Source organism: Pholis gunnellus (genome assembly GCF_910591455.1).
Source record: "Pholis gunnellus genome assembly, chromosome: 1".
Classification (NCBI taxonomy): domain Eukaryota; kingdom Metazoa; phylum Chordata; class Actinopteri; order Perciformes; family Pholidae; genus Pholis; species Pholis gunnellus.
Window position 1 is genome coordinate 14,612,665 of NC_136528.1, and position 71,680 is coordinate 14,684,344.

Consider the following 71,680-nt stretch of genomic DNA (forward strand, 5'->3'; position numbering starts at 1 on the left):
GGGCATGTCATTTTCAAACAGGGGCCTGAGCCAGAGGCCAAAGAGGTAAATGTGTATAATTGTTGAGGTAACTATTCAGCTTGATGACAACTCCCAAGAAGGCAGAAGTTGATTTGAAGAGGCTATTGAGGTGTTCATGTCATACCTATAATGAATATATATATTTTAAATAATTTTAAAAATAATTTTCATCCATTTTCACTTTCTCTCCCTCAGACATGCCTTCTATACAAACTCCCAGGACTAAAGCAAACAGCATAAAATAGACTGCCACACGCATGTGTCGAAACATGTATTTTATTAATTTATCTTAAAAAATTAAAATAAAGTGCTTTTTATGTACAATATAATAAAAACAACAGTCACAATCTCAATGATACAAAAAATACAGTTCACAATGTTATTTGTACACAACAATTAAAAAAAAGGAAATCATGCAGGCAAGACCACATTTGTCTAATAGTTATTCAGTCAACTAAGCTTATGGTGTTCAGTATGCTGAGCCGATATGGAGGATTTGGAGCTGTGCTTGCATCTTACGGCAGCACTACATTGTGCAGCACAAATGAATAATTATATTCTATGGTGTCATTTATTTGTAGTACGTTTGAACAAAATCCTAAAAAGATGTTGCAATGGATTATCTACTTGAGCCATTTTAGGAAAATAGACTGCGGTAGATGTTCTACAAAATATGCAACAGTCGGCTACATTCATGTCCAGTACAGTATGTTGCATTACTGAGAAGCCACTCAAAATGAAGCAATCACAATGGTAATGTTTGCTTTTAAAAGGAAAAGCACGCCATTAATAAATATGCATTTATAGTATCTAGTCTAGTATGTACTTTGTTTGTTTACTAACTAAAAAAGGTCAAATGGTATTGAAACTTCTGATTTACTACAAATATTATTCTTAAATATTGACCTCTTCAGAAAGATGTTTCTTATGTGCACAGTATCCCTTCTGACACAAGCAAAAACTGCAGAATGGTACATGATTTTGAGCAGCTCCCAGTCTTACTGTTTACAGGTTTAAGTTAATGGTGGCTTGGGTGAATCTGTAAATCTACTGTTGACCCGTGTTGTGGAGTTTAGTGTGCCCATGGAGGGCTACAATCACGCCATTCACCACATCACTGTTGGGTAGTGTACGATGTGGCACGCGGCTAAAGGCAGAACAACTTGACACCTAAAGGCATTTTGAAACGATGTTGTGAGGTTATCCACCAAGCATCTGAAGCAGGGGTTTCAGCCTCCAGAGAGACATTTTATAGTTTAGAAAATCTGTCTTAGCCGTGGTGGCAAACAACGCTTTGCACCAAAGCTTTTAGAGTCTCGTTTATTCTAGTTATGCATCTGGTGGCAAAGGTTAGACTCTTACTTGGTTAGTCTCAACAAACACAGTTAAAGGAATAGGTAGACCTTTTGGGATATATACTTATTTGTGTTAGATGAGAAGATCGACACCAAACGCTGTCTGTATGGTGAATAACCGCTTAGCTTAGCACAAATACTAGCAACATGAGAAGTCTTCAAGCGGATCTTGCCAGCTGCTGCTGGCAGCTTCAAATTAAGCGTGCAGTCATAAGTGGCATCACTTTTCTCATTTAACTTTTAGAAAATGAATAAGCATATTCACTATAAGATCAAACCACCCCTGTAATTCAGTTTGGCATGACAATAAAAACAAGATTCCCCTCCTGCTTGGACATGCTTGATAAAAACCAGTCCAGGTGCTGAACTGACAGCATGTGAGACATGTGCAGTACTCTGTGCAAGATTTGAAATGTATGCTGAAGTAGGCAGTAAAGCACTATGAAAACAAAATATCAGCAGTGTTCACTCTCTAGTTTCAAGACTATCTCTACAACACATCTTGCACAAGGTCCCTTGAAAAAACACACACAATATTAAGCACAGATACTGTATATACACACACACAACAAAAAAATAAAGAAAGAAAAAAAAGGAAACACTGACCACTGTTGCGCAGTGCACTTTGTCAACTTGTAGCAGTTACATAGCATTACGTCATCTGCTCAGTGTTGGAATTAGCAAAACGTTTATTCTGTAGGATACTGGAATATACTGTATACTGTAGGCTTACTTGTTTAATACAGTGAGTTGGTGATGTTTTCTAAGACATGTGGTGCCATATCGTCACCATGGCTGTGTAAATGTTTCTCATTCCGATTTACACGACACCGTCAGCTTCCTCCATCTTTGGGAATTTCTGCTCGTTAAGTCTCAAAAGTTGAAGCAATGTGGGTGCAAGTGTGTGTTCGTAATGGCTGCACTGGTCCCTGTAATAACAGCGTTCTAAAAAATAATTCTCCTCAGCAGCCACATCTTCTGTCTCTCAGTAGTTGCATTTCTTAAGAGTACGAGCTGATTTTACGGCTGTGCAAACCTGTGAGTATTCAAGACCCTGATTACTTGTGCTTTCACATTAACGTCGCAATGACATCTTGAGTGAGTGTGGGGAACTCAATGTATGTAAGAAATGCAACCTGGTGGAGGAGGGTTATATCGAGCTGATACAGCGCTCTGTGCAACTACATCACTACGTAGTGCAGTCTGGATAAGATGATATGAAATACTATCTCTCCACTACAGTGACAGTTTTTATGGTTGTTCTGTGATTTGCTGAGTTGTTAGCACTTAAATGAACCAAATAGTTTGTTTTGTTAGCGCTCATCAAGCTCAATAGTTTCAAACTGGTTGTGCCCGTTTGTTTCAGTGTATACTAAGACGGTATTAGACTCCTTTAAGAGTGGCTGAAGGAAAACTGGAATATTTTCTCACCTGACAACCACAAGACAAGTTTTCACATGAAGTAATCTCCATGCCATATCATTTGAAAGTCAATTTTCTTTCGCCCAACAGTGTGAAACACAGTCTTTGTTATGAGCTAACAGTCTGAAGAGAAATTTCCAACTTTGCACTTCACATTTGTTTATTATTAGTGCCATTTTACCTTCGTGAAACCCACCGCTGGGCCCGTCACCATGTGCTCGTTGACAGTGATCAATGCTATAAGCATGGGAGTGGTCATAACAGAATGGCACTATTGCATTTAGATAAGACAATCAAGTTGTTTTTGTGTTTTGGCACAGTGCACATGATGATTTCTGTGCTGGCCTGATGATGGGAGAGGAGTGGACGTCCCCTTTTTTTCTTGGCTCTCTGTGCTTGTAAATGTCCACCAGGACTTGACATAATCCGAGGTCTCTTTTCCATATTCGCCTCAAAGACAGGGTCAACAATGTTTCCTTATCATGGTACCTGCAGGTTAATACTGAAGAACAGGGCTGTCTCAGATGAGCAGAGATGTGGCGCAACGGGTTCCCGAAATTGTCCGTGGTGCAGTGTTGTGTGAACAACAATATACATTCAGGAGGTAAATGTCAGTATTTAGGTCCTGGAGCATATTACGATCATGTTTTTTGATCATTTTTCTTTCAGTTCTTTTAATTCTTGTTCCTCCGTCTCATCGTTCAGCAGCTTTATCCTCATACAGTCATGACATTTATTCAGCAAAAGCGAACAAACGTGATTCTGACTCACCTCCATAATGTGTGGATCATGATGAATATGCAATGCATGCATTATATTTTCATAAACCTGAACTCTAGGTCACCATGTAGCTCTGGCTTGGTTCTGGTGCATGTAAAAAAGCTGAAGTGTCGCCTCTGTGGCATCCATCTTCTGCAGAGCATGTGGAAGGTTACAGTACACAGGCTCAAACGGGAGTGGGAAACCTATCAATATTCATAATTTATTGTTTTTATTATATCATATGATAGACATCAACTGGTTATTTTAACGTTGGATCTTGCATACCTAAAGAGATACTGTGATGAATATTGATATAGGAAGAAGTCTTCTGTTTATTGTGTTTTTTTTTCTCTTCCTCATATTGCCCAGCCCTAAGCTCACACACATTAGTGGCCATGAGGATGACTTAAACAAAGGCTGTTATGACTATTCTGAGCAGCTGCCATGGTTGTTGATCCTGGTTTGAAACCGAAGTGTTGCGCTGCTGCTGCTGCTTCTTCTTCCTGCCTTATGCAGCAAACCAGACCAACCTCTGGCCTCGGGAGTGGAAATGATTAAACGATGTAAATGACCTCTGCACTAATCACAGAACAAAAGATGACGAAAATAAAAGATGTGCTGTGATGCAGAGGGATGTCAGGGTCTCCTCTCCTTTGCTCGGTGGCCTGTATCCTTCATGGAGATACAGGGTGGCATCTTTTTAGCGAATACTGTGCTCTCAAACAATAGAGTCTTTGATCTCTGAGCCTAGCCTCACTCTGGGCCGAGGGCAGGTTGGGGAGTATTCCACGTGGCTCTCCTTCACGTTAAGCGGCCGCCTGTCGGAGGACTCGGAGAAGCTCTTGCTGTTCTCCGGCGAGGACTCGTGGGTGGGCGTGCTGCAGATGTAGTTGTCATTTAGCGTTTGGTAGCCCTTGTGATCAGAAGTGGATACGGGGATGGTGTTACCGTTTAGGGGCAAGCTCTCAGCGGGCTTTCCCACAATCCTTGGCTTCTTCTGCTGCATGTTGGGGCACTCGCCCTGCTTCAGCATGGACTTCATATGATCTCGGTTCCTGTAGATGACGAACAAGGAGAACACCACCAGGGAGAACGCCAGCAGGGCGCACACCACAATCAGTTCGTTCCAGTACGTCTTGGTGTGCAGCTGCTCCGAACGAGACTCGCCGGGCAGGATGATGCTCTCCTCCTGCTCAATGTGCGGCGTGCGTGAGTGACCAATCAGAGTGGTGCTTTCCTGGCGGGGCTCCGCCTTCACACAGTAGTTGGCTAACAGCTGGCGGAAACCCTCCTCTTCTGACCAGCACTCGTAAGTCTCCGTCCTGTCGGCTTGCGCCACCACTACCAGGTTTCCCTCTGGTGTAGCGTAGAGGAACTGGCTGGCATTGTCACTGTAACGCCACTTTCTCTGTGCTAGATTGGACCGCAGTTTACAAGGCAGGACTCTGAATGTGTTGACTGGGATTATAATGAGCTTGCATTGGGAGACCCCTACATACAAAAACAAAAAACAAAACAACGTTGCTCCAAAGATTCAGTTTAAGAAATATTTTACTAATTGCATATGGAATAAGACTCTCACATCTGGCAAAAAAAGCAAGTCCTTTAAAAGAGTTGGTGGATAAGTCATTTATAAATGTATGTACAGTAACTACATCACTGCATATAGTACAGTTTTAAAATCAAACTATAATTTACATGAATTCTTACATACAGAACTGCTCGCTTTTAACTGCCGTCATATAAATCTGCAACAACATGCGATTGATTCTTCACCGACTGCTTTATGTGCAGGCTGTTGCTGTGTCAGTCAGGTGACAACACTTTAATTACAGACAGCTATACAAAGAGAACACACTCACGAGAAGCTGCTGGTCTGGCAGATCTGGTGCTGGGAAACGTCCTGTTACAAATTGCTGATGTATCGGCCTCCTCCACATCCTGCTGCCAGTGACTGAGACAAAGCATACCAAACAAAACAGCAGGGTGAGGGAAAGCAGCTGTAATGAGAGGAACCTTGGATGGATGCACTCATTTGACTCTCCCTAAGTCTGTCATTGTAACACCTATGAGTATAGCTTCATCGCACTATGACTAAGAGGACAATCTTCTTTTAAAAGCTTCTGTTCAAGCATGTGATGAGGAGCTTTACATGCTTTTTTGTGAGTTTGTTTTGGGTGCATGTTTACATCCAACTAGGGTTGTAATGGTATGAGATTTTCAACGTAAAATAACAATTTTAATACTGCGGTTTACCCAGGGAACATTAGAACCCTACATCTAACACAACAAAACACATTTAAAAAAAACAACCTAATCTATCAAGGTGGCTAAATGAACAAATGCAGCCTGTGAGCTAAGGCAGATGAACAAATTAAAAGTGAATGATTGGGAATAGGTTAGAGATTTGTGGCTGTGTGATCTCTCACCTGTCAGGTGGAGCCATCCTGACGTCCCGACACAGACGTCCGGTCCAGGCGCAGTATGGGTCTCTGGACAACACACACTCTCCACAGCTGAGGTAGTTGGAGCAGTTGGCCACAGGAACCTCCACCAGCCCAGAGTTGGACGACACAAACAACAGACCCTGCAGAAGAGAAAAATGTGAGCGAGTCTGCGCGATACAAAGTTCTCATCAAAAAGGTTAAAGTGCCAAACGGAACTTCTGCTTTTGGTTACTTATTTCTGATTCAGAAAGGGAAACCATGCCAAGATAATTACTTAAGACAAACAGAGGAATATAACCTAAACAATGGCCAGCTGTTCTTTTACTTGATGCCAGCCAAGTAATTTGATTGTGGTCGTAAACATATGGCTACAACGAAAAGTGGTTGCTACACAGCATTGTCTCCATTTATATTTCATTCTTTTGCATCACTTCTCAGACAGTATGCATCATTGTGTCGAATAACTTTTATCCAGAAATCCATGTTCACCGTGAAGGTGACGTTGATACTGACGTACAGCACACCCCTGTGTTCCCTAAAGTGCAGGCTATATTTAGGCCATCTAACCCCTATATTAGATAGACATCATGTGGATTATGTCGGTCGTTCATATCCCTATTTGGAGCTAAGAATATTCACAAAAAAAGCATCTTGGACTTTATTAGAATTACATAATCTTAGATTGCAGTTTGGCTGCTTTGGCCCGGGGAGAGGCCATTATGTAATAAAGAGGGACAGGTAATGAAATTCAGCTCTGGGGAAAATGCCAGAGAGGATCAGAAACACTCTTCCAGACGGTGCCATAACTTAAAGGAAAACTCAACAGAACGGCCCCGCTGGAAAGAAAATTTCTGTTCTCCGGTAAATCTAGCTCCTCCATATTTTTACGACTTGAAAATGAGTATGAAAACAGTAAACAGGACATTAAATATGAACTTACACAAAACCGTATGATAGTAATGGTTATGGGTGTGTATTGAAATGAAAGAGTTGTGATTTACCCTCTGAGGATCAAGTTCGATGTGTTGCACTGGCTGAGGCTCAGGAAACAGAATCATCTCCTCTATGATGTGCATCTTATCGTTGACATTGATGGCCTTATGGAGCTTTCCATCATCTGGAAGACACAGGGGACGAGTGGAAGTGACTTATATTGAAGGCAGGGGACAGTTTGTGGGGGATAAAAGCAACATCTAGGGTTTTGAAATGACAAAAGCCTACTTTATGTTTGACAAAAAGTGAGAGTATCCTTTTGTAACATTATTTTTCCTTTTAAAGATTGATGGAAAGACCCACAAAATAAATAACTTGCTGTTGCTGCGTAATGAGCTGTACCTGTTCCGATGAAGAGCACGTCGTAGGCCCTCTCCATGCCTTGGATCTTGTGCACGGTGATCTGTGTGTAGCGCACGCTGCGTTTCAACAGCAGGGGAGCGCTGCGGATCACGCTGTCCATCAGGTAATGGTCCTTGACAAAGTTGAGCACTTTATCAGGCATGTGCAAGGACGACTGGATACCCATTTGCCTGGCGTGGTTGGTCACACACTGCGGGGAGTAAATTAGAAATGAAAAATGAATCTCTGCTTATCCAAGTAGACCTGGAAGTACAAACATACAAGGAGACAGGATATTGTATTGACCTGTGTGTAGCCTTTCTTTATTTATAAAGTCAATTAAGTTTAGGGTTATGTGCAACAGCAGACCTGGCTGGTATAGACATTTTGAACCATGTTAAAACTAGAAGTTATCACTACTAGTTTTAAGCTGTTATGCATTTTCTTTGCTCCAGGGACTTGTGAAGAGTTAAGCAGAACATTATCAAGACAGTACTTTTGGAAAATAAAAGGAGAACATCTGCTTTACATCAAGCTCACTTGTTGAACAGCACGGGGGAAAAGAAATCAGTTTCGGGTTACAAGTGGAAATGTTTTGTTGGAGACTGTAATATACATTGTTTGTCCGTGTGATAACAAAACAGAAGAAAATAATAACAGGAATGTTACTTTTTTTTTTTTTAGAGACAAATACTTGAACAGATGCACAGAGTGAAGCAAAATAAGTCGAGTTGTATGGTTTCCTGCTCCACTCACCGCTCCGGGCCGTGGTTCGGGCACAGGGTGGTTGTACGTGTACCACTGCTGTGTCTCCCGGTTGACCTCTCGGTAGCGCCCGCTGAAGGCTCTTTCCACCTGTGCCATGGTGAAAGCGCACACCGCTGAGCTGCCCGACGCTCCTTTATACCTGTGAACACATACAAAATTCAAGATCCCTGTGTCTGATTGCATGTTGCCATTATTTTACTCAATATATCCTTTGTGCAGCTGTCATTTCCTTCAGGAAACTGGAGCAGCAACTTCTAACTGAAGAACAGTTGTTGAGTGGGCGCTTGAATGATCTCCATATGAAAACCTTTATTTTGTTGAAACATTAATTAGACATTGGGGTTGCATGAGCTTGTGTTAGTGTTTAAGCTCATTACAGCTGCTCTAAATTCAGAGGAGCCAAGTAAGAAAAAGGCAACTTGCCAGGTTTAAGATATTAAATAAAAACCGTCTCAAGATGGTGTTTGTGAGCTGTGTTGATTAAAGGGTACGTGTGTTTGTACTCACAAACTGAAACAGCGCCATAAATCAGATTCATCCAAGTGCCTCTATGTCACCAATAAAGCGATCAGAACAAACTCCTCCCTTCGTTTCTCACCACTGGGAGGTGAAGACGCCGTAGAAGACAGTGCTCTCCCAGCTGTCTCCCATGGGCTTCAGGACAAACATGTCCTGGATGATGTTGAAGGGGAAGCCGTCATCAGGGAGGGAACACAGGAGCTGGGCCTTAAGGAAGGTCGTCCATTTCTTCTGCAGCACCCGTTCGCCGCCTTTATCACCCTGCAAACAAAGTGTGTCGTATTATGTAACAGAGGACTTTATGTCTCATGAAACTATCATTTATTAACACGCTGTTTACAGTCATCCTGAAAAGAAGGACAGAACATGTCATTTACAGGGTGAAGGAAGAAGACCAGAACACAACACCCGGCTTATGAAGATTTTAAAGTCCGCCCTTAACTTCTTACTGTTGCAGCTACGTCTCATTGGAGCAGACTATATATATATATTCACTTAAAAGATCCTCTCCAGGCATGTTCATGTTATTTATAAATGCTCTACAAATAAGAACACACTACAAAAACATCAGTCTCAATTAATATGCAAATAGTTTTCATTTCAGAATTGCTGAACACAAGATGTCTCCTACATCCTCTCTCAGTGTATGTGCACTGGAGGCTTCAAGTTGCATACGCACACGAGTTTAACTCAGATTTAAAAAGGTGAGCACAGAGAAACTTTCCTCCTCCAGTAGAAATCAAACTCGTATTTCATTATGCACAGTGAAGCTCTAACATCCAAGATAAGTAACAATAAGCAAACTACATCTTTAAGGTGGAGGGGGACTTTACGCTACAATACATCAGCTGTTGTAAGACAAGACCTGCAGCTGCAATCCCTTCTCTCTGCTTTAGAGGATGCTGTTGAGGTAAGGGAATCTAAAAGTCGTTACTGTTGTGATCCTTTTTTTTTAGGGAAGAATCACAACCAACCACGATTTTAATGTTGTGATGCAAATCTAAGTATTTAAATCCTTTCCTTTGGTGCAGCATATGTGTGGTGCCTTTGAACTAGAATACAAAGGACATTTTTGACAATAAAATGCGGGTAACAAAAAAAGTTCACATAAAAAGATGCCTCAACATAAAATACATGTTGCTCTTTGAAGGAGAGGAGATGGTGAAATGGAAAATAAACAGAATGGCTAGTTATTCACTACAGCCTTCAAACCAACATTCGGGGTTCACTTCTCCTCCGAGACACAGAAGAGGAATTCACTCCTTTTAAGGCCGTCACTAAATATTCACATAAACAGTTATCAGACAACTTTGCAAGGACTAGCAATTATCTAAGAGATTGTAAACACCAACAGAAACTGCTCCAAAATACAGAACGCAAGCTGGAAAGCACAGGAGGAGCAGGAGGAGGAGGAGGAGGAGGAGGAAGAACACAACCAAAACAAGGGGTCTCGCCCAATCTCAAGACAGTTTTCCTTCCTCAGACCCAAACTATCCCATCAGCACGGCCTCTGAAACCCATAACAACTCCTACATAACAGCACAAGGAGTGAATCACCCTTGAGGAGATGATCAAATGCAAAACTAGAACTTCCCCCGTTCCCTCCTCTGTGTGCTGTTACACGCAAACAATCATGTTGCTCAACGACAGTGAGGTGAAACCTCGTGGGAGAGATGCACGGCCTGGGAGCCAATTACTAGGCTGTGGTAGTAGCCTGTCCACATAATGAGGAGACCACATTCTCTGCTCTCTCAGCTGTTCGTCGCCGTTGTTGCTGTGCTCCGCTGCGCAGCTCGTACTCTCAATAGCATCGACCCCCGAAAGCTGTCCTCCAAAAACATACTCGTTCTTTTGTGCTGTATTACATCGCTCTCTCACATTCTATCTGAACTTCACATTTCAGATTCCTCATGTTTGTCAACCTGAAGTAGACGAACAAGAAGTAAAGAAAACGGTGCCACACAATGTTCAGAATCTGCCTACTTTCCACAGTCCCTCAGTGTGCACACCTGAATAAACAAAAGAAAAGAGGGAGTGGAAGAAGGGAGGGGGACAGATAGGGAAAAGGGGGAGAAAAAACAACTCTGGAAGCAGAATTACTTGGCAAACCCAAGTAAAACAGTAGTTAGACCTGCATGAAAAAGGCTTTGATTTACGAGAAACTTGTCTTCTTTAAAAAAAGGTAGCAAAATGTCTGGCAAGATGAGTCAACACGCACAAAATATTTCAGATATCAAAATGAAAGCACATTCAAACATATTTGGCCTTGGCCTGGTACACAGAGAGAAAAGGGAGTACATGTTTTCTGTCAGTCTGCAAGAGTGTGTTATAGATACTAAACCACTAACGGGGAGAGGCCTTCATACCTCACTGTTACCTAAACTCTAATCTGAGTTCAGCACTTTCTGCTCTCTGAAGGGTCACACAGGGTGTGTGTTGGGGGGGGGGGGGGGGGGGAGTAAGCCTGCAGCCACTGAGGGGGCTGGTTTCTCACAGACGGATTTGAGGAAAAGACACTGAAAGGTGGACAGGTGCATGCCGGTGAAAACAACAGGAAGTTAGTTATTGTAGTTTGGCTCGCTCACAAACAAGATCACCGGCGGCAGCAGTGGCGGCAGCACACAGCTCATGGTGGCAATTATGGTACTCTAAAACCCTTAGAGCCTGATTGCAGCAATTTGTGTCATAACTCCGTCAAATCTAAATACACAGACATGATATTTTTAGATTCGGTGAGTTGCACATTCAGATGATGCCTATCGCACATAAACATTCTTAATTATCAAAGTAATCCAGCGATAGTTTTCTGTACATCCATGAGCATATTGCAAACAGAAACAGCTGATAGCTAATTTGGCATAATTTAAATTGGTACCAATTTGACAAAATGTAAACAAATGTAAGCTTATGAACATGGGGTTCAAGTCGTAGCCCACAGCATAACTTACTGAATGCTTTGCAACATTATACTTTCTGTTAACATCCCCCAAAAGCATTATGGGAACTGTAGTTCTGGGATGGGGTATAGTTGTCTTAATTTTGCCTGAGAGGCAGAGCACGCGGTCAGTATAATGCAAGTTTCATAAGAATAAAAACCGACTTATTACGTTAGCCACCTTACCCCTAAGCCATGGCTGATGTTTCCATTGCAACAATCATTGACGTCTGTTTTTTAAAATCATCATTTACCCAGAATTCATGGAAAATTAGTCTTACTTGACAACCTAGACTGCTTTGTGCATCAGATGAATTTAGACATCCATCGATGAGAGGGGCAATATATGAGGTTGTTGTCCCTCATGTGTTGGCCCCCTTTTGCACAAAATTGCTGGTCAATATGTGAATTCATCTCAATACATAGATTTTTGAATGCATTTCCCCAGTAAATTAGGGAACAAACCACCTGCATCACTACTGTACAGCCACAGAAAAGCATCTGAAAAGATGTCAGTCAGGAAAAAGAGGGCTGCCGCATTCCAGAGGTATAAAGGCGCTTTATAGAGCAGAGAAAGCCATTCTTCTGTCTCTATTGCACAGTTCATCTGCAGCAAGTTGCCACAGTCTGGGGGCCTTTCTGTCGATGACTTCCATATATAGAACCCAGGAGGTGCTCCGCCGGCTGCGAGAGGTGTCGCAGCAACGAGTGCCAGAGCCTAGCAGGACTAAGTCATTAAGCTGTCACTTAAGATTACATGCTGTCCCCACGATTACTCACATTACTGCCTCCATGAACAAGAGACATCAGTCAGGGAGGGATGTGCTAAGTGCATGTATATCAGGCAGCCGTTTAATTGATCTGATTACAGGTGAAAAGGGATGAAGTCAGCCATTGATTATTCAGGGTGATCGACCAAACTAACTCTCGGAAGAAGAAGAGGAAGAGGAGAAGGAGGAGGAGGAGGACGATGTCAGCAGTTTAAATGATGCGAGTAAATTCTGCAGTTGCTACAGTTTGCATGCTTTGCCTGCAACAAATACAGGCCATATAATAGAATGGAAAAAGCATTTCATATTGCTGTGAAGCAATACTTGAATACTAATAATGCCTGCAAAGCTCAAGGCGCTGGTGGAGAAAGGCAAAGAGCTGGAGGGATGGACGAGTGCAGCTGACATTGTGAGGGAGATGGAGGGAGAGATGACATTGCAGAGAAAAAGGGAGGGGGGGAGGGGGGGGGAGGCGTGGTGAGTAGGCGCAGATAATTCAGGCAAGGGGAAACCAAATCTGGTGAAAACATGTTTGCACAGTCAAATAGAAAAAGCTTTACCGCGCCAGTGACATATTTCCATTGCATCTACACAAGCATGACGTACAGTTATATGTGACCGAACGTGCTTTGACATGGGAGCGTCCCGCCTAGTTTTAAGGCAATTGTATCAGGATTAAGGAGAGGAAGCTTGAGGCGCCGCTGTGCCTCTTATTTCTGCATGGCCATCTTGTATAATGACCTCAACCCAACCGCAGGTGTCTTACCTTACACACGCGAGCGATCCTCGACACAATGGTGTTGTCAAAGAAGTCAAATTCTTTCCCCGCCTCGCTAAAGAAGAAGTAAATCTTGTCGTCGTCTCCCACAGGGTTTCCTATTGGCTGACTCTCCTCGATGTAAGCTGACCCGACAAAGACCGGATCTGTTAAAAAAAAGAAAAAATGGTGGTTGGAGAGACACCTTTATCATCTGCGCAAGGGAGAGCATTTTTTTTGCATTACTTTTGTCAGTCAGAGTTCACTCTGGCTGTTTTGAAGTGCACATGCAGCGACTGATAGGGCCGCGCTCCCGCAATCTAAGAGGGCTTGTCTTTGCTCTCGGTCTGCTGCATTAGCGACTGCGCCTCGCTAATGATCGCTACTTTTCGGAGATAATCTGCTCCGTTTGGTACATAATGGAAGATGAGTAGAGGGGCAAGAAAAAAAAACTGTCTGCCATCTGATGGAGTTTACCTTGCAGCCATTTTAAAGAGTTTTCTGTCTTCAGAGCAGTTCCCTGACCCAAACTCTTGTAAATGACTGGCTCATTCCCTTGGAAGTTGCTGACAGTACCAGTGTACAATTCACCATCTGGAAGAAAACAAAAGGAAAAAATTGCAAGATTTACAATTAAGAACTTGATTTTCTATTAATTAAACATAAAGTACAAAGACATGGTGTACAGGGAGCTTTCATAACAGATGACGTTATAGTTTAGAGTGAAATGAGAGCAACAGAGCAGACTGAGTTGAGGGATTAGACAAAAAACTATTTATTTTCATATCCAGCTCAATTACTCACTAATTGCTTGTTAAAGAAATTGAACACAAACATTGTCGGTTGGTGTCCGGCTATTTATCAGAAGGACGGGTGCAGACAAACAACATTACTGAATCAAAGTAGCTTCATAAACAGCTCATAATAATACCTTTGCATGACAAATGGTTGAAGTGACATAAAAAGAGGGGGAAAAACGTGTATTACTACATACCGACAATGATGGCAGTGGATTTATAGTCTGGATTAAAGGGGCAGCGACTGCGCCCATCTTCCATCACGACCTCGCCCACTTCATCTCTCTCCAGTGTGAATGTTGATGTGTTCTGGAGACAAGACACGAAAAGCAAATGTCCCTCAGGCCCAGTCCAATTAAATTCTACTTACAGTAGTGAGCTCAGCGACCTCAAACTCGTTCTCTCCACTTGTTCATTACAATATAGACAGCGCATTGACTTTAAGGGAGTTTGGTCACTTTGAACACACAGTAGCTCTGTCTGTCAGGATACTGTACGTCATAGGCAACTAAACTTTTTCATTGCGAGAAAATGAAAACTTATAGCAGATCTAATGCTGACTCATTATCATGAAATACTCCTAAAACGACTAGGCTTGTTGAACAGGTATTGAAGGAAAAGTTTATTTTATTCCTCTGTGCCATAGAGCTGCTGTTTAAAACCCCATCACCTAGCTTCACTGTTTACTACTACAATGAACACAGCTACAGTTTATTGTGAGTCAGCTCTGCATGCACCATCCTGTTGCCTTAAATGCTCGCTAATGTGTATTAATCCCTTGCTCAAAATAGTCTCTGAAATGCAATCTTTACTTCTGGTAAGTACTATTTGCTAAAAAACTACAGCGACCAGCTGTTTCGGGATTTTTTTGTAAGCCTCATGACAAAATGTATGTCATGATTGGGAACATATAGACTGTGTGCTGAGCGAGACAAGCTGAAAGCATTAAGGGACAGACTTAAGTACTGTTGTTTTTGGTCTTTTCATTGGATTTATTGAGAATTAAAAAAAAGATGGGATCCTTTAAATTTGCCTGGTACAAGGTATTTTCATAAGATCTGGCTTCAGGCAGTTTATATGGTTGACACAGGAAGGAAAACTTGATTCATGATAGGACTTCACTGATGATAAAAACTGAGATTTTATAACAGGCCGCAGAACATACTTTCAGTAATTCCAGGTACCTGAGGCTGGTTAATGTACAAACAATATCGTTTGCTCAAGTGTATATGCCACGGAAATCTCCAGTAAGTATGTGGGTCATTATTCAGCCTCTGAAAACAATTGTATTATGTATTCTTTGGCAAGTCTGAGAAAAAAGATGACATCACTTTCATAATCTCAGGGTTGGGCTTTTAAACAGTTGGGCTTTTAAACAGAGAGTCTGCGTTTACAAAGAGCAGGCAGGGACATTGAAACATGTTAGTTGGCATTTATCAGGCTGGGAGGGTCAAATGAAGGCGTGGGTGACGTCTTTAAAATATTTGTTTAGCCCGACCAGCAGTCCAAAACCCAAACACAATTTACGACGGCATAGAATAGAGAAAAGCAGCAAAAAATGTCACATTTGAAGAGCTGGAAACAGCAAATGTTTCGCATTTTTGCTCGATACTTGACTTAAACGATTAACTGTTTATCAGAATTGTCGCTAATTATTTTATTTTGTTTCACTGATCGCCCAATCGTTTCAACTGTAAAGTGTAGGATCAAAAGGGTGAAGACATTAAAAAAAAATGTAAATCTATCCTTTCAACTTAAAACAAAACTGACCCGCCTATATTTGAAACAATAGGGATTACATTGAGCAATAAAGCACTCAATATACTGTACATATGGGAACTTGAGTATTCCATTAATATAGACAAGGAAAGAAATGTATGTGGACAATTTGCAGCAATAGCAATAACTTGTTCTATTCAATCAAATCAAACAGGACAGTGTCGAGTGCCTCCATTGCAGGAGAAATCTTCCCAAACTTCTTCATTATGAGTTATTATTCTCAGGGCTTGTTTCAATTAACGTCTGTCATCTGATCGTTTAGTGTATCTCCTTGGCTTTAGTGTCCCGTTACTCTGTCATTAAACCCTCTAAGACTGTTTTGAGAAGAGCTATGAAAATAAAACATTTATTAATGTTAGTATTATGCACCTCAGGGAGCGTCTGGCCGCTCTGGGTGACACACGCGCACACAGAGTTCTGGTCTCAGTCAACATGACGAGTGTTCACCCAGACAAACCGGGCTCAGAGTTGCTTGGAATCCCAGTTCAGGGCCTAAAGTCCTGCCAAGTGATATACAGTCTGAGAAATCCCGTGTTGTTCTTTCACTCTGACGTCAAAGGGGAGAGTTTAATGCCCCGCTTTAAGAGCCGAGCTGTCGCCAAGCTTGATCTCCCCCCCTACCACTGAAATCAATGTCATCCTGCTGCCGGTTACCATCACTCCAGACGTACTCCACTGCTAGATAAACAGATCTCCTGCTTCCCTCTTGCTGTAAACCAGCTTGTGTACCCCCTGTTGACTTGTCTGGCTAAAGTGCCTCAGCAGCATTTGGTTACGCTTGGATAACAGCAGATCCAATACGGACATGGTGGATAAAAGAGCTCGATTCCTCCAGAACACACACACACACACACACACACACACACACACACACAAAAATCCAAAGCTGCTCTAGTGAGTGGAGATAAATACAAATCTAATCACTCTTGGAAGTAAACAATGGGTAGATTGAGAGGTCATTACTTACTATGTAGGCGCAAATAGGACTGAAGGCATAGGTGCCACACACATAGAGATGAGTACTGTTCAGCCGCAGGAGGATTTTGATGTAATTGAAGCAATCAGTCTGGATGGGGAACAAATGGAAAGAGTGTGAGGTCCACGAGTCCACAAGATGTTCTTACAACTGAATGTGTTTTTCTGGAGAGCTCCTTCAAATATGTGCCTGGAATACTGGAGCTCGCAATCAGAAGCAAAAGGAAAAAAACACAAATACTTCAAAAACTGTGAAACTGGATAGAAGTAGTTTGAAAAAAAATAATAAAAATTGTTCTCAAACGCAGTTGGGAAAACCTCCCAGCATCACACAGCAGTTGCCTGGTGGGCTTTCTGTAATACACAGACCAGAGTTGTACACTGCAGTGTAAAGATTACCAAGGGTTGTCGCCTAGGGATAAAACAGCTGGCATGACAACAAGGCAACAGACAGACAAGAGAGAAGCAGTGCACAGAAAAGAACAATTCCCTGGTGAGTGTGCACACTTGAAGAATGTATTTGTAACTGCTGGAAAGGTTTGTCAACACAGCACTCAATGCTCATTTCATCTTTCTCACGACACGAGTGAAACGATTCAGAGAAGACTGCAAGACCCTGTGAAAGAAAAACCTAAGCTCTCAATATTGTCATTACACAAGTATCAACCTGAGGCATTTTCTGGATTTGGCGTTTTTGCTGGAGCTGTATTAAAAAGTGCCTCTCACCTCCAGGTTCTTCCCTTTGAAGCTGCATTCCTCTCGTTTTCCGGCAGGAGTGCCCCACGTCAGCTGGAGATGAAAAAGAAACCCTGAATAAGTCATGCCAAATTCAGGGAACCGTGCTGATTCTGCTGAAGACTGTTTCCCTAATATCAAAATGTATACAAAGAACTGGCGTGTGGTATGGAAATACACAGGACAGGTGGGTATTTAATTCTGATTATTTCATGTTTACAAACTGCATTATTAACGGCAGATAAAACTCTTACCCAATGAGTCTTAAAATGACTTTTATACCCACAACAGAAGTGAGAGTAAATTATCTGCCAGCCCACTTCTTCACTGCAATATCTCCTGCGATAATCCACTTGGCGTGTTGACACACTCACGTTCCTCTGGAGCTTGGTCTTGCTGATGTCCGAGAGGCTGAGGGCAAACAGCGCCTCCCTGGCTCCGACGTACAGCATGTCGTCCTCCTGGCTGAGCAGCAAGGAGGTGTAATTGAAGACGCCGTCCACTGAGAATCTCTTGGCCGACCTCTCCTTTGCATCTGGGAAACGGCAGGAAAAAAAACAACACACTCTGGAGATTATCATCACATAGCAGGACAGAACAGAGAGGAACAGAACATATCCTGGTGCTGGAAGTACAAGAACACGCACATAGAGGTCCCCAATTCAAGTTTATTTCTTTTTTGCTTTCTGCAGGGAGAAAAACAATCAAAGATTTCCATTTCTAGGATTTAAAATGCATGTTGAGGAGTGTATGAGCGTTTCAAAAGGGTTCCAAAATGTCATCTCAAGATTAAAACAACAAAAAAAAGGTTTTATTCATGTTATTTGATACAAAATACCGGTCAAACGGATTGGTTTTGTGATGATGCTGAAAACATCCCTTGTATGATTAGTTTTTCATATCCAACCAGACATGCTATAAATGGGAACGTTAAAAACTAATTTATTAAATCAGGTTACTGGCATACAAATCCCAAGCTTCACTACTTTACAATTATTGGTTGACGGCACTAAAAACATCTGAAGAAAAGCACAACAACTTGCTGGGAGATTGTCCTGTGCAGAGATACGAGAAGTGCCATCAGCTGCATCTCGTGCAAGTCTATGGGTCGGACTTGTTAATTAGCCAATCGATGAAGTCGTCATTTTCAATCAATTGGCTCTGTGCACCGGATGTGATTCATTAATTATCCTTGAAAAGAGAATGCAAGTTCCTGCGTAACAACAATTAGGCCACAAGATAAATATATTAATGGTGAAGTAACAAGCCATATGCTGAGTCATAACTTGAGCTGATGTTGAATCCAGAAAAAAAAAAAAACTTGTTCAGAGGGAAGCTTTGCGTTATTAAACACACATCGTTAAACCCCAAAACCACAACGGAGTACAACATAAACACAAAATAACTCCCACTCCAATGTGTTGGCCAAGCACAAATATACGATCGGAAAGGTAACAACATCTGAACTCGTGTTTTACTACTTCCAGTACTCCAAGGAAATCTGTGAGTCTCCGTCAAGGCCTCACAGAAAGCCACAAATCTAACAGGAAACGAGAACATAGGGGACGGACATCCCATTACAGCCGGCACACAGCACAGCACATAGTGGTGAGCCTCCGTCAAATCAATTTATGGTACAAAAGGGGGAAGCGCTCACTGAGCATGTTGTCATTTCTGTACGCCTCACTCCTGTCCTCTCCGTTTATCCCTCTCGCACAGCAGCAGCCAGCAGCTACTGTAGCTACACGAGAACGCCAGTGAGCCACGTCCACACTTTGCTGTGCTGGCCGGCTCTCCCTTTGCTCTGCACTGCACTGCAAGCAGTGTAAAAAAAAAAACAGTCTCTTTCACTCAACGCCAATCTAAAACTCCTTCATTCTGCTGCTCGCCAACCCTCCTCAAGTGGATCTCTTGAGCAGTGGGCCACGAGTCAAATGAGTTACTTTTTCCCACGTCGCTGCCTTCCCTGCAGCCTCAAGTAGTTACAGTGAAAGTGAAAGTTTCAAGAGGTTTGGTATGAGAAGGTTTGTCTCTGACAATTGCTCAACTTTCAGTTTGACCTATACTGTGTCATAACTTGCTCAAACAAACCAATATATATATTCAGCAAAGGGTCCGGGAAGCTATGATTATGGTTTATTTCAAGACCTTCAAGTATTGTGATCCTTAGAGAAACAATAGCTGAGTTGGAGTCCATGTGGAGCTGGAGCGGTGGATGTTATCACTTGATAAATATGAACACGTCTAACAATCGTCTTGAGGTCACCGAAGACATGAGATGTATGCAAACAAATATTTGTGCGTCCATTGCTTACATAGTTCTAACCGTTTATCTACGGCCTCCCATTCCAAACATATCAAAAACACTCTTGATGTGCTCCCCAAGCCAAAACACTGGGGGTCACGGACTCCATTTGCTTCTCCAAATAAGATTACAGCTTCGTATCTGGAGTCGTCATCGCCACTATTTGCTGCAGTTAAACTGTTTACAGCATTTCCCTCGTGTACAACCAGCAAGCTGCTTTCAAATTTAGAGATTTCTGACTGTAAGAAAAAGACACCAGCGGTAAGTTTATCTCCAACGCTCCAGGTGGTGCATAATGCAAATGGAGCCAGTAAACAGCAATAAATGTTTACAACCCACGACTTAAACTTTCCAATATGCTCACAAACAAATGGTTCCTCAAACACTCAAGGCTCTTTTGGCAGATGATCGCTTTCCCCTTATGGGAGTGAAAACCAGCTGCACAGGCCTAATCTTGTCCAAAATCAAATCTTAGGCGCTGTCCAGATCAACAGTCCTCTTTCTGTTTAAAACGTTGTGACATCTGGAGGCAATGAAGAGGACGGCCTGGCTTTAAACTTCAGCGAGGGGATACAAAATTGAGAGAAAAAAAAAAGACTTCCTTTTGTCAATCAGGACAGGGCAAAAATAAAGTTCCAATGTGGAGAAGCAGAAACTGGTTTTTGATACAATGTGAATTAAGTCTGTTAAAAAATGTCCTAAATGCTCATAAAGAGAGCTATACTTGGTCTCAGTGGACCCTGCCGATGGCAGACAAAGGAGTGCCATCTCTCCTCTCAACAGGGGAACATATCATAGCTTGACTGTCATGGCTCCCCTGAGTTTTGGCTATTCACTGGAACCAGAAAACAGCCTTCCTTCAGCATATTAAAACTGTCTGACATAAATCACAGTGACATCCTCTTAGACAGACAATGGAATAATGAGCCAAAGAGAGCAAACTCATGGAACTTTTACCCAGAGAGCGGTCCGGGGCTACTTAGTGGCAGAGTGCATGTGTATGGGGGGTGATTGAGGTCGGGGTACTGAGTGAGAGTTGTGGTAACCAGGAAGATTGGATTGAGATGTTGACCTATAAAGAAACACGCAGACAAGGGTAGAAAATGTTATTTTCAAAGCACTCCGAGATGGATTTCTGATAAGAGCAGAAGGTCAAGTCGGTAACAAACGTCAGTTGTGTCAAGCTGCGGCGAATTCCAACAGAAACTCAAAGCTTTCCGTCTCTCTCGCTCTGTTTTTTCTACAGCAGTTGGTTCTTTGGGATATTTTTTTATTTGCGCTTTCCGATGCAGCAGATCAGTTGTGTGTTTTGACATGCTTGCAGCAGAATGCCGGGCATCTGCAGGCCATTTCACAGCCAGGCACCAGGTCCATTCATCACCCGCCTGTTTAATCAGCCGGCTGTCACCAAAGCAGAGCCCTAAACCTCTGCTAATGCTCATCCCATCACACCTTCCATCAATATGGCTGCTTTATCGCCATTTTTAACATGCTGAATTAGTTAGTAGCACAGGTTCTTTGAAGTCAAACTGTGTATATTTGCCTCATTTCTCTGCGGTTATGAATGCCTACAAGCTGCAAAAGAAATTGGCCAATGGTCCAAACTAGAGCGCCGCGGCACAATTCAAAAGATGCATTGTTTGAGAACCGATCAGGGTCTGCATGACATACTGACATTTAAGAAGTGAATGTCCTTTCTCCACCGGCACGTAATAAGTCCTTTGCAATTATTTGGTTGGAATTCAATGTTGGCAGTGAATTCATTGTATTCATTCATTGTGATGGTTTTTCTTCAGTGGAGGTAAAGATGACAGGAACAAAGCACAGCACGGAGGATTTCAGAGAGAAACTGCTCTGTGTTTACAGAAATGTTTGTGAGAGAATCAGACTAAATCTGTGAACACACGATGAACAGCTACAAACGTCTTGAATTAAAACAGAGACACATGAGGGGAAAGTCAAACATCTTCTTCCATATGTACAGTATGTTCTATTCCCTGCACACAGATGCTAGTGTTAATGGGAGCTGCTTTACTGATAATGCAACGGCTCAAATAGGTACTCATCTGGAGACACTGTCATTTTGTATAAGATGCAACAAACGAGCACATAGGCCGCCTAAAACCACAAATAGTTATCGTTTACATTATACCAGATACAACATCTTAATTTGGGAGCTTTAAAAGGTGTTGCTACCAAAATGATGTCACCGTTGGACGGAGCCAGGCGTGCCATTTTTTTGTCTGTATTTATAGCTTTATGTGGCTGCTGGCTTCACTTTTACTGTACATACTATTTATTTTCTCATACTTTGAGACAAATAAGTGTCTGTATGTGTGTAGAAATAATAGTGAGTGGTCTTGAGGGAAAATGCTTATGAATCATCAAAATAATGAATGTTCTAGACGTTCTGGATAAATCTGTCAGTGTTGAGAGACCTCCAAAATAGCACAGTAACATCAATTAAGATTTCCTCTGAATCCCTTCATTCACATCACAGCGGAGTGTTCAGAGTAACATTCATTGAGGTAACTAAGACGTCGTCAGAGGGTGCCAGCTTGCAGACACAGTGTCACTGAGAAATAAAATACACGCCAGCACTTTGGCAGGCATCATATTTCAGGGAAAACGGAGCAGGACCAAACAATTTTTCTAAGGTTTAATAGTACTCCGAGGGTGGGGCGATTGATTGGCTGCACATACGCCTGCCAGGACACTCCTAAAAGCCCCGACTGTAAACATGCCCCAGATTTGATAAAGCAGTGTGAGCCAAGTCACAAGACAAGGGGGCAACGGGGACAGAGGGGTTTGTTAACAGCCGGGCAGAAAAAAAAACAAAAAGGAGAAGAGAGTGTAGCACAGCTGATATTAATCTCACACGAGCTCTGCTTATCTTACATGACCAACACGTATTTATCCCCCCAAAAAATACTATCCATCTCTGCCCTCTGCAAACTGAAGCTACACAAGAGCGCACACAGCTTCAAGGCTCTCCGTTTGACAGGATTCGACAATGGACTCGATAGCGGCGCAGGAGCTCCCGACAGAAGCCGACAGGAGTCGCTTCAAGGTGATCGCGCCACTGAACCTCGTGATATTTGGGCAAAGTGATGGTTATTTCATCGTCTGTGACTACTGGCAACCAAGAGCTGCTGTAGCATGCCAGCCAAGTCAGCGGAGAAACACTGTTTGTCTGCACAGTTAGAGGCCACAGGCCACCCTAAGATGAGGAGGCAGACTGGGTTGGAGCAAACTTCACATGTTTCCTTTATATATTGAGTCTTTATTGAACTGTCAAAGAAATCACTGGGGTTACGTGAGTGGATTATGTTATATTTAAAAAGGTAAACTCCCAGATTAAAAAGGTACAGCGAGTAAAACCTACAAAAGCTGATACAGACAAAGACAGAGAAATTGGGGCATCGAAGAATCACACTTTACTAGGCTGTAAATAAAAGCTGACAGCCCTGAATACGTTCGAGTGTGACACCCACAGTAAGGCCGGGCAATAAGGCCCACAGATGTGTTGTGTCGTTTGTAATCACTGGGAATGATGGTGTGGCTTTGCTGCAATTTTGTGTGTACTGTACACGCCGTGTATGTGTGCGCGAGAGGGTATACATCATACTGAGAGACAGCTGCACCTTGCAGATAATAACCAGAGCCCGACAGTTTGTAAGTGCAGTGTGTGAGGATTATGCAGCAAAAAGGTGCCACATGGTTACATGTGCAGGCTCGGAATCGGGGCAACAACAGAAAATGATGGATGAAAATGATGGATTCTACAGTATACACACGCAAGTGTGTATATTGTAGAATCCAAGAAACACTGGAAAATGTCCCCTTTAGCCTCTGAAGGAAATACAGCATGAGTGCAAATACGCTGCATACGTCTAAAAGCAAAGACCAAGGGGCTGACAGACATGATGCTCTGCTCTGTAATTATTGGCTCTTACGTGTCATCCTGATGCACTCTAGATTGGCACGCACCCACCCAACACTCAAGCAGCGGAGCGATGGAGCGCAGTGGTCTATCGCGGCTGAAAGCTTACAAAATCCTGGATATTAGCTAGGCGAGACACTATGTGTTATCTGAGTGGGTTATTCAAACACAGAGAGGAGGGAGACAGATAGTTGGTATAATTTCCTCACACATACAATTCAAAATAGACGTGCCTTTGCTTGTCATGTGTGGGATGCCTCTTCAACCTCTCTCTCCATCCTCCTCCTACCCTCTCTCTAAAGACAGTAGATGTCACAGGAATATGATGCACACAGACTCAGATTTTAAGATATGCATATTTTTGGGCTTCTAAAAGCAAAAATAAATTTGCCAACTTGTCACTTTTTGCCAACGTGTGTTAATGAGTTTTCATTTAGAATTGATTCATTTCATTTATAGTCAGCATTTTTCAAAGCATTAGCGAATCAATGTACTTCCATTCTGTAATTTACTAAAGTAGTTGTAGGGACGTTCATTTCGAATTTTAATTAGTGCAATGTGTGTCCAGCTTATTTGTCGATGAATGAATGCTACAACTCAAGAACCAAGCCTACCCACGTCTCGTTAGCCAGCCACCTGCAAGCTGCTGATAAAAGTGTACGGGGTTAGCCCCAACGTTAGCAACAACTCTGGCTCAGGTGCACTTATGTGTTGGCTGACCAGTTATTCTTATTTCAGCTTATAAAAAAAATCTTTTAACTATTTAAAGTTACTACAAGGAACTTCAATTTGTGTCAATTTTCACAGTCCCTGTGGACGAAAGCGGTAGAATTTCCACACACCAGAGTCCCTTTAGAAAATATCTTATTTTATTGCAGCAACAGCCAACTGCAGTCAGTCCTGGTTCTGGTTCTCCTGAGCCTCCCTTCCCTCCAGTGGTTGACTGTTAAACGTTTTTTAGGATATTAACATCCTTAAGTAGTAGTTTTCATCGTTAGTGGCGGGGCCCGCCATTCTCGCACGAGAGGAATTCAGATTGCATTCACGCAAACGAGAGATCCACAGGAAATGATGCACGAGTGTAATCCAGTATTTCCGTTTGCAACACTGCTCTATCACAGCTGTATTAAGTTACTGCTAATGCAAACTCAACATTTCGACACAAAGGGACTTTTATTGTGAAGCAGTGATGCGTTTGTTACCGAGGGCAGCACCGACATGATCGTTCGTCAGAAATGCATCTGTAATTTTTCTGCATTCTTTTGAACTCTAGCTGCTCTTTCTAATAAAGTAGCTGCTCAAGGAGCGTTTCCTCTTGTTGAAAGTCTTTATTGAGGTATCTGACTATCCAAATCCTAAACTGCCTTCCTCTACTTCAAGTGTTCTTTATTTTGTACTTATGGCCTTCGACACACAAAAAAAACACAGGCCCACCAATGCCTTGATGAATGACATTATGTCTATGGCTCAGCCAAGTGGACTTGAAGAGGAAAAGAAATGGCCAAATCCAAATCCAGCTGGCTTGCACATGCTTACAGATGGTTTCTGCTACAGCTAGAATCCCATCAAAGTACACTTCGATAATCTCTTCTGCCATTTTCTAACTTGCACACTTGTCGATTTTTAGGGCACCAGTGGAGCGGTGTGCAGTTTACTAAGTGCACTCACTTTGGACTGGCATGTGTTGAAGGCCTTTAAGTGCGACCACAGCATGCAGACACAAACCTCTATCCTGTGTGTGTGTGTGTGTGTGTGTGTGTGTGTGTGTGTGTGTGTGTGTGTGTGTGTGTGTGTGTGTGTGTGTGTGTGTGTGTGTGTGTGTGTGTGTGTGTGTGTGTGTGTGTGTGTGTGTGTCTCTCTGGAGAGGCCCTTGATGAGAAGAGCAGGCGCACAGAGTCTGCTACTCTCTACTCATCCACCACAATGTATAGTAGTAAGAACGAGAAGTGGTCAAGCATATTGGTTTTACGCTCCTTGCTAATGTTTTTTCTTTTTCACACAGACACACAGACCTCCTCACTGTCACATCTATTTTAATGTATTCATGCTATTATCAGGAGCCTGGTGAGTTGAGGACGTCCACACCTTCTGCATTAGCCTCCATATTTTGGCTCACAATGGTTATTCTGCCCTGACAAAGTTTGACATTTTTAATTTTTAAAATGTAAAAAACAGGCGTCAGTGTTACACCTGCACTCAAAAAAAATCAGACAGATAGGATTTCTGTAAAATCAGACACTGTAACTGAATCCTTCAGCTCAGTCTATATGACAAACAGTCAGCCAGGCCCCTCGAGGACCCACACCTCACTCTCCCCATTTACATACACCCACAAGTAGGAATAAGACGCATGTGGAGTGCATTAACATACTGGAACTAAATCAGGAAAGTTCTGACTTTTAATGAAAGATACATGAGACGACTACTTTTAACCATTTAAGTTCTGCCTCAACTCAAATGTAGTGCGTTGTTTTCAGCTCATGATGGTGAGTGGTACTGATATATTTCTAAGTGCATAAAAATATTGTATTTCATTTTTCATTTAGTTTTACAAATTACCAAAACATTGTAGTCACTTATCATCAAAATTACATAAATAAGGTTATCAAAACATGATTATTAGCCAGCAGGTAATTCCACTTACTCCAGCATTACTACTTCTGCAATACAAAGAGAATGAACGTCTCGGACAGAGGGACGCATTTACACCTTTTTGACCTCTTGAGGTGTTTTGAACAATAGTTTTCAATCCGTTTTAAAAGCCTCTTGGATGATTTTACACTGAGCTTTTTCGAGATCGGAGAGAGCTCTCCAAAGAGAAATAAAGTGACGAAGTGTAAATGGCATCAAAGCTACCTTATGCTGTATTTTATAGAAACAAAAGGAAAATATATATATTTTACAGCAATGTGGACACTGAAGTGTGACAGAAAACAGTGGTTTGTGTATCATTTAATAAAATGTTATGTGACTTGATCGACAGCTAGAGGCACAGAAACCATATAAATCACCCATGCTTCATTATGCAATGACATGTTCAATTCAGTCTAATGTTTAAAAAACAAAAACAAAAACAAAAAAGGTGTGGTTCTTTGTGTCACAGTTACTGTAAAACTGAGCAAATATCTGCTGCAATATGTTAATAGCGAAGAGGCAAACACATTTTAGTTTTGAACAAATCCACACTGCATCCCAGCAATCCCCCAAAAATACCTAATGACTCTCTTAACCTCGCATTCCTCTCTGTCCATCTTAATTAACAGCTGCGCAGTTATTCCTCGCTGCTTGCCATTGTCTTCAAATCAAATGTTCCTGGTTGAAATCTGCAAAGACGGAACTTTTCTGTACATTCCCTGGAGCGTGCAAGTGATGAAGCCATTAAAGCGTCTGAATCAGACCGAGTTGATGTGCTGTAATTATGCTGAATTGTTGCGGCTGTTATGGCATTATATGCAGGCACTTGTGAGTGCCACCTCTGCTGGAAGCCTCAGACCGCTTTTCTTTCAGGATCAGGGGCGTGTCCATGCCGGGTTTTAGGTGGGCATCCGAGCATGTCACGAGCATTTGGCTTGACCCCCCTCTCTCCCGCCCCTCTTCTGTTTCTACACTGCGATCCACACACTGCCAAGGTCACTGGATTAGCATGCATGAGAGAAAGCGCACAATATTCGCTGAGCATGAACCAAACGTAAACAGGAACGGACACTGAGTACACAGCATGCTCTGTAGCTCCGCTTAAAAAGGGGCATTTTGATTTGCTTCTTCCCTAGCAGCATGTGTGAAAGTATCACAACTGAAAACCTTCCCTTCTGATCTGAATATTTATTTTGTTATACATTCAGTTAATTTCTAACAAACATTGTATATACAATAGTAGCTGACAGAGTCTCTGGATGTACTTGTGAAGCAGTGGGTTTACAATCTGCTTGATGTGAGATTTGTTGTATAAAATTTATTCTCGCTTCCAGGAAACTATGTCAAATTGACCTGATAAAAGACAGATGTGACAATGATTATTTCTGAATAACAACACATATTGTTCAAAATTTCACTTTCATGGGAAGAGGGAGAAAAAAAAGGGCATGCAGCATGTACAGGATATTCAAAAAGGTGTGGCTGCATCTATCCCCAATCTTTTCAAAAACACAAACACCAGGTTGGTGGACAAAGTCATTCTGAATAAATAAGATACGGTCCACTGCTGACTCACAGCAGAAGAAGAGTGACATACAACACAGTTCATGCACTGGAAACCAGACCTTTAAAAAACATCAAAAAGGTTGCCAAATGCCCAAACCAGCTCATTAATGTAAACCGTTCTAATCAAGTACAGGACTTTAATTTCTCCGTCATGTTCCAAGTCAAAGAAATAGAAAAGAGGAAAAATAAATCATCTCCTCAGCGCATATCTGGAGAAAGACAGTAACATCCTGCCTGAGATGTTTCTGATAACTAACAGTGCTTGCTGCTTCAAGTCCCATGATCCTTTGTGCTCTCGCTCTGCACACGAGCCGTAATGAAAAACAGCTCTCCCACTGCAGCGACCACAAAAACCTCTACTCACTACACATGAGAGATTAGCCTGCTCATTAGGAGAGAGGGAAGGAGCGAGAGGAGAGGGAAGGAAGACAAAAAGAAACAGGGACGCCTTTCCAGGAAAAAGGCCACGTTGAGGCAAGGGTCCTCTCGAGAGAAAACAGTCCCGGTCTCCCCTTTCTTACAGACTATACAAACCAGAACGGAGGTTTAAAACAGTGACCTGCTTTACATGTTTTGCATCAATGGCGCGGGTTGAATTGAGGCTAGTTTATATACGAAACGTTTAGCATGTCAGTGATGCTGCAGACCCTGTTTATGCAAAGCTGTAGTCTTAATGAATAGGACACAATCGGTGTCAGTGACGTTTAAATAAGATTTTCTACGCCCCATTATCAGCTGAAAAGCATGTTGTCTCACACTACTACTTATGCTCTCCAGTTGAGAAAATCTCAATAACTAACTGCTGCCGTCAAAATACATGAAATGTAGATTATGAACGCTGAGTGGAGCAAAGGAAAAAAAACGAGGGGGGGGGGGGGGGGGGGGGGGAAGGAACATCAGTGGTTTGCGAAACACTTTGCTGGGAACCAGCCGTGGGCCAATTTAATCCATTTAGTTCTTTGAGAAAAAGTGAAATGGCTCAAGTTGTTCTTCGGTATGAGCGATGCCAATTTTGAGATGGTGCATGTGAATTACCGCATGACGCCTCGCTGAGTTGGCTGACGAGTGAAGAAAATAAGCATTAGATTGTTGTTTTCAGAGGTAGGGAACTTCAATTTTAGACAGGTAGTGTTTACAGGAGCCAACGCACCCACGCATTCACACAAGCCTGTTCTTTGGTTGCTGCTGGATCGGCATATTTGCCTGTGTGAGCAATGTTGCAAAACAAAGATGAGGACAGGATGAAAAATACACTGTAGGAGCCAGGGAGCTAATTTTAAGAATCAACTTGTAAACTGTCCTTTTCCAACAGCTACAACACAGGGTGTTAAAAAAAAAAAAAAAAGAAATAGGTGTTGAGCAACACTTCCTTGATAGCAGTACATTTTCTAAACAGCGTCCTTATTTCTCTCCGCCCTCATTTGTCCTACGCTCCCAGAATGCATCAATCAATTACCAAAAAGCTGTTAGCTGAGGATATAGTGAAAAACAGCACCATGTGTTTTTTTTTTATAAAAGCTTAATCCACAGTCATTACAATAAGAGGAGTGCTGCAGTGTGTGCAGTAATTACTCTACATGCAATGATGAAGTCAGGTGCAAAAAAGGTCTTCCATTCCATCAGTGGATTTGTCAGGAGAGACATTAAGTTTAAATCTGTGAGATAAACTGTTACATTCAGCTGTAAAATACCAACAAGTCAATTAGCAGCAAAAAAATAGAGGAAAAGCCAAGTGTTTTTGAAGGTACGAACTACGAAGGCAGACTATATGCGCTGCAGAATACTTCACAGGCCCAAAATTGTTGCACTTTTTTTGTCTTTACCTGAGTAACACTTTGAGGAGCCACAAAAGTCGCCAATATTAAAAAAGACCTTCAGGGAACAAACATATAATTGCATGCATTTATGAGAAGTGGTGTTTGTAGTTTAGATCTCTTCAAGTTGGAACACGTACTACATTTGAGCCTGCAAGCACCTGTAGTCTCTGACATGTATCTGAGAGTACATTGCTGCAAAGGTTGCTTCACCACTCGCTGCATTCGTTGAATTTGTTCACCGTTCACCTAAATTACATTATTTTGTGTGGAATTGACAGATTGCTAAACTCCGCTGCCCTAAACTACCGATGCCGACAGGGGTAGACAAAACAGGCTACTCATTTCTAGCTAGCGAAAGTCAATTTTGTGAGCTGAAATTACAGGTGCTGTAGCAGGTTTAGCAGGTTTATCAGCTGTACGTAGCAAGCTAATCAACCTTACGTTAGCTAACCCTGTAAAAGGGCATCAGTATGCACTTGATGGCTACATGCATGATATCGTGCTAAAAGACCAAAGCTGCATGTCCGAGGATCTTAAATCCATTCCGCATCTTTTTCTAAGTATTTTGTCTTTTGAAAGGATAAGAAGAAGAGACCCTCATCCAAACCATTTATAAAGTATCGCTCTTACAGCCCCACACACATCACTTTAGCATCCGACTATAGAGCAAGGAATCTTGGTCTCTTATTGGGCAAATCCTACGCACATCTAGAGAACCATTCATCCGATCTACTTCACTCTTGGCGGGTGTATTTCTGGGGACCCAAGGACATGCAGTTGGTACAATTTGCGACACGCGACACATTCGGTATTAAAGAACTTTGAATGAACATGCGGTAGCGCTCTGTGCAGCAGCGAGTGCGGGGCTTCAGGGCTCTGTGGACTGAGTCGACCATGTTGTTGTTACAACCGTTACCAACGAATCATTTATCAGTAATAAAACAAGAAAATACTCATTTAAATCTGGAATCTCATGTCTCCAGCAGCGCTTACAATAGTCATAACATACAAAAAACGTGTCAGGTAAGTATTTCGACTTACTGTAAGAGAAACTGATGCGAGGTGTGACATCCTCCTCAGTCGCCGTCAGTGATTGGAGGCAGATAGCCAATAGCAGCGCAGCAGCCAGAAGACAGTGGACAGTCGCAGCTAATGTCCACATGGTTGCCTGATCCTCTCAAACAGACATACACAAATGCACACCGTTTGTTTTAAAATTCCTTGGAATTCATTAAGCCTCCCTTGACTCCGCGGAGCTTTATTTTCTCACTCCCATCTTCCTGCAGGCTGAGGGGCAGTGAACGTGTCCTTGACTTGATTCTTGTACTCCCAGTGGTCCTTACACACGGTTAGCAGGCTCTTCACACGGAGAAGAGGAATCCTTTCTGGATTAAAGGCTGCTTGTTGTCATCTACTCATAGTGCTCTTCGATAGATCAGCACTAAGCTCCAACCGGCGGCCATTCAGCAGAAGTAATTTTGATTCTGTGGAGAGAAGAGAGAGAAGTTGTTTCTTTATGTTTGATCCAAGAACGTAAAAGAAAAAAAGAAGATGAAACACAAGCTAGAATAACAGATCTAGATCCAACTTCTGACGCTAGACCCCACAACTACAAAAGCAAAAGAACTGATACATTTGGATGCGGTTTACTCTGGCGAATGGTACATATTTTACTGCAAACAACGAAGTGAGAATTCAAGAGTTAAGGTGTTTATCACCAAGAAATCAGCCGCCTCATCTCTCTGTCCTGAGACTTTAATATAGAAATGTAGCACACTGATGGCTTCAGCTAAAGCCTTGATGACAAAAACAAATATTTATGCTCCTACGGTTTACTCTTTCACCACACTGCCAAAGAAAAACTCAACTAAACAGACCGTTCAGACCACCAGCCAGCTAACATGAGCACACACATCATGTGGTAGCTTAAAGGTTTCACCAACATTAAAGTCTAAGTGAATGTCCAATTTGCACTGAAGCCCGGTTCTCTCCGAGATAAAACGCATGTTGGACTTTTTTTTAATCCCCATATTTAATCAAGCTGTCATCAACAATCGCTGAGAGATCCCCGAGAAGATAATATGGCAGCTTGGCTCTAATTTTGTGGCTATGTTGGGAAATAAATGAAAGAACAGTGATTCCCAAGGCAAGCCTGTAATTTGTCTCAAAGAGGCGCAATGAACACATCTGCTTTTATTGGCCTCAGTATGAGTGTACAGATAAGGTCCCGGTTATGTAGATGTATGCAGAGATCTTTGATTTAGTAGGGGGGGGGTTGCCTTTCTTGGAAAACACTTGAAATAGGTACTACTCCCTCTTTGCTAAACAAACACAGGACATTTGATTAAAATAACTATACAAAAATAATCAGATATCTATGATCAAAATTAGAATGTCACATGTTTTGCTTGCGTTGACAAATCAATATGTTGGCCTGTTGATGGTGCTAGATGAGAAATGAGGGGATTGCCAAAATTACTACAATTCATCCTGAGAATGGGGGGCAAATTGTGACTTGATTCTCATGGTTTTACCGATATCTTAAGAGTACAGACAACCTAAGCCAGTGGACAAAGCACAGCCTGTTCCTGTGATATGTGAACACAACTCACGACTACTTAATGCACAGCAGCGCTGGATGTCTCCCCTCTGAGCTCTCACTTAGGTGGTGACGTTGAGAAAGTAAACACCGGAGAGCACATGGCGTCTCTGGTTGAGAGCTTACGTCACTTACGTCGCTACAACTCCCACAGGACCTCATTCAAATATTTATCGTAGCTAATAAATCCATACGACCGGCGGGCTCAGTTAGTGGCCCCAGGTAGTCTACTGAGACAGTGCCATTTTAAACTTCAGATCAAACTGGTCTTACAACAACAGAAAGCAGGACAAACCGAGATTTACAACCCCGTCCCCCCGCCACCTGCCTGGACAGAGCAGTTGGCTAACACGCCTACAGACCAGCACCACTAGCAGCTTGCTAACTGGAGGGCTTGTTGAGTTTATGGCTTGTATTGTAGCTCACTGGCAAGCTGTCCGTCTGGCATAATGCCTGCGTATCTGCCATTTTTTGCAGGTAGGTGAAGGCTCATCTGTATCACATTTGCTAGGACAAGACAGATTACTCTAGTCTTTCCTGAATAAAACCTCTCTCACTTATCTCTGCATCTGTGCCTCGCTGTCACACCCATGTCTCTGTCCGTCCCCAGGGTCTCAACCAGTGGACCAATACGTCTGTGTCCCTCCTCAATTCACTACCAGCCTGCTTTGGCTCCTGCTGCTACACTGAAGCAAGCCAAGTGGGAGGCTAAAACACCAGTCCGTGATCCGGTAACATCTCCCTCCTCCTCCGGCTGGTGCCTCTCAGGCCTGCTGAGACGGCAACAACAAGCATGGCAGCCCAGCGTGTGTCACACACCCCAGGTCTCCATGTTCCCAGGGCTTATCCTTGTGCAACTCCAAAGGTCTTTTAAATTGTAATGAAAAGAGAGGAGTGCCATTCTGACGGTTTGCTGGCACTAAATTAGGACGCTTTTTGGCAGTGCAGTGATGCATAAATAAATATCGCAACACTGTTCCATTGACCTTTCAGTGCCCAAAAAGGTTGTTGGTGGTCGCCGTGCAAAGTCACAGGTTATAAATGGTCACTAGATAAAAGGTGATCAGAGGTGGGTAACTTCACAGAGAGTGTTAAATAACTGAATAAATGGCAAACATATTGAGGGCTGATTTGGTCCAAATTGCTGTAACAATCATTACTCTTCATATTTTTCCAAATGTATTTTATCAAAATACCTCAGAGATGATCTTATTGAAAATGGGAGAGACTATTTCTCAGGTGTGAAGTAACTAGTATAAACCACTTAGTGAATAATAGTGAAAACTACGACAACTAAGTCTTACAAAATATTCAATAGATTTTCATTCCTCTAGTTACATTTATACCTTGTAGTCTCTTGCATTTTAAAACTTCTCCCAGGTGCCTCTTGACAGAAAAAACACAAATTGTACTTTGACGCAAGAACAAAAAAAATAAAAAAATCGGTGTGCTCAGTCTTACTCAGAGTTATGTCAATATGAAGAGGCCCCTGCAGCAGAATGGGAAACTTAAGGTATCTGGGGAATCCAAACTACAGGATGACTCACGGGTGTGAAGCATACAATGTTCATGTAACTGAGGAGGACAAGATTGATGGTCGACACCAAAGAGGCAGATCCTCGGAGGCATAGCAAGGGCACAAAGGGCAGGTAAACGGATGCGATGTCGCACTTATCCTGTTTTCTTTTACATTATCTTACCTTGAATACCATGTCAAGTACATGCATTTTAGTCAAATTAATCATGTAGTGTCGTAATCCATCACTATGAACAACGAGGCATGGCTCTGAAGAGAAAGTATTAAATATTAATAAGCATTAAATCATATTTGACAGCAAGTACTCGACCACATAAAGTGATCTTATTAGAAGCAACAATTATAGGACTTATAGGATTAGAGCTCTATTGAACTGGAGCCGTTACAGTACAGACGACCCACTACGCTCAGTGCCACAGGACCCATCTGCTCATCTAGGAGAAGGTCTGCTGCTCCATGTATATATGAAGGGTGGATCTGGTGCCATATTGCTTAAGGCTACAGATTCATTAACCTTTCGAACCTCCCTCGGGGCTCCCTATTAATACCTGCATCTGTTGAGAGAGGGGAAAGATGTGACGGACACATTGGGCGATACACTCGGCCAGGTCATGGCTAGTTCACTGGATAGGGAGCCGCATGAATGCTAACCATTAGGCTAGCTTTGTGTAAACGACTGGGCTTTGTGCTCGGCAACCAGCTCCCAATAACTCATCCCTGCAAAGTGACTCATTTAGTCTTTGGCAAAGACTGAGGCACTTATGGAGATAATCAGCGGCTGGGCAGCACCCTGTGACGAGAGCGCTATCACAGAGCTCGACATGAGGCTAGATTAGGCCGACGTCCAAGCCATTAACAGCATCGTGAGTATGTCCAAAGAGAAAGAGAACTATAAAAGCATTTGCATTTCATTAATCAGCTCTCAGAATTTGTTTTGCCAGGTTTTGACTTTGTGAGACTGCCTCTCAAAGTCAGTAACTGCTCCAAACAGATATATAAAAAAAGAGGAAACAACAGGATTAATTGTCGGGTCACATATTTGTCCTCGTCTTGCAATAATGTTAGATAGATACACACACACACCCCCCCTCCAAGTCTGACCCTAAAAACAACATGGGTGCCGGTCACTATTCAGAGAGATTTATGGAGCCATTATGTTGAGCAGAAAGGACCTCAATAGGTGACTGACAAGGCAGAGACTGCCTGCTGTGCCTGCCATTATAACTCTCACTTATAGCAGTCTGCTTAGCCGAGTGAGCAGTGCATGATTGGTTTAAATTCAACCAAGCGGGTGGCGGGGGGGGAAGGTGAACCATTTCCCCCAAAGAATCAATGATTGGCTTTTCAAAGACTGAGTTGTTTGTGAATGTATTACTAAGAACAAGCTGCAAGATCATTGTCTTTTATCTAAAGTCGAATTATATATAATTATGTAAAGATATTAGCTTGTTGATGTCCTGTCCGCTCACTTGCTCCAAAGTGCATCTCTTATGGTGAATTTGCATGGCTTCACTGGTACATAAGATATTATAAAGTAGTGTTGGCCATGTCACTAGGAAAATGTATCTGTTCCTCATCACGTGTTACTCATTTAAACTTTACCAAGTTTACTCTCCACTAAACGCACAGATAACTGACTTCAACCAGTGACAGCTGACTGTAAATCTGCGTATATATATATATATATATATATATATAGTATATAAAGGCCAAAAAGACTGTGCAAGAGAGAACATAGAACCGGTTATAAGTTGAGAAAACAACTATTATCATCTTTTCTAGCAGCAGGGCTGTGCTGTTATCATCTTCTCCAACAGTATATTTCAATATTGGGAAAAAACAGACAGTAAAAGCTATGAGCCTCACGCTCCATGAAATCAGTTTTACTTTCATAAATCTCCGTGAAAGCCTCGTTTCAATTGCATTCGGAGCAGCACGCTGACAAAGGGCTGATTAGGGACTGACCGCTAAAGACAGAGCGATCTGCTGACAGTGTAACAACCCTTCACATCTCTTGGTTCAATGTTTTGGGGACTAAATTCCACATTTACAGCATCAGAAGTTCCAAAATTTACTTTTTTCCAAAACTAAACTTGTAGAGATTTTAGTCCATCTGATAAATATCAAATAAATAGATGATTTAGAACAAAAACAGGTACTCTTACTTTGTGAACTGACTGAATACTAAACCTTTTAAGGGGATTCTTCAGTCAGGGGTAGTAAAAGTAGTACTGTTATTTTTCAATCAGTCTATGAAATAAAGCGCTATGAACAGGGGGTTCCACATTTCGTCTCATCTAGCCCACCTGGGAATGGGACAGGGGGGGAGTGAAGAGGAAGGTTTAAGCTGAGAGACTGCTCCCAGCACCAAGAAAGCAGACTCCTAAATAAATCACGACTCGGTTAAAAATAAACTGTATAAGTTTGAGTTTGTCTACACTGGTGCCAAAATGGCTCATTGCTTTCGTAGGAATGTACAGCAGCTCACAGGTAATACGTCTATCAGAGACAAATCTCCAGGATATCCTCTCACAGAGGCCTTCGAGTAGTTTTTAATATGAACAACTTTGTCATAACAATCTGAACACAATACAGCCCTTACGAAAACATCCAGCCAGACATTGTTTTTGCTTCTCTAAGCAAATTCATATAGAGCGGGAAATCAAATGCTAAAGTAAACATTTTACAGAGAGTTTTTTTACTTTAAATGTCAACAGGAGTGAAGGAATCAATAAGACATCAACTATTACAAATTGACCAAAAGCAGCTTGTTTTCTGCTTTCACCTTTCCTTCCAACAAACATACACACATTCACATACAGACACACACACACACACACACACAATACAACCAGAGAGAGAAAATTGTTCTTTTATTGTCTCTTCAATATCCTTTCTACCCTGCAGGTAGAACGCAGCCGAGGCCTCTGTGTGTCAGTATTCAGCAGACAAGACTTTAACCCTGGATAAAATAAAAACCTTTACGCACACTCCAACTTTTAGGTCTATAATATCGGACCAGCTGCACAGATTCATTATCCTGATGCCTCACGGCAAACTTCCTGTGAAAAGAGACAAATCTCTACAAATGGCCCAAAAACACAGATCCGACACCCAATCAAGACCCATTTAACATAACCCTCACCATTTCCTCTATGCAAATGTGTTTCTGTTAACGATAGCAAGCAGCTGATAATGTAAATGTTGCAACCCACTTCTCACAAGTAAGAAGACAGATAAGAAATAGAATTATCTCAAAAAGTACTTGTCCGATTTCAGACTTACTGTATATTTTGATGCAAATAAAAATCGTCTTCACCTTTTATTCAGATAAACGACCAACTTCTGAATGCACATCTGAAAGCTTTGTAGTTGGAGTTTAGTGCCGAAAAAGGCAGAAATCTTAAGATAGTGGGCTTTATTTCCTGGACACATCATCTGCCATCCTGCGTTCATTTGACAGTAATACGAAAGTGTCAGAATTGAAACCAACAGCATTTACTGAATTATTGATTCATATGTGCGATCCCAGGGTGATAATATCAGGATACTGACGTTTCCTGCATGCACTATCAATTATTCATTGAATCATCTTTCTATTGATGACTGGCTATAACGCATCCTGTCGTATGTCCCTGGTGCATTCAAATGATTCTGACTTTCAAACAACTAAATTATGGGAAAATACTGTATTACAAATTAAGACTTTACTCAAGAGACATCAAACTTCCTACGAAGCTAAAGGATATTCATAAGCCAGTCACTTCCCACGACCTCGAAATGACTCACTCACTGGTGGTTCAAACCTCCATCCGGTAAAAGTGAATATGGATCAAAGCTTCCTTTTAGCCTAACAGACACAAAGTGTACTTACTAAACTAGAGAGCACTCAGTGACGGCATGTTCAATGTGCTATTTTAGGAACAGACAATGTGTAGAATTGCTTGATCTGCTTCCGGATGATCTGCATCAATGTCTGCAGAAAGATGTGTGGTCGCTATGCTAACAGGAAATATGAAAATAAAACAGAGAACACCATTTTGCACTAAAACAAAATGACTGGAGTTAATCAGTGCATGTTTAAATTTAAATCTTAATGCGAGTAAGACAACCTGGTGTTAATCTGCTCATAATCAAGTTATTGAATGCATATCACCTCTTGTTCCACCTCTTTGCATCAAGCTTCCTTATGATAATCAGGTACAAGGCTGGACATTGAATACGCCCCAATTGGCTTTGCATGACCCTGAGCCACCAGACAGGTCTGTGTTAATTGTTTAACTAGACGACGTGCACCGTTCCCATGATCCCATCAGGCCTGTGTCTCTGAGTCAAAGGCATTCATTAAAATGTAGTGATGACTCAGATTCTACATCCCTCTACGTTATCTTCAGGTTGGCAACGCAACTTGACTTTCTGCAACATCTGCTACACATGCTTTATATACACATTGTTGAACTCAAGAACAAAGAGCGTGAAGTGACGCCACTTTAAGAGTGATCCAAAGCTCAAATAGGCTTTGAGGAATATTCAAACTCCCCTTTCCATTTGTGCACATACTGCTCAGCGTTGCCACGCAGGTAGCAGCAATTATCATTTCAAAAGAGCGAGTGAAGCAGAACTGGCAGAGGAGATAAGTGCTTAACGGTGAGTTGGGGTCACCTTATTCCCTATGATACAGAGTTGCCCTTGCCTCAAATTATTCAAGCCTGACGGGGGAACAGTGGGAGATCGGTTCTTGAAAAACTATATATATATATATATATCTCAATAATGAGCTTTGCGTGTCAGTCAGAATACAGTGTGATAGAGGGCATAATTTCCCAGAGTCTGATCGCAACCCGGTTGCAGAAACTATGGGAATCTCTGGAGATGTGCAAGCCACTTATAAGGAAATCACTCTTCTGCGTCTGAAAATGATTGCTATTAGACTACAGACTCACTGGAAAACAGATTTCACTAATCTCCTTTTGTTTATGTGCATCCGGGTTGAAAAGCTCTCCACCCTTTTAACCTGATGGTCCATTTAGACTAATGTAGTGCGCTGACCAATCAGGAAATCCTCATGATTAGAGCTGAACATTTTGCTTCTATGGGGGGACGGGGGGGGGACGGGGCGACAACAGTGAGAAGAGAACATTTTTTTAATTTTATTTCCCTGCCACTCTGGTCTCCTTGTGAAGTTGTAGCAAAGATGTATCGGGAACACTGTTGCCATCAAAAGCTGCAAATGGCCACAACAGAGGACAACATCTCATTCATCCACTGAGTTGATGATGATGTCAGTCACGTCTGTGAACAAACTCGGTGGCGTGACAAAGGAGAGTGGAAGATTCACAGTCATGTAATCGCAGAATAGCGGCCTTTGTGAGGTCTGGACCACGCTGTGTTAGCATCACAGCTCATCTGATAATTACGCCATCAAATCCAGAGACTTGGCGATCCATAGTGGGCTATTCATCTCATGACTTAAACATCGAGTTGGGGGGGGGGGGGGGCACGATTAATCCCTGCAGTTAAACCGGTGTGAGGACTCATTTCTTTACCGGATTTGACAGGCAGGGCGATAGGATTTAAAAGTGTATCAGATGACAACATTTAGTTTCTGGCCCTTTGTTCACCTTGTCAGACCCACACAGTGCAATCCCCCGTCAGCGTGTTCAGGTATGAACGCTGATGATCTTAACGACAAGCCTTGACCACAGAACTGTTCTCATTCCCGTCCCAAGTGGGAACATGACACAGTTTGCCGGAGCCGTTTGTCTGGTTTGCCACCTCATGGCTGTTGGCGGTTTACTCTCTGCAAATATGTCGACATCAAAAGGAACAGCTGAAGCACTTCTGCTTTGTTTACTGTCAGGGGCTCCGTCTTTGTGAGCAGTCTCCACCAATAAAGGAAGTAATAAGTCAACAGTGTGGTCCCTCCTGGCAACCATCCCACTGATAATAGCCGATACACGGGACAGATAAGGAATGGTATCAGCATGCATTTATTCATCTACAACAGTTAGGAGTGTTAAGAAAATAACGAGATGATCAGAAAGATGGATTACATTAGGATGAAATAATTTCCAATGAAAATGTAATAGATGAGGGCTCTTAAGTTTCCCTCCCCAGTGTCAATATTTTCTTTGAATCTGAAGAAAACTGCAATACTTCCCCATCCCAAATAAATCATAATACCCAAACTGTAATCTTTAAAATTGGTAAAACTTATTTGATCCTGTACAAAGTTCATACAGTCCCTTATATACATTAGTATGCTTGAATCAATACATGCTTGTAGTTTTATATTACATCACATAAAATATACCTGATGCCCAACAAGTAGGAGATCAAAGTGGACACATGGATGGAAGCACACGGTTTGTTAATGTGTTAGAATAGAAGCTTTAAAAAAGGAAAGTCCACCCCAAAATAAAAAATACATACAGTATCTCTATCTCTAAAACTAAGCAAAAATATGTATTTTGATTTTGGTAGTGGACTGTCCCTTTAAAAAGAAATAGAACTTCTGTTTTCCCTTCAGTAAATTACTTGCATATCTCTTCTAAGCAATAAAGGACACTTTTCTATAACTGCAAGTGTATAATAATTTCCCATTCGGGCCACATGTAACAATACAAGTTCTTTGTTTGTATAGCAAAATAATATGGTTTTATTTTGTAATTTCCTATGTAAATACTGAACATGGGGGCCAAATAAAAACACAATAACTGTATCCATATCACTCCAATTGAAGTAGAAGATGTAGTTATCGGCAAAGTCACAATGAAAAACATTCCAGGCACACAGAAAGTCTGGTTTCCATTACAAAAGTCACAGTTTATCCTTTTCTCTACATTTCTGTCAAAACAAGAGAAGGAAAATGGGGAAGACGTCCATTTCTCTCTGAAGAGGAATATGTTACATAATATATTTCCATCCAAAGACAGCCACCTTTGTTAAGGCCTCATCCAAGTTGATTCAGAGGGCACTTCTGACAAACTCAAACACTCTCAGTCTGACACAGTGAAGGGATATAAACCTGCCTTGCAGGCTGCGCCCGACTACAGATAAACACAGGTCTGTCACGGCTCAACTTTATTACGCGAGTGTGAACACGTTTCTCTAGAACAGCACAGCTAAAAGGAATACTAGAAATATCGTAGCTCTAATTTAAGTTTATAGGTAATCCTCTCAAACCTTTCTTCTCTGCTCATACTTGAACATTATGAGACTGTATATTATTGCGTTAACCTTTTATTCGGTAAATAAAGAACACAAATAATATTAAGTTACCTGTTGAGTCTCCAGTGTAAACAGAGCAGAAACCACATTCAGTGAATGACAGTGTACTCTCTGCACCCTAGATACATTTGCTAAACAGCATAAAGCAAATATACAGTACGTCTTTCAGGACCTGAGCAATCCTTTGGGTTGAGCGTGTGTGGACTTGCAGCTACAGACTCGGGTCCTGTGTGAACAGTGAGGACCAGGCATGACAACAGTCTCATACAGACGAGTCAAATGCAAGTGGAACACATGGTGTTACTATTAAAAACAGATTTGTTTGTGAAGTAATGGTAGAGTGGGCGGAAAGAAAGCAACAGAGGAAGGTAGAAAAGGCAAATTAGGGAAATACATTTCAGGTTCATCTTCGTGGCCCCAGAGGGGAATCACCTGCATTCAGAGCCCTCCTTTGGCCCAACATCTAAACCTGGCCTGGCCCGCCTTTCTACCGGACCTGCAGGTCATACTGAATATGAATGGCCTCGCAATGGGCAGACAAAGCTATGCGTAGACACAGCAGAAGCAGTCAGCAAACTGGCTACCAGGTTTCAGTGAATGCAAATGCGAGCCATTAAACTTTATCGCCCATGTGTAAAAGCAAGGTGTGACTTTTCACAGTTTACGTTGCATTAACGCAACAAGAATTCTTGCAGACTCCTCAAACTGTCGTGCCTTTCCCTGCAAAATGTTCTTACGGCAGGAAACAAAAAAAGACATGCCTTTTTTTTTGTTTTTACACGTTGCTCGTTTTATTTGGGATGGACAACAAACCCTTTGAGACCCATCTGCATGAACTCAACCCAGCTGATGGAAGGGCAGCTTGGCTGGCTTCACGCCCATTAAAATGACCGTTTCCCCCACAGCTACACACTGATCGGGAGGCCGCACAGGGACCCTAAACATTTAAGTTCCCATCAGAGTGTGCTGAGCACATCCAGCCCCTCTGGACACTACATGGGATATCACTAACCTTTTGGGGGTTAAATACAACCAGAGTGTACTCCCCTCCCCTTCCAACTCTTTTACCACAACCTCCCCACATGCTGACCATTCCTCTGAAGTTGTTACAGTGGGTGGAGTGCTGGGTGGAGTCTGTGTGTTTGTTTTGAGTGTTTGAATGTGTGCGTGATTGCGTGGGCGGGGGTTCAGTGTGTGCATATGCAAGTGTTTTTCAGAGAAAAAGAGGGAGGATGGGGCGGAAGTACTTCCAGAGAAAAAGGTTTGTTTACGGTAAGAGAGGCAGAAACTATCAGTGGTATTAGTGTTACTGATATCACACTCTGGTAAAGGGGAGCAGAAGAACAGCAGAGGCCCAAAGGGGAGAGACTGTTTCACGGGTCATTTACAGTCAGATTCCAACAAAGCACATCAGCATCATCTAAACACTGAACCAGGCTTCGGTTCACACGTAACCTCCAGATTTGGTCCATCCGTTTAGGATAAAATACAAATTGTATAAGCACTCATGGTTTGAGCTTCAGAGAAAGAGAAACAAAAAGATAATTTATCCAGAGTGGATTTGTGTTTGTTTCATAGCAATGCAGAGTGATATGGGAGAAAATAACAGATGCCAGCAGGGATAAGAGGAGGCGGCTATTTGGAAGAGAATTACAGGAAACAAGCATGGTGTCATTAAGCAAGTGTAAAGTTGGACAGAGTCAATTCTAAAAGGCTCTACGCGGTGCTCACAGACCTGTGTGATTAAACAGACCTAAAACTGCAACACTTTTGCCAATGGTACTTTAAGTCTGGTGAAAATAAAGCAGAGCCAAAGCAACAGAAACGTTTCTTGTTTGTAGTTTCTTTGGGCTGAATGCAAATAAGCAGCTGTTTACCCACATAGGTACTTCAGACTGTCCACCTACTTGTAGACATGCCAACAGTGCTTCAAATCCCTGATAACGCTGCAATTTAATTAGTTTTAACTACGATTTACAAATTATATTTTGGGGATTTTGCTCAGTGGCAAGCAGACAATGTGCACATGAGACCCTCATTAAGCACATATCCCTGATGGAAATGACATGTAGCTCTGAGGTGAAGAGCACAAACTGTGAAGCCTATTCAGGAATTAATTCAAAATGATGGGTTAATATCGACTATCATGACTCAAAACACAAGCAGTTTCTCAGAAAACCTTAATTGACGCTTAAAAACTCCCATATTAGAATAAATTGCTTCCGCAATTTATATATATGCCAGACTAAAGACGTCCCACAAGGCAATCTTTCCCCACAAGAGAAACACGAATGCACTTGATTTAGATGTGACTCATTCACTCCGTCTCATATCTCGCCGTTGTAAAGGTGTTCAAACCTGAAAACCGAAGAACACCGAGCAGGCAAAAAGACCTTACCATCCACGAGCTACAGCCCAATAAAAAAAAAATTAAAAAAAACTCCGTCACCGCTCAAGTCTTCACAATCGTTGGAAAAAAAAACTGTCGACAAACAGGAAAGTAACACCATTTAAAATCCGTGAAGTGCGTTCAAGATTGAGCACGTAGAGTCCGTGAGTGTGTCCGCGATGTGAGGTCCATCATCGGAGCAGCTGAAGACGAGCCTCCGTTACTACAGACTGAAGACGCTGGTCGCTTTCAAGCTGGTAAACTTTGGCTCCACCCACAGCGCACGCTGCCTGCAGCAGCAGCACACTGTGCACGAAGAGCCCGAAACGCACATGGTCACTAATTTCCTCCACAAATCACATCAAGTGAACCAAAGGAAGAAAATATCACCTAAATTCCAGATTATATCTTCAGTTTTCCCTCTATGTGGGAGGGAAAAGACCTAAAGTAGCCTACAAGTGTTTCTATGCAAAAGCAGGTCAAAATACACAAAACATATTTAAAACTATATATGTATACACATATATAAATGCTGTGTAATGTAACACTTTGTTATTGGAAATGATTTGTTGCCAAGAGCTGCAAGTATTCATGCAAATATTGTGAAGGCCTTTCTCTAAACCTGAAACAGGTTTTGTTGTTTGTTTTTTCATCTATTTATAGCAGCATAGTTGTTTTACACTAAATAAAAGTGTAAAATGCCCCAAATCACAGTGGGGCACAGAAGGTTGGATGTCCTATAACAATAAAAGCCCAAAGTACCCTGTTCACAAATGCAAAGGTTGGCCAAAAATGCAGCAAATTAGTTTTCCTTGACAAGAAAGAAATATGAATACACATAATCTGTAAAGATATAGCCTACAGTACGTTGTCAACATTGTATAGGAGTAGTGGATCATGCTATGCATTTTCATTTTGAAACAAATTCTTAAAGTATTTATCAAATGTGTTTTGCATTATTTGGTCTTAAAGAAGTGAAGAGACTCAAATCTTACAGCCACTTCTGTCAGATTCTGACAGTGACAGATTTGTTTTCTGGGAAAATCTTTTCCTGCTCTCGTGTCTTTGGTAGTGTTGTTCCTTTTCTCTTTTCTCGGGGCTCCCTGCAGCCGTCAAGCAATGAATGACAACTGAGAGCGTCCAACACAAAGAGAATTACAAGGGATTATGTACGAAGGCAAAGACTTGAACACAACCAGACTCAACCATTCGTGTAATCTCTCTTTTTTTTGGCCCCCAAAAGAATAATAAGAGCGGTGGACACATGTAGTTCTCCTTCAAAAGCTCGAAACGACAGACCGCCTCGCCTCAACTTCTGCTCTGGACGACACAAAACAAATTCTCATGCATAACACACAACCATTCTTCACACCCGCATTGGAGAAGATGACATTAATAATTAGTGTCTAGCTCCTTGCTTCCAGTGACATGTGACAATGTGAGAATTTGTCGGATAGTTTGACTGTTAACACCAAGAAATGAGATGACAGTAACCCAGCCAGCTGCTGAGCGCTTGAGGCTGCATCCTGATGGCCCGGTCTGACAGAACTCTGACACTTTATTCTGGAAATATTGTCACTCTCTGACTGGTTTTGCATGACTGTGCCTCAGAAAAAGCAAAAGCCAACCGCTCCCAACTGGAAAGAAATGTGTGACAGGTGGGGGTTAAATCAATGACATATAATTCTCTCTGTCCCTGTCTTTCTTTTTCTTTCACAAGTCTCCTTCTCTCTCTCTCTCTCTCTCTCTTTCTCTCTCTCTCTTATATGTTTTCTGATAGACAGATGCCAAATCAAGGTTGCTCTCCTTTATCTGCCAGGCCCTCAGTAATCCCTCAAATTCAATCAAGGATTACTTCTGAGAAGATTAAAATCATCCAATTTGTACAAAAGTCAGGTTTTCAACAACCACTCAGCAGTATGAATTCCCCTAAAAATTTAGGGGATTGTTTTTCTATTTGTTCTGCAGTGATATTTGGTTAATTAATATACAAATACATTAAACTACCCAGACCTCCAAATTGAGATTAAGTTATTCAAAAACAAATGGATACAAAATTACAAGTGCAAATTAGCCTCTATCTCACCCTAAAAAAAAAAGGAGAAAAAAATATAGTGGCGCGCAGCCAGACGTTGGCTCCCCCAAACTGAAGATGCAAAAACAAGATGCTGAGTAGCTCTGCAGCTCTGGGTGAATCACTTCGATAAGAATTAAGAGGCCTCCTGGTAATGAGCACGCCGGGGTTTATTTGGAGCATTTTACACTTTGAAGAAATCATTTTCCGAAAAAAATACATCACTTCAAGCTGTTTTTAAGTCCTGAAGGTTGAATTTCACAAACGCTCCGCGGTCGTTGATCACATCACCCTTAATCTGCCGCTGCACTCAAATCATATCCCCTTGTGGTGGCACGCAAACACACCAGGAAGCATATTAAGGTCACGGCCACCCATGGAGCTTTTACTGGGGTTAAGTGTATGACAGACTCTTTCAGTAATACACAACACCAGATTTGGAGAGTGTTTTGTGAATGTATCCACCCAATAGGCTTTGGTCAATGAGATCAAGTCATTGTTTAATCTTTGATCAACCGGCTCAAATGCACTCTAAGTTTAGATGACCTTGATCGTGTGTATTGATTAGTGTCAGCTGCATGGACGACACAAATATGAACTTGCAAGAGTAAAAATTGAGATTGAGAGGTTTTAGAAATGACTTAGCCATGGTAGCAACGTGGCTTTAGGGATTTTTGGTCAGTTAACCGCTTTGGTCCCCGGACTGAATATCTGAGAATATCTCAACAACTATTGGATGGATGGCCATGAAATTTGGTACAGATATTCATGTTCCCAAGAGGTAAATCCAAATGGCTTTGATGAACTTCTGGATTTTCATGTAGCGCTATCAAGGCTTACTTTGTGTTGAGTGATAGTTAGCAGATGTTGACAACTATGATGGTGAAATCGGAAACATACTAAACATCAACATGATAGCATGCGGACATACTTTACTACAGCACAGCCTCACAATGTGGAAGCGTGGCTGTTGACTGACTTAGTCTTCATTGATTACTTGGTGATAAACTTGATAGACATATTTTATGCCTTTATTGTACAAAAACGGTATGTAATACTAGTAGTATCTGTTAGAGGGGATGAAAAAAAGACTTGTTGACATGCAACAAGGTTGAACTCATGATCCCCTGAGCACAAGGTGTGCTCCCCCTGACCGGTAAGCTCCACCCCTGCAGACTGTGATGAAGCCAGAGCAGCCCGGTGCAGGTGCCTCCCACAGAGCTAACAGCACTATGACTCATCCCCGTGTCCACAACTTGTCCCACTCCAACAGTACCAAAAATGTCCCCACATCTTAGATACCCTCTCTCTCTCTCTCTCTCTCTCTCTCTCTCTCTCTCTCTCGCTCTCTCTCTCTCTCTCTCTCTCTCTCTCTACACAGGAGGCCTTGTCTCTTCACACTGATGATTCATGACTATTCATGACACCGAACTGAAAGTGCCGCATTTGTTTCCCCTATAAATGATCCTGAGTCTAGTACTTTAACAGGTTGGTCATACATCATGGGTGGAAATGACTTGCTGTTTTGATATCTTTAAATCAAACTGCAAATGCTGTTTTATGCACATTTGGGAAACCAACAGTAACTGATGTTTGTTGGACCAGATGTCAGTAACATTTGTGCAAATGTGAAACCACCGTCATACATTTAGAGTTTGACTAATGGCGACCCACATAACTCAGCCAATGAACTATTTTGCACCCTGATACAGTGCAAATCAAAATGGCAAATAATCATATTTTCTCACTTACCTCTAATATCTAGTCATGCAGAGAGTTGTGTTCACATCAACAAAAGATTACATTTGTATTGATGATTTTACAGCATGCTAACATGCTCACCCTGACAATGCTAACATGTTGATGTTTAGCAGGTGCTACCATGTTCACCATCTTAGTTTAGCATGTTAGCATGCAAACACGTGCTAATTAGTAAATAACTGTGTCCCAACTTCAAACTAGGCTTAATACAGATTCTAAGCAGGTTTTTAGTAGCTATGTACTGGAAAAGTAATTTTTTGAGTGAACTGTTGAAGCCATACAAATGTATATAAGAAGGTTAAAGCGCCTTATTTTGTTGCCTAAACCTAAGGACTACTTTTCCAAAATGCAATTCACAAAGGAAATGACACAACAGCCAACAGCTGAAAAATATCAAACAAATTGTGGGTGGAAGTGATTTTGGAAAACAGGAAAATAAGTATTACATTTATAATGGAGAGTATGAGTTTTTATCATGACACCACAAATACAATTCCTTTCCCCTTCATTGTATTTGGGTCAAGGCAGAAATCTCAGGACCAAATACCCCAAGATCTGAGCACACAAAACTATACGCATGGCTGGACACCATTAGAGGTATGTGAGAGAATATGTTGGTTGTTTTTGTAATTTGTATGAACTGACCCTTTAAGAAACCACAGAATGCCCTCATGTCGTGGTAGAGTTGTTGGTAACAGCCGGAGAGACCGCATCAATGAGAAAAAAGAGAGTAAATCACAGTTGCCGCAGGTGGCAGCTCATGTCCATATCAAAGACAGCCTTTCCATTCATTCCTGCAGCCACATAGCCACCTCTCCTGTCTCTCTCTCCACCTGATACATGTCAGCAGTAGGCCTATGTTTATAGTGACAGGGAACAAATTAAACAGGAGATGAAAAACATGTAATCTGCTTTGAATGTCTCTTTCATTCCTGACATGTTCAATCATCTCAGGGTGAGTTTTTAATGGTTTTTGGTTCCCTCATATAATTATAGCTTAAGCATTGGTAAAGAGGTTTACCAGCTAACTTGTCAACACAGCTCATCATAGAAAATAGTACGTAAAACTTGACAAAAGAAAAAACTTGAATTAAGCTGAAGATGTGTCAGGAAAGAAGGATGTAAATATATTAGGATTAGCTTTATTTCTGCTCCACAGACCTGTAGTTATAAAATTACAAAAAGAAATATGCACAAACAAAGAAAGACAAATAGAAAAACAGATAAAGACAGAGCCTGACATGTGGCAAAGATGAGCAAATGGACTCGAACCCTTGACGCTACGAGGAGATATACTGGAGCTAGCTGAGCTGTTTGGATGCATCTTTATCTTCCATAATGAATGAGAACTGATATCTGCTGTCTGACAGCTTCTGTGCACACACCGGGGTAAGATGTCATGAGATTATTACATGTAAATGTGGTCCTGTTTTCTCCTGAGAGCTGGGGGGAAGTGACGTCAGTGACGGCCAGCGCAGTTATAATGAAGAAGTCAGTGTGTGTGTTTGCTCAATACATGGATTTTCTTTGTCTGGCTCTTTCTTCGTGGTTTTGAAGCAGGGAGGCTGTGGATGCCGCAGTAGGAGGGCATAGGTGAAGGTCCCGCACAGCTGCACAGCGGAAGGGGGAAGGCTGTGGAAGAAAGCCTCCAGGCACTGGGAATGAATTAATGAGTTTCTGATTTTTTTATGAATTTACGAATTTATCAGCACAAAGAACTTTAATAATCTTGACATTAAATATATAGTATAGTGTTAAAGGAGAATATCATTGAATGTAACAAATTGCCTTGTGTTTCTTAGGTCTAAAGGCAGGTTTATCCATTAAGTGTTTGAAATTAAAAGCCAGAAAACCAAAATTTGGACCTGCGCCATTTTCACTCTGTCGAGGTTTGTGTTACAAAAAAACTGCTAACAGACAGAAGGAAAGCTGCTTGGATAGCAATGTAAGATAATAGTAATCCTACACAGGTATTTTAGTAGTTGTAGTGACAATAGCACAAATGTAAAGCGTAGGAACAAACAAACAAACTAGATTAAACAAGGATCATCCTTGTGTTCTGTGTTTGAGCCTCTGTTAATCTACTGTAGTCCATTTGCAGACACACAGCCTTTTAGTTTTAAAGTATTCATTGTTTTTTTCCCCAATGCAGTTACACATTGGACTGAATTAGATTTGGGAAGGTAGAAGTGGTAGTATTCCTGACATTTTGTGGACAGTTTGGATGAAATAGTTCGTCAGTGTTTTCACTGCTTTCAGTAGAACCAGAGCAGCTATTGGTCTGTTTTTTCCACAAGAAAGCCCCACATCATCACATGTTTCATTCTTGGGAATACTTGTGGCGTTTCTGTTTAGAGCAATTTGGAAAAAAAACCTCAAACTGATTAAAAAAATAATAGCTGACAGTATTCATGTAGAAGCCTGTTCAACACATGTGAGGGCAATAAAACAGTGACTGAAAGGTATGTGAATCTCTTTCTCTGCTGTAGTCAGGATCCACATTGGTCACAGAGCTGGCAGAGTCGATGAAATATTGATTGAATCGACCTTCTTAACTTTCCTCGTCTTTCACAATTCTACCTTGAGTGACCTCAAATATTCATTATCACTTCGGTTGATTGGTTTGACGTCAGCACACCCACTTCAGAAAATGAACAGGTTCAGTCAGCATCATTCATAATAACACCAAGAGCACCGGTTCTGCAACCTCAACTTCTCAAAGCCAGACTGTGTGACACAACAGATGAGAGAAGAGACTCCACGCCATCAGAGGATGATCTAACAGATGAACTGCTTCAGGCAGAATATTAACAATTAGATTTTCTGCCAGGTCACAAAGTGCAGCGTATGAGTGCAATATTAGCTCCCAGTCTTACTTCTAAAGGTCTTTGGGGCAGTGGGGACACACAATGTCTTTTGTCGGCTGTAACGGCATTCAAACAGTAAGAAATCAATAATCTATCTCAGTATGACCACACACTAACCTTTTAAGCACCCAAATAATGCTTTAACTGCCAATAGGAACTGGATATGCACTGTGCTTTCCCAATCCCTGTTGGTTTATTAGTTTGTTGTTGGACCACTATCCTAATTACTTTCCATTTATGCCTACAGAGAGTATGTCAGAGTTAAACAGCCTCGAGGAAGAGCTGTTTCATGTGCTAATCATTGATTGAAAAAGAATCCACCAACATATTTGCACACACTGTTCCACGAATTGAACAAGGCCAGCTGACTTCCAAAATATCTTTGTGGGTTTCATCCTTGTGGTTATATAGCTGCAATCATTGATAATAATGAGCAAGTTGAAAAGCATTGCAAAGCTAATTTGTTTGTTGGTTAATTGAACGGCATGCAGATTATCTGGCATAGAAAAAATATTGTTTGATTTGCTGCCAATGATTTTGATGGATTATTCCTTCCAGATTTACTAGATTGAATTATGGATCCCTGTGATGCATTAATCAGCTAAACAGGATGGAGATACTTAGAAATGAACCAAAATAGGGTATTTATATTGAAATGGAAAAACAGTGAATCATGCCTGGCTTCTTCTCAGCTCCATGTGATATAGAAATGGAAAAACATCTGGATGAATTAGTTATGAGAGTGTCCACATGTGGAGTAGACCAACCATTATAAAATATTAACATTTCAACACACTGGATGTAAGAGCTTAGGTTGCAGTGCAGTGAATACACAAAATTCAATTTGGTCAACCTCAAGAAAGAAAAATGCAGCAGTGACTTCACTCCTCAGTTACATTATCATTAATCTGCCATTTAGCAGTCAAACGCTGTGATAATAATATAATTAGTTTTCCTAATAGACTCAATGTCATTGAGCCTTAGGGCACATAATGTGGAAGGAGAAGAAAGCACTGCAAGTGTCCAAATGTCACAGGTGCACGAGTTCACACCACATGCACACACCCTGTTTTGTCAGTGACACAACAAGAACAATCTATACGTACATAATGAGACTGTCAGGTCTTTATTGTAGCCAAAATATCCTCCCTGTGCAGCGGGCAAGAGTCAGAACAAACTAAACCATCACAGGAACTTAATGCAGGAGCAGCATTGGTTTGAATTTGTGTGATTCCTTCGATGTGACTGACATTTTAACAAAAGGAAACCAGATAACACCCTGGAGCATGTTTAGTCTTCATAATGTCTTCATAATGTCTTCATAATTCATACACACACATACAAACGAACACGTGCATCTCACCACAGCTTCCAGCACCTTACTAGGACACAGACACACAATTAGCCAAGACCCTGACTGAATGCAATCTATTGCCATGGCACCCAGCGCCTAGATGACCGGTATCTGTAGTAACTGAGCAACCTCACACCACTTCATCCCTCCCCTGCACACACTCAGCTGCGAGCCTCCCCTCCCAGGCTGCAGTGGCAGCAATGCCTACCGGTGTTTGTCCGCCACTCTCTGCAGAAAAATAAACCCCCAGCTTCCTCTCATCCTATTGTCTTATTGTGACCCACTATCGCCTGCTGTCATAAGAGAAAGGAGGGACTCACCATGCTTTCCCCCCACGGCGGAAGACAGGAGGCAGGTGGAGCGAACAGAGGCTGCAGTGGCGGAGGAATCCCCCCGGTAGTGTATGTGTAAAAGTGTGTGAGAGGGAGCGTGGAAGTGTGCGTGTGTGTATGTGTGTGTGAGTGTGCGTGTGTGTGTGTGTGTGTGTGTGTGTGTGTGTGTGGAGGGAGTCAGAGCTGATCCAGCAGATGCAGACGGGAGCCACCAATAGAATGAGGAGAAGGAGAGAGAGGGGAGTGTGTGAGAGACGGAGGGAGGGAGAGGCAGCAGAGGAGGGGTCTGATAGCATTACATCATGGACTAGGGAATGGTAGGTTTGCAGGAAGGGGGGTGGGCTACGGACGGGGGAAGGTGTGTGTGCGTGTGTGTGTTTGTGTCTGCATCCCCATCACTGTATATTCTCCCTCTGCAGCGGACCACAGGATGATTAAAGATTGTGTCCATGCTGCATACAGTGCAGTGTCGTCACGGTGGCTGCACCTGTGTGTGTGTGTGTGTGTGTGTGTGTGTGTGTGTGTGTGTGTGTGTGTGTGTGTGTGTGTCTGTGATGTGTGTTTGTGGCTGTGTAGATATGAGCAAAACGTACATCAGCTATAATCAAGAAGATATAATTATCACACCACATTTCATAGATCATGTACCCAAACCTCCTGGTAACTATAAATAAACATCCTCACAGCTTTCATGTACAGAAACGTTCCAGATGCTGATTTTCCGTGCTTTTTTCTCTATTACGTCGATGTCATAGAGGCTAACAGTTGGCTGCAGATAGACATTAAAAAAAAATCTCAAACCCGCCCCTTTCCACCACACAGCCACAAGCTAATGGCTCCCTTGTCAGTTCGAAAAAGCACTGATGGACACCCTGTTAGGAAGTCACTGACATTTCAGGTGAGTGATTCCAAACACTTTCTGCTGGCTGTGACATAGCACGTCTCTAAATGGAAGAGAAAAACACATACACACACTTCTTCTTTCACCTTATAGCAGCAGCAATCACCTGTCTTTGTGCAGCCTGCCATCCCTAAAAAGGAACTGAGAGGGAGAAGGAAGGAGAGAAAGAGAGGGAGGGAAGGGCGTTAGTAGGAAAACAAAGACAGCTCAGGGTCATCCTTGCACCTCTGCTCTGTCTGTACCAATCTGGCACCAGACAGGCAGAAAACGAGATAGCAGGGATGCAGGTGGCAGAAACATGTAGATAAGGAAGTCTTTCCTCCCAGCTGTCGTCAATAATTTCCATAAAGGTCTGTGTTGATCTCTGCTTTGAGTGACTTATAGCACATCTTTATAGTGTACTCTCAGTTAGGATGCAGCTATATCCACATGTCTTTTCTTGTAAGAGGCGGTCACACTGCAAAGTGGCCACACGAAGCAGGTGCGGGGCCGAAAGCTTGCTGACAAAGTGACTACTCGTTGGTGAACTGCTGTAGTTGACGAGCTAACAGCCTGCTAGTCAGTCACAGGGTTATACCTGTGTTCCCAGAATCTTCATTATCAGCGATTGGTCAGGGATATCTTCGCAGTTCCAACGGCAAGAGAATGGATATGGAGGTTTCAAATGCAGTTTAAATGGTGAAAATCTATTCAGCCACTGTGGAGATATCAATGTCTTAAGTCAAGAAAACTGTCTTGACGGCAAATGTGAAGGCTTTCAAAGAGTATAACAGCAGTCGGCAACAAGCTGGGTAATTTTAACCTGAGGAAACATACATGGAACATTGGCAAAATAACATTGCAGAGAACACAAGATCTTTAAAAGATCTCCTTAATGTGACCTATTAGGAGGATATTGATCATGGTTCGTTAGGTCTGCTTGGTTGCTCATGGCACCATGATTTTATCCAAAAGATGTGTTTTATACCATCAAATTCCATCTCATCACTGTCTGTAAATCGGACTCTTTTAGACTCCAACAGACGACATTAAATAAATAGTGCAACACAGGTAACAATATGTCTTTTTCTCTTTTTTGGACACTCGGGTTCTCTGTCCCCTCAAAGGTCAACATTGTCAAAGCGGCTTGTTGGTGGTGAATGGTGCAAATTTTACCACGACATTTCACTGTTTTATGGTGTGTACAGGCCTTTATATTACTGACCGAAGACCCGTTCATTACGTGTGATACTCCAGGAGTGGCAGCGGGGCTTTGTTTAAAGATAACAAGCGCAATGATTCAGCACTCAGCAGTGACACAGGTTAATGCGACACCAACGCAGTTACTATACTTTTAAAGTACACGAGAAAATCTGAGTGGGGAAATAAACAATAAAAGGTTCCAATAAGTCTGAATGATTGATGATTGTTCTCTATTTAACATATTTCTGGCACATTTATTGTTCCAGCTTTTAGAAGTGCTGCCACTCACGCTTCTCCTGCCAGTATAATTTTATGCGATATTGAATATTTTCACACACACAAACCTTCCCATTATGATTCTTGCTGGTGTTTCAAGTTAAGGCAGATTTTGTCCATAATCAGTAACTGGCTGAAGAATCTCCTCCTTTTACGTCTTTGTCCTCTCATCTCATAGACATTGCTGACTCATGCGCCTCATTTGAACTATTGTTAATTTCAAGGCATTTGTCCGGCAATGCGGAATGAAAAGGAAATTCACAACAGTGGGCATTATCAAAGTTAACCACCATGTGTCCATTCAGAGGTGATGCTGCAGATTTTCATTTCAGCAACATCTTTTTTAAATTGGTTGCGTCGACATGTGAGGATGTTCTAAATAGGTTTGACCTTTTATTTGTCACAAGCCATTACATATCCTCTTGACTCACTAATGAAATGTGACAAAGTGAATGTGACTCATTTGGGCAACATGTTTTCCCATAACATGTATACTTTCCAGACTGGTGCCTGTTTATTGTAGAAACCACTGTGAAAGACTGAAAGTGACATTAATATACTATCAATGTAACACATTCATTAAATCCAGATAAATGCAGTGTGAAATCTGTATTTATCAGTGTGAGGATTATGGTGACAGAATATTGGATGAAACGTGCAGGATTCATGGATATTCAATGATTGGTATAGTCTGCAAAAGTATGTAACATCTTCACTTTTAATTGAAAGACAAAAAAAAGCACCTGAAGCTGTTTCAATAACTTTTAAGTAATGGTAATTTCTTGCCAGTATGGGCCAGCTTGTATTTTGTAAGTTCCAGTGAAGCTGTCTTGGTCTTATAAAAACAAAAATCATGCCCGGTTGGGAAGGGGCCACATCTAAAGTCAACATGGTGGCAGAGTTCCCAGGCTTTGGAAACTAACTAATTAAGACTGCTGACATCAGTATGGCAGGCCAAACTGCAATACATCAGTATGGCATGTGCACATACAATGCTCCACTGGCTGTATGACATAGCATAGGTGTGTTGCCCCTTTGCTTAACTTGTGATTTAATTAGCACTTATGGAAAAAAATGTTGCTGTGCCGTTAATAACAAAAAACAGTTAATGTAAGAGGAGTTCGTACCCTGCAGATCACCTGCCGTGCCAGACGTCCAGTGGTTCTACAGTTGATGTGGGTTTGTTTCTCAGTCAAGGCAAAAGCTAGCTCAATAAGAACTGTTGGACACAGCATTTCCTGCACACACCTTGCGAAGACGTTTGGCACAAGCAAGACCTCACGTAGAACAGATGAACAGATGTTTTTGATATATAAACCTGGAATGTAACATACATAATGTATGTGTACATTATGTATGTTACATTCCAGTCCAGTACATGTGGGGAGTAAATGGGAACACATGCAACATAACATAAAGGTACCCGGCGGGAATTTGACATGGGATGTTAAAAATACGTGGTGCACATCTTAAATCACGACGCCACTTGGACCTGAAATGGTTTATCGCTCTGAAAGTAGTATTTATGGAAAAAATCACAATATTCTTTGTGTTAAAAGATCTTGTTCACCAGATGGTGGCAGATCTGAAGTCAATGAGATTAGATAGCTCGTATTAACTACATTTCCAATATGTCATTTGTTCATCATTTATGTAAATGTGTTTGTATTTGTAACCTTGAATTACACTTCATCCACCACACTGTCGCATACAACAGTCTATCAGCAGATATATCTCTCAGTTGGTTATAGATAAATAAAATGATCAGTGTGAATCCTTACCGGATGTATTTTACTCTCAATGACTGCACAATTTCAAGCGTATTCATTTTCAGTGCACTGGAGACCATATATCTAATAAAGCAGACATGAAAATAGATCAAAGTATCCATTCACCCTGGTCTGGATACCCGGAAAATGCTCCGTGCCCGCCCGTGAGGCACATCCCCTGATATTGGGCTCCTCAATTTCAGACACTGCCTAAGCAGCACTATTTATGGTTTCATTTATTTCTTTCTTTTTTAAAGGAACTTCTCTTTTTCTCCCTCAAAAGGGAGTGTGGAGTATCTTAATGCACAAAGGTGTCCCCTGGCGTCTCCAGCTATCCCCATCAGTAAAGACCCTCTCTTCTTTCACCACCATGCCTGCACTGTTCCCTGTTGCCTTGGCAACCCTACGGCCAGGCCTCTCTCTCTCTCTGGATACACAGCGACTTCTGTTCTTGCCCCCAAGCAGCTGAAGAAGGACTCGCTAAGGTTGTGCAGAGGAAAAGGTACATGCTTGTCCTTTTCTTCTCCCCCTTCCCCCCCCCCCCCCCCCCCCCCCCCCCCTTCCCCCCCCCCCCTTCCCCATTGAGACACCCGCAGGACCACGAACTGGAAAATAGCTCCACTGAATAAAGCCTGAGCAAATATATGTGGTGCTGAACACTGCACCGCACGTATATTCTGAAAACCAGAACGTGAAGGTCAAAATGCTTTTAAGGCTCAACACCCATGAGTTTTAGGTCAAAGGGGTGCAATCTGTTCGAACCAAAATGGAGTGGCGAACAGGAATACAATGGTATGTGTCGTCAGATTAATGTTCATTACGATAAAGCTTGAGCGCAGACATTGTGTCTCTCTTGTTTTCTTCCACTGTCTCATCCATTCAGCAAAAAAAATGCTCAGCTTTGAATAGTTCAACATTTTCTGAAATGAGCAACTTTGTTTTCTTTCAGAGTTAGATGAGAAGAATTAAGAGACGTGCATTTACCTCTGGCCTCAGCCGTTAGAGATTGGCGGATGCAATTATGGTGTTAAATGCCTACTCCTGATCCTTGAGATATAATATAGTTCATATTTCAAACTCACTCCGTTCCGCTGCAGTTCAGTTCGCTGTATTCTAAGTTTAGTTCTGTTCCGTTGACTTCTTTCAGGATAAATTTAGTAAATAAAAAAATATGTCTTTTAAATCCAAAAAACCTGCGTCCTGTGACTTGCTGCTCGGGCCCTGACAGACACACAACAACTGTAGTAACAGCAGTCTGATGTCAACTGCTCTGCTCTGTGAAGCCATCAAGTACATTTTCTAACAGAAATGCAAAGACTGTCCAGCTGGCAAAATGTTGTCCTCCTTCAAAAGTGAAGTAAAACAAAACAGCACAGATAGCTTTGTCTGCCGCTGTGTTCAATTAAACAACACAGGTTTTTAAGCACTATGATAGCAAAACCCTTAATCGAGAGCTAAAGAGATGCGGAGGGCAAGTTGTTGTCGTCCCATTTCACCAGAACATCAACACAATGCAATGCAATACGTACAGGCCGAGGGCCCTTTTCCCATGCTCTGATTCAAATGATTTAATGAAGTGTCAAGAGAATGGTTATCACTTTGTCTCCTCAGCTGTAACTCATCAGCTTTAATTGCCTGGTTTTGTCTTGAAGGAACTTTTACTTGTTTGGTGTGTGTGTGTGTGTGTGTGTGTGTGTGTGTGTGTGTGTGTGTGTGTGTGTGTGTGTGTGTGTGTGTGTGTGTCTCCCCTCTGGCTGAACAAATTGTTCTGTTCTTAACAAGATCTTCCATTTTCATGGACTGTCTGGTCAAGGGCCTCTCAGAGCTTAGGGGGACAAAGAATGAAAGAGTCAGGTGCAGCCTGAAGTTCATCCTGCATCTCAGAAACAATACACTGACGGGTTTATCCTGCCATGTTACTGGTATATATTAAACCTGTTCTTAAATACTTTGTACAAATAGTTGGCATTTGTCAGTTTCCAGATACAGCGGGAGCCGCAGATGCAGAAACATTAACTTATTTTAATGATTGAATGAGTGAAAAAGATTGGAAGGGAGACCGAAACAGGATGTCTCTGAGCCTTAAACCATCACTTAACCCTGTTTCATGAGGCAGCTGAGGAGGAGGAAAAAAAAGGGACTAATATGGAGTTTTCTTGGAGAGATCCCTGAGTGTGACCGCCCCGGGTGAAAGGCAGATAGATCCTCTGGAACAGCTTGTGTTGTTGACACTGGCAATGCGAGACACAAACCGCTCGAGTAACCTAATGAGATAATTACTCAATCATAAATGCAAACAATGACTGAAGTAAAAGCTTTATGAGAACGAGATAATCTGTCCCCTCCTGACCTCTTTCACAACTGAGAACTCCCAAACTCCCAAACCTTATATGGGTTCCTTAGATCTGATCCCTGCATGATATTATCTAGTTGATTGTCCTTAGCCCAGAGATGCACAGATTGTTCCCTTTTGTGGGTAGTCATAGGTAAATTACTTTAGTTTGTGTCCCTTGTTTTAAAGCTCTTGAAAATTTAGTTTTAAATCTTTTTTTTTTGACATAGCATTATTCATCTATGACTAAATAAGCAACAGTCAAAGATCCAATACAAAATACAAAAAATCTCATCTAATCTACTTCATCAGGACTGTGAGGGCGGCTAATTCAGAGTTTACCAACACAAGCAAATAGCCACAAATAACCCCACAACCATCATTACATTTTGATTTGAATGTTGCTAAACAATGTTGGTCATCTTCTTCCAATTGAGCCCCATTCACTTCAAAACAGTGAAGAGAGCAGAATTTTCTTTTCAGAAATATCTTAAAAGAAATGATTGGAATTGTGTGTTCATGTAGGCTAACAACAACATTATGCCTTTTGGGAAAATGTGTTTTCAGAGCATTGAAAGAAAAGTCAGGTTTTTACTGTATCGTCATCTCACTCATTGTCCACAATGCATGAAAAGATTAAAACAACTAAAATGAATTGATCCTACCAATACTGTCTACGAAGCTTATTAAGTCTCATTAGCTTCATTCTTGTCCACAAACTATTTAAGACACATCAGTGAGACACAGCTTTGCACTGGTGACATACTCCTTCATCACCATGAACACACACACACAGTAGTTTATTCTGAGTCAATCCCACACACACAGTTCTGCTGCCGGAAATACTCACTATAGCACAAATCCATATTAATCCGCTGTTAAAAATAAGTACCTAACAAATACACTATTTACTCCTGTTTTAGTAACATCTTCTAAAAACCACAGTGCCTCGCTGTTTTAGGAATGATCAAAACATGAAGGTACATTCGTGACGTGAGTATTATGTGTTCAGTTGGAATCAATTGGTTTCGTGCTGAGAGACACAGACAGCTGGGGAAGTCGGAAAATGTTGAGGGGCAGACTAACACGCTGTTGTTGTTTTTTGTTTCACATTGACAATAAGAAAAACATAGAAGGACTCCGTCCTATTCCTCTAACTCAGTTGGCGATGTATAGGTCATGAGTGAAAGCAACTGATGAGAGTCAGCCAGCTGGTCACCTTGGCGGTCAGTCAGGCAAAAGAGCCAACTAATTGTACAGTTAGTCAATCATTCATTCTGTGCGTTTGCCAGCTAGTCAGTCACACAATCACAATCCGACTGCAAAGCAGCCAGCCAGCCAATTAATCAGCTCGGCAGCCAGTCATCCACAAGACTGATGACATAGTGGGAACATAAGGGGAATGGGGAAAAAGCTGACGAAAGGGTTTCCTTCAATGAGGATAAATATTGTCATAGATCTGAAGCACTTTCCACACTTCAGCAGGTTTGCAGAGAGGAAGAAATGGGCTGGCTGTAAAGGACTGAATTAATTAATTAATGTGAAAATCCAGTATGAGTTAAAGCAGCAGTGTGTGGGATTTAGTGGCATCTAGTGGTGAGGTTGCAGATTGCATCCAACTAAATACCTCGCCACTCACCCCCCCCCCCCCCTTTCAAAGCGCGTTGAAAAACTACGGTGGCCTTTGTGTAACTAAAAATTGCAAAAGGCTCTCGCTAGCACATATTCCATATTCCATTTCTGCCAATAAATCGCCCTAAATCCTACACACCGTTCCTTTAAGTTGTGTGTTAATAGTGTGAAAATGTGCTGCACAACCTTAAGTCGTACTCTATTGGTACATGTTCTACTCAACTCCCCCGCTCACCACCAATAACAAGAGAGATCATACACAGTAAATCTTCCAGTCAATTGGAAAGGCACCATGAAAACCTCATTGTTCCCCTTCTGTGATTGGCTGTATATAATCTGTCGGCGTCATGTGCAAATGTCAGCTTGCCACATTGGGCGTGGTTAAATGTTAAGGGCATTATACTCCCAAGAACCAAGAAGACCTGTCAAGCTGTGGCAGACGTCCATTCACTGGACTGTAGGGGGAAGGCCGTCCAATTGATTGTCTTATTGTAACTAATGTGACGTCAAGGGGAGCCTGAGGTGGACACCCTTGATGCGTCTCAATAGTGTTTTGTGCAAGGGTCAGTCTACGAATGAATACGCATGTATATTCTGCACTAACCTCACCAACAAGGGGGAGAGGGAAAGTCTTTGAGATGTGACAGGGGGACTATTAGTGCCGCGGTGATGTCAGCCATCTGACGACTCTCATGTTGATGAGGTCAACTTCCTCCTGGTAAATGGGAACAGATTCTGGCTGCTCTTGGCTGCTATGCCTTTTCAAACAATCTTTTGACTTTATACCGAGGGTGGAGAGTATTCTTACACTGTTATTGTGAGTTCAGTTTTATGGTAGCTGTACATTTTCCTCAATAAAATGTTTGACATATGGTGGAAAATGTTCATTTCAAATGTTTAATATAATATCTGTTTATTATTCAATACAGCATTAAAGTCATCAAAAGACATTTTCCAACCAGTATGATTATTATGGACTATACATGGCAAAAATGTGTATTACTTAACCATTTTGTTAATGGTGGCAAATCTATGGTTTCTAATACCACCAATAAATGAACTGATTGAATAGATCAGCAGCTTGGGATTCATGTGCGAGTGAAATCACATTGTTTTTCTCAGTAACTCAGTTCTTGAGTTACACATATAATCCCAACAGAACTGTGATATGCAGTAATTTAAAATCTCTGTCAACATCTAGCAAATTCCTTTGGTTTGGCTCTTTTCTCCGTCCACTGTCAGAACATGTGTATGCAAGAAAGAATGCAATCAATGCTGCATTTGGCAGAGGAGGCTGGATGCTTCAACAAGTTGAGATACAATTTTACTTCAAGTAACAAAGAACTTGCTGCCAAATGTCAATTGGGTCAGAATCTTCTGTCTCAGGCAGCAAGTAGATCAGAAAACATGTAACACAAAAGACCTTGTCCTATTATAATGGTGAGAAGGCCAAAACACCTGCTGACAGACTACAGAAGTGCTCATCCAAGCGAAACCGATGGGGCCGGAAGCTTGCTGACGTGGTGACTGCGAGCAGAGCTAGTTGGTGAACTGCTGTACCGACGAGCTAACCATCTGGTCGGGCTAGCGCTATTTTTCGCACTATTGTTCTGTTTACTTCCCCCTGACATCATCATTACACAGTATAGTGTCATGCAGTCTGAAGTTGTGAGCAAACGGCCTGTTAGTACGGATAAATAAGTAATTTGTTAGAGATTACGTTTTCTTATTCTTCCACAACAGAATTTATCAATGTCAAACACTGAAACATATTAATTAAAGAGAAACTTCTCCTTGTGCACACAACAGACTATGGGGATAAAAGGAAGAACAAGAATTCAGACAAACACTAACATGACATTTTTATTTGGCTGCGGGGTCTGAGCACAGCAGTCAGAGCACATTTCTTCCCAGCTGAACTAAAGGGTTGTGTCAGTTTTCTAGGAAGCAATTGATTCAGTACCAGCCAAGTATAACCGTAATTAAATTTGTATGCATTGTTGATGCTTGTTGGTCGTTGTCATTCCACGTGTTTCCGTGAGAACATGTTACCATAACGCGCTGCAGAAGTCTGGTATGATCACTTCTTTCTAACTCCACAGCCCCAGATTTTCTTTTCATATTCAGACTTACAGTCTTCATCCCCAACTGATGCTGATCACTTGAGGCAATTTATCTACGAAGAGCTCCCACTGCAGCCACAAAAGGCTTTATACAACTTTTTCTTTTACATAATGCAGTAGTCCTTCCCAAGACCTGTAAACAGACTGTTGTTGGTGGACTTCACTTTAATACAACAACAACAACCGAAACATTGAGCTCCGCACATTGTATTAAGAGATAATAAAATAAACTGTCTGTCAATAGCATTCACATCTTTAAAAGACCTGAAAAGCTCTGCACACTTCTTTCCAAGCACATGTCGGTCTGGCTGTTTGAAGCAAGGATTTTGGTTTAAAACTTTCTGCAAGCATAATCTCTGCCTTAAACCAAAAGCCAAGGCCAAACAAACAGAAACGATACCGTGGCTGAGCCAGTGCTGAGTATGTGACCTGCTCATCATATTTGTGAATATGAATATGAATTTGAATATGTTACTGAAGGCGCTGTGGAGCTGAGCGTTAGCATGAAACTTTGAGGTCCATTGCGGAGGAGGATAAACATATTTATTCAGCCCTTCCTCACCTTTGGCTTCAAGAAAACGCTGATCCATGTGTAGGGAAATGCAGTTTCGCTGGTTTGTCAGGCAGCATAATTGTGCCCGTCGTGGCGCCTGCCGCTCCCACACCATCAATAGACAATACAAGACAAGAGCAGATGCAGCTTTTGCAATACAATGGGCTCTGACAACATGGAATTACAGCCTCTGCTGCTGAAAAGTGGCTCTTTATTTCTGTGCTTCTGGGAATGGCAATAAGGGTGGGACACATATTGAATAATAGCATTGATTTTCATACAAAGAGCCAAGTGGCAAAAAGGAGGCAAAGCTAGCATCTGCACTGATCTGTCACTCCCAAATCTCCTCCCAATCTATAATGAAAAAAACAAACAATGCAGAGGAAATACTGGATGTGAGATGATTCATGTAGAGGCAGAGGCATGTGATACATCAGCTTCAGACTCTCCAAAAACCTCATAGCCTCCAAGGAGCTTATGGTGTGCAGAGCCGTGTGTTCATGCATGTGGGCCTGTGCTGAGCTCACTGAACAGCTGTGAGGCAGGTGAAAGATGAGTCAAGTCCTAGGGGGAGACATCAATCATTGATGGACTGACACATCTGAGAAGAAAGACAGAAAGAGGGAGACAGAAGAGGAGCCAGGAGAGAGCAGACAACAAACACACTCCTACACTGTTGAGTTCTGACCTTGTTGAGAAGTAGGAGAGGCAACGCTGTCCGGCACAGCCAAGCCCATCCCAGCGCATATGAATCCAGTCAGTCCAGAGGGGGATGAGAGGATGTGATGCAACATATGACAGGGGCTCTGACAATAAACAGTCGTTTTCCAGGAACATGCGTCATACCCTTTATTTAAGCATCATTCTGCCAATCAATGTCTTATTAATGCCAAAACATTTTTTTGCAGATCCCTGGGTGCCTTATTGTGCTTCCGGATAAAGTGACGCTTACATGTTTGCTTCAAATGTAGCATTGGATTATAGATTATTCTGCACTATGAAAATGATTATATTGATTACTGCAGCTTTAAGATTGAATACAAGCAAAACGTTGTTTTACTTTACAGATTCTACAGGATGCCTTCACGTATGGATAAACCATAACATCATGGACGGATGTTTCAGTCAGGGCATATTTTCAATGGATGTTTTTGTTCTTGTCCCAGTTTATGTTTTACACTGATAGGACAGATGAAAAAAAACGTTTGCATCGGTTGCATAGTTTTTATCCATCCATAGAACAAAAGATATCTGGACCTGATTTATGGCTAAACATATAGTGCAGTTTGCAGATGGTATCAGTCCTCCAAAAGGCCTCAAGGCAAGAAAAAGAATGAATCAATGAATCAAAATCTGGGTCCACATGGCGTATCACATAGAAAAGAAAATGGACTAATCACTATTTGTAGAAACCTGCTGTTCCAAACACTTTGCCCAGGAAGTTCAAACATTTGTTACTGAAAGACACTGAAAAAAAAGGTTTATCACAGAAACAGCTCTGCTCTATTTTAATCCCATTTCTTCCAAAGTGACATCTACAGCATCTCTGACCTCACACATTCTGACAGCCTAATTTACTTTTTCTCCCTTTGTTGTCATGTTATGTTTTTTTTCTCATTTATTTCGGAATGCTTCCCTTACATTTTTAACAATTAGAAGTGGGCCTTAAGTTACATAAGATTGAGAACGCCTGTATTAAAGAGTAGAAGAAGAAGAAGTACCCTTCACTGCCCACAGTAACGTCAGGGAGAAGTCACCATTGCTTCTCTTCAAGGAATACAATTGGTCTTTGACTGATAAAGTGAATCACTGCGAACAGGATGTGCTTAAGCTTCATCCCAGGCTCGTCTTTTGACCCGCTCAGTACTAGATAACCTTTAACTGATGGGACTTAATTGATGCACAAAAGCATGTGTGAAACTATCACACGGGAATGTGTCGCAGTGACATATGAGTCAGTGGCAATGTGTCATGCTTTAATGACTTCTAATGGATGTGTGTTTTTGCTGATGTGAGCTGGTAAGGTCATTCCTTTTCTGTCCAGTTTAAAGTTCAAGTTATCTCTTTGAAACCTTTCTTTCAGGTCTACTGAAAAGCTAAAAGTCGAAAAGATTGGAGAAATAAAAAGGACGGCAAAATTAAAACTCAAGGGAGGTAATCACCAATTTAGAATATGAAAGATGCAATAGTCTTTGAAAAGCAGCTTTCCAAAGAGTTTTGTTTTTCTCTACTAACAGCTGAATGATAGTGTCGACAGGTTGTGCAAGTTCCTTAAGACACTTGAGATCTCCTGAGACTGAAGTACAGCTGTATTCAGTCAGTTCAAGGCCCCATCTCATATTTTTAGCTACGTGGTAAATGTGGCCTCTGTGACACTTCACTTGCCTGCTGCAAGTTCTTACCAGAGTTTCTCTATGAAGCAATAAAGAACTGGACACTGACCAGCTCTTTTTTCAGATGAATCTGAATGTAATGAACAGTTGTCATCTGTTTGATCTTAACGTAAAAATAAGTCTTGATTAAAGGTACACCACAATTACAACAAAAAAATTGTATTTTCCAAGTTACTGCTGATTTTGACTCTAAGTAAGTAAAGCCCTAAATCTATCTGTCCTTGTATTAAGGAACCTGAAAGTTTTGTCTTCTTCCCAATAAACAAACAGACCTGGAGTCACAATAAGAGGGAGGGCATTTCCTGTAACGTAGTCAGAGAGCTCACCATTTGTTTGACATCATTTTTTATTATACTATATTTATCCCGTTAAGGGGGAAATTTGTCTCTGCATTTGACCCATCCCTGTATATAGGGAGCAGTGGGCTGCCAATGACAGGCGCCCGGGGAGCCGTTAGGGGTTCAGTGTCTTGCTCAGGGACACTTGACACATCCCAGCCAGGGATTGAACCATCGACCTTGCGGTTACCCTCTTAACCCATTGAGCCACGGTCACCACCATATACTGCCAGCTTTACCTTGCGCTAAATCATTTATTATGTGTTTCTGTATGCTTGAATCAATATGTAATTAGGGATCACGTATCAGTGAAGATCATCCTGTTTGACCATTCCATTGGTTTGGTATCACATCTTTTAGACATCACTAAGATATGCTTTCTGTACTCCAAACAAACAAACTGCCCGGCCAAAACTCGTTGTGTTTCCATCGTTGTTTTCCAGCAACACGTCACCTCGGGACATTTCAGCGCGATACTTCTCCCATTATGTCAGATGCTTCAATCAGAGCCTGTCAGTGGCAAAAACAAGCGCTTTTAGAAGACGTGAATGACGGTGCCAGCTTGCCCTGATTACTTTGCAGCCCGCGAGCAGTTGCTGTCTATAGCGCTCTCAGTCAATACCTGACCAAGTTCAGAACTTGTTGTCCCTATTAGTCAGTTAGACACGGAAACAAGGTAAAATAGGATCCAGGTTGAAAAATACAGAAGTTACTCTTTAAGTGTGTGTGTGCTTTCCCCACCACTACAGAACCACTTGAAAAGAGAAACGGTCAATATTGCATCGATTGATCAACTCAATGTTCGAGTAGTTTTGCCAGAGTGAGGCTGTTTATTGAAAAAAAAATCCCCTTTGTGATATAAAGTATAAAGTCTATGAATTATAGCCAACACTTCAGTAGTTCAGGCCAACTGCAGTAAAGAAAGCCATGGTTTAAAATCTCATTACAGTTTCAAGGGCAACGATATGTCCCTGAACAATCTCCATCTCTACTGTTCAGTGCCAAAGACTCACCCTTGATGTCAAACGGTACTTTAAAGCCCATGTGAATTCAGAAAAGAGAAAGTTTTCAATAACTCCGATGGATACAGGTGGGTGGATTTCCCCCAGCCTGAGTGTCTACATCAAATAGAGGCAGCACCTGTACTAGCTGCTCACCTCAGGCTACGAAACACTCTCCTTTTCAAGGAGCAAGAGAGAAACCCTTTACAGGTGCACGGCTTACATCCTCCAGTCCACCAAATCAAAGCTTGGCACTGCAGCCGGATAGAAAACAACAACCTAACTGAAATGTCTTCTCTCCCAGATGAACAAGATTGCTTGCTCACATAAAAGCTGCTCTCTGCTTCTAGGGAGGTGTAGGGATCCTGCAAGTGTTTTTAGCTGGACAAGGAGCAACAAGCTTGTGAAATATTTTGTTCTTTGCTGCATTCAGAAAAATTCAATACTAGGCTTTGAAAATATATTTTTGCTAATGTTATTGTTCAGCAATAATGCCCAACACTATAACAGATGTATCTGTATTGAACTAAGCAGGAATGCTGTTGCTCTGGACAGGGTTGTCCTTGTTCTGAAACAATTGAAAATGACCAGCATGCTCTGCAAGGGAAAAAGTGGAACAAGAACAATGAAGTGTTTGGTGCTCTGGTTTTCACACTGATTAAAAGTGCAGTTTTCAAGGAAACGTGACGAGTCGGTGCCATTTCCAACTCCGTGTAATGAGGATATCCTTCACAGACGTGAACACATTTCCAACATGTGAAAAGAAAACAGCAACATTAGCTGTAATGCAGCACGCCGTTGGTCTGCCAAGAAGCAGAGTACAACAACACAATTAAAGTGGAATAACAATTATTGCTAATTAAGTAATAAATCTGAAGATTTTCATTAAATCATACCTCATTTTGATACTCTTTTATGTATTCAGCCTGACCCTAGTCGTTTTTTTGTTGTTGTTACTCCACAACTGGATTTAAATTGCCTTCAAATGCATGATGGATTCACAGTAAACAATATCCAGCATAACAGCACTGTATGCTTATTTCTACTATCTAAACTGAGAGAACCTGTCGTACAGAGCTTATCACAATGAGAACTTTTCACACTCAAGATGGAAAATAAATAGACTCAGAGGGACCTATTGTGTAGTAATGTAGTGATTGGATTGTTGCTTGTTCAATTTGTTCAGTGTCTGTGTTCACTGATCAAAGTGCTCAAGCAATTAGAAGCTTTATACCAATAAACAATAAAAGGTTGATGCATGCTGGGAGACTCAGGGTGTGTTGGTGCAAATAAACCTGTTGGACAGGTGACGACGAGAAGTCAGCTTTCCTACAAATGGACGTGTATTGGAATATCAGACTCACACAAGTCTGAGTGTGCGTGGTAAAGCAGTGGTCCAGTTGTCCAGGATTAGTCCCACCATCTTGTCTCTCATGCATATGTTGGCATGTACATTCCCTAACAGTTACCTCTCTTGCTGAGTTTGTGGTATTGTTGGCTGTACACTTCAACACACCAAGCTAGTGGATAATTTGTCTAGAAAGAAACTTTAAAATAAGAGAGAATGTGATTACTGCTTGTTGAAAATGTCTCCTTTTTTTCAGTGGACTCCAAGTCATATATATATACAGTATATATAATGTATTTTACAATACATGAGGATCATTTGATTTATATTACCTGGTGAATGATGTAACCACATTTTAAGGTAGGCTGAAGAAAAATCAAGTGAGCTATACTTCATGCACTCAAGTAATCAAATCAAGTGCAGCATTCGAAAGAATGTTCAGATATATTTTTCCTCAAGTGTTATTCATCTTGATACGGAGTGGGAGTGTACTTCAGCCATCACAGAAGGCTCACTTTTACCTGTAAGGTTGGTTGCAATATTCGCGAACATCTCTAACTCTGACTGAAGTGTTTTATTCTCTTTTTCTTTATTCAAATGGAACAAATGTAGCAACTGTGAGAGAGTGGTTGAATGCAATGAATATGAGAGCTGCATGATATCAGACCTCCATGACGGTCTGGGTCTGCATGTGCTGAGGTTATTAACAAGTTGTCAACAAAGCCTTTTCTTGTCTGTCTGTGGACAGTCTGTCTGCCGACTCTCATACATTTGACACTGGACACTCCTGAACAAACCTATCTGGAGCTGTGGATCCTAAAAATAGGCACAAGAGCTTGGTCCAGTGGGCTGTGGGGCAGTGTGTCATAGAGGAGGAAGCCCCTGTGGTAATTACTGGTCTCCCATCATGGGTTAGAGCGACCTCGGCTATATTAAACCCCTCACTTGAGTGGGATTCTTGAGACACTATGACCCCACTGTGGCATTCACACTGATGTTATAGTTCACATGCTTTTCCTACAATCCTGTGAAATGTGTGTGCAAGGAAGCATACGTAGAGGCGAGATATCAATTCACGCTCTCTGCTTTAAATGTTTCATGACAACACAGGATATTTCTTTGAAAGAGAGTCTCACGCAAAAGCCTATGCATTCTCCGGGGATTTAGTTTGAATTTGAACATGTGAACTTCAGTTGCCCCAACACGCCCTGCCTGTACATCTCTGGAAAGCACTGAAAGCTTGGAGCGAACTGTCAGAGGACGAATGAGGTAATGCTGTTACACCCCAATAAAAACACACTGTCAAGAAAAATGGGAAAACAGAGTACTACACTGGCTTGAATGAATAGTAAACACATGTCAGCCCAATGTTAAAATCCACCGTAGCACATTTTTGTCATTAAATATGACATGACGTGAAGTGTCAGTGAAGCATAAGTAATGGACAAGAATATCTTGACTTCTATTCTAATTTTAAGATGACGTTCCTTATCATCATTATAGAACAAGCCTACGAGTCTACAGCCATGCTAGCTGCTGATTGAGACTGAAGTGCTTTGAGCTAAATGCTAACGTTGGCATGCTAACATGCTCAAAATAACAGTCAGGAACAGTCAGGGGATCACCAACGTTAGTTCATTCTCTGGAAACATGAACACGCCAATCCATTCAGTAGATGTTGAGACATTTTAGCCTACACCAAAGTGACAAACCGATTCCTTCACTATCATGGCTAAAAAAAACAAAAAACAGAAAGTCTGACAAACATTAGTGAGCCTGGTCCCAAGGCTTGATGTGAATCAAGGCTCTGATTTCTTATGTGATTAGTAACAAAGCGGCCATTCTATTATCAGTGACTTCAAGTGAGTTTGTGGGCTAAAAAGTGCAGTTTGAGTATTGCGCAATCATGAAAATAAACCTCCTTTTATTATATTTCAGGTATGCTGCACAAACCTGCCTATACATTCCTGTTGTTGACCGTCTCAAACTCTCGCATTCACTGTCAATAACATAATTAGCTCAAAGGTGACATCATCCCTGGCTCCATTATGTGTAGTTTTAGAAGAAAATTATACTTGAGCACAAAACAGGTCTCAGCTGGCTGAGGCCCTAACAGGCAGCACATGGCAAATTCTCTCTCTGATGTATTTCACTTTAAGAAAATATCTGTTTCAGATTAATCAATCATTGTGCAACATGTACCTCTTCTTGAGAAATAAATACAGCCATACACTCATCAGTGCATCATTCTGGAAATACTGTACTTACAGGATGGACACCAGCCTCTAATGCTATGATTTACCGATAAATGTACTTCGAATAAAAGGACATGTATTGGCAAATAGGTCTGACAAGAGACTGCTTTAGCATCTTACTTTATTGTTTTTGTGGGTGTTTGTGTGCGTGTGAGAGAGAGAGAGGGCGGTAGAGGGAGCACAGCAAATAATGGACCGTCCAAAGCGATGAAGCAGATGGTTATCACAGTCTAGACAGGCAGGCCAGAGAAGAGGAAGGCGAGGAGGAGATGTTGCTTGCTGTTAAATCAACCACCCACAGGAACAACATTTTTTAAGCTGTTTTCAAAGACTCCACTGCACACATTTCTGCAATGCGAAAAAGCAGGCAGTCAAATTATCACGGTAGCGCATCATGATGAACCAACAGTACCAGACTAGAATATTAATACGTTGGCAGGAGAAAAAAAAAAGCGTGTGTTACTGTAAGTCGCAGCGTTTGCTGCATATTAACTCACATATTCAGGTCGTTATGTGAACAGCACTTTTTCTGCTAATAGATGAAAGAAAGACAGAGGCATATGTTATGGAAAAAAAAGATACGAGGAAGCCTCAAATGGCCAGAAGTGTGACTTATAACCCAGTGAGCTTCCCAAACACCCCCACATTGTCTGGTTGCTGTTCTATACCTTTGGGAAAACAAGCAGATTTTACCTCTGACAATGCCTGCAGTGTACCCCCAAACCTTCTAAAAACAATCAATAAGAACTCATCTCACTTCGCTGACACAGTTTTAACCCAAGACTTAGACCAACAACCCGCAAACATTTAAATTCACACCGCATTTGTATCGACGGGCCTCTGAATACTAAAGGCCTCCACAGCAGCATCTTAATGTAAGGGAGCATATTCTGTCAATAACACTGTAATCATAGGCTGCAGGGGGGTGTCGACGGATATAGCACAGTGAGGACTGGAAGGTACAGTTATGACACACAGACAAATACCAACTGCTATTCTTCACAATTACACAACAAAAACCCTCAATCGTTTTCTGACTACCAGCAAAAAATGAACTTGATCTATCAAGAATCATTTCCTTTCATGTTGTAAAAGCTAAATTGCCGTTAAAGGAGGAGAGCTAAACCACTGAACATCCAGCCTGACATGCCTTGATCTTCTCTGACAGTTTATAAGAGGAACACCAATCTAGAATTTCCCCCATTAATAGCAATTAATGAATTCAGGAATCATACGCGACATGAATAATCATTTGGACACTGAAAAGAGGTTTAATGCTCAGTCACACAAATTCAGTGGAGTGCTTTCGCCCTCTAGCGTCAGAATTGTGCATTTATCTCTTAGATTATTGCGGCAGAGTTCCAAAACCCTAACTGATAATAATTCACAGTGTCTGAATCTATACAATCAAAATGTAATCAGCGGCTCAAAATAACTAATTTGGATTTGATTAAGGAATTTGGATACATCAAAATATTTTGTTCTTCATTGAAATGTTCCCTTTTTTTTCTCCACCTCATGCACTTCCCCATCTGTTCAAATGATTCTTTGAATAACTTGATGCAAAAACAAAAATGTCTCTGTGGAGATCTGGTTCTCACTGTGTGATCTTGCCATACTAAATAGTCAAAACAGATGACAGCTTTCCTCTCAAATAGATTTAGCAGCTAATTAAATAATGCAAATTGGTTTGCGTCACATTGTTCTGCTCTGTGTGTGTGCTTGTATTACTCACATTGTAAGAATAAAAATGTGTTCACACAGTCACGTTGTGGGGACTCACATTTTGGGG

The 71,680-nt window shown here is 41.7% G+C and overlaps 1 protein-coding gene across 1 annotated transcript; it reads right to left on the reverse strand.

Moving 5' to 3' along the window:
* Window positions 1-334: 334 nt before the first annotated feature.
* Window positions 335-43,469, reverse strand: LOC306693875 (semaphorin-4B-like). Its single transcript, XM_079156532.1, has 15 exons — window positions 43,407-43,469; window positions 30,684-31,126; window positions 17,752-17,912; window positions 17,369-17,431; window positions 16,635-16,733; window positions 14,086-14,197; window positions 13,569-13,685; window positions 13,101-13,258; window positions 8,709-8,890; window positions 8,099-8,249; window positions 7,343-7,553; window positions 7,009-7,124; window positions 5,990-6,147; window positions 5,423-5,514; window positions 335-5,051 (listed from the first exon to the last, which is right to left on the reverse strand). Exons 2-15 carry the CDS (start codon window positions 30,802-30,804, stop codon window positions 4,279-4,281), a joined length of 2,514 nt encoding a protein of 837 aa, XP_079012658.1. The 5' UTR covers window positions 30,805-31,126; window positions 43,407-43,469; the 3' UTR covers window positions 335-4,278.
* Between the last annotated feature and the right edge of the window lie 28,211 nt (window positions 43,470-71,680).

What these genes read in the sequence shown, in the direction of transcription:
- LOC306693875 (XM_079156532.1), bottom strand. Translation starts at nt 30,804, where the DNA reads ATGTGGACATTAGCTGCGACTGTCCACTGTCTTCTGGCTGCTGCGCTG. An exon ending in TCGCATCAGTTTCTCTTACA is followed by an intron (nt 17,913 to 30,683) that starts GTAAGTCGAAAT and finishes GCCGTTTCCCAG; the next exon opens with ATGCAAAGGAGAGGTCGGCC. An exon ending in TGCCAGACCAGCAGCTTCTC is followed by an intron (nt 5,052 to 5,422) that starts GTGAGTGTGTTC and finishes TTTTGTATGTAG; the next exon opens with GGGTCTCCCAATGCAAGCTC.